Here is a 72,089-nt window from a genome sequence, read left to right on the forward strand (position 1 = left end):
TAATTTGGTAAGTAATGTATTTCAATTACAAAAAAGCTATGTTTATATAGCGTTGTTTTTTTTTTAATCTTCGAGTATGCCGAACGCATCCATAGGGTCCCATGCTATATACGTTTCTTTAACATAGGAGCATATGGTTGACTTATGCAACTGTATGCGCTGAACATAAACTAAAAATGAATTGTGAACAGAGCCTTATCTGCACAATCTCCTTCAGCTTCAAAAACATTACAGGCATATCGATTTTTTTAAAATTACTGACATGTAAAAATGTCCCCTATTTTTACGGGCAGTCTAGGAACTTACAGATGGTTGGTAACCCTGGTAAGGCCCCATCTAGATCGCATTTTTGCCCTATGTTTATCGCATATGTTGGGAAAGCCCTGGACGTGCACAATAAACGTATCCATAAGGCTCTATAAGTCCGATGGAGGCCAAAAGAGTGTCAGTGTACCTTACTTTTTGAAGGATGAAATAGCATAGTAGACTACGATATTTCATCCTGAGGGATCCTGCAAAACATATACCGCGCAGTCTACAGAGCATGTGGGTGAACGATGACACTATGGTTTGCGTCACATGTGTACATTAAAAGTATATGTCGGGAAGCTCCAGTGACGGAACTGTCCATATACGGACAGTTATGTCAATAGTGCTTCCTGCACATGGCCCAAGAAGTACCGCTGTCCTTAGGAAGCGCTCTATCCCGGAAATCCAGCCCTGGGAAAGCTCCGGACGTCACTGTCCATATATGGACAGAAATATCAGGAACTTCCCTGAGAAGGAAGCAGCAGGTGGTGCTCTGCCAGGGGACTCTGACCCTGAGTAAGCTCTGTCCATAAATGAATAATGACGTCAGGTGCTTTTCACGTGCCAGAGTCCAGGTACCAGTCCAGGTAGCTTGCTGCCCGGGGACTACGGCCCTAGGCGCTCTGCGAGGGGGGGTGTCGGGGCTGTTCGAGCGATGTATCCAGGGCCGCCATCAGGAATTTCAGGGCCCACTACAGCTACATTTTCTGGGCCCCCCTACCGTGGCACCGCCTGTTAACGGTACTCCGTCCAGCACTATATCATGGTACCCAGGGCCCCCTACAGCTAAATTTTCTGGGCCCCCCTACGGTGGCACCGCCTGTTAACGGTACTCCGTCCAGCACTATATCATGGTACCCAGGGCCGCCATCAGGGGGGGTATTATGGGTACTGATGTGAGAGGCCCGGCCAAACCTAATTCAAAGGGGGGCCCGGCAACTGCCGCGACTTGCATTTGGTAGAAAAAAAACAGGCCCCTGCAATGGGGCCCGTTTTTTTCACCAAAAGAATGTCGTGAGCTGTGGGCCCCCCTTTCAATTAGCTTTCGCCGGGCCTCTCACATCAGTACCCATAATACCCCCCCTGATGGCGGCCCTGGGTAGCATGGGGGTCGTCATGGGGGCCGTCAAACACTGCCGCCCGTGCGACCGATCGCGCGCACCCGCAAACTCCCGCGCATGCGCACCCGCAACCGCCTGGAACCGCGCACCGAATTTTGAGGCAGATTTTGACCTGCCCACACTATCTTGAGGCGTTTTTTGCCCGCGGCGATTGAGGACAGCAGACAAAAAAACGCAGGGAAAAATGCATTTTCTGCATCCCATTGATTTCGATGGCAGGTCAGAGGCAGAACCGCGGCAAGAAAGGACGTGCTGCTTTTTCTTTTTTCCGCGACTGGCTCCCATTGATTTCAGATTAAATCAATGGGAGGCGGTTTTGGAATTTTTTTGGTGCTGATTCTGACGCAGTGTCCGAGTCAATATCAAGGGCCAAAAACTCTGTGAACTGGGCCTTATTGTTAGGGCTTATTCAGACGAACGTGTAATACATCCGTGCAACGCGCGTGATTTTCACGCGCCTCGCACGGACCTATGTTACTCTATGGGGCCGTTCAGACTGTCAGTGATTTTCATGCAGCGTGAGTCCGTGTGTCCGCTGCGTAAAACTCACGACATGTCCGATATTTGTGCATTGTTCGCGCATCACGCACCCATTGAAGTCAATGGGTGCGTGAAAATCACGCCCAGCACTTCCGCAGCCATATAAACTATGAATGAAAACAGAAAAGCACCACGTGCTACAAACATACAAACAGAGTGTCATAATGATGGCGGCTGCGCGAAAATCACGCAGCCGCGCATCATACGCTGCTGACACACTGAGCTGTTATGGACCTATTGCATGCGCAAAACGCCACGTTTTTGCGCACACAAAAAGCACACGCTTGTGTGAATCCGGCCTTAGGGTAGGAACACACTAGGCATGAACACTGCGGATTTTATGCAACACATTTTATTGTGGAAAATCTGCAGCGTATTAGTCGCAGCAGAGTGGGTGAGATGTGAACAAATCTCATCCACACGCTGCAAAAAAAATGGACCTGCAGTGTGGCTTTTTAAGCCGCAGCATGTCAATGTATTCTGTGGAATCGCTGCTCCTCTGTTGCGGAAATGCTGCGGTTCTGCCGCAAAAAGCACACATGAGAAAAAAAAAAAAGGCACTTTTTTAAATTTATAAAAAAGTTTAGACTTGCCCCGGCCGTAGTCCTGGTGACGCGATCCTCTATTCTTAGCGCAGCCCGGCCTCCTGTCATGACGTTTCATCCCATGTGACTGCTGCAGCGGTCACATGGTCTACAGCGTCATCCCAGGAGGCGGGGCTACGTTCAGAAGAGAGAGATGCGTCACCTAAACTACGGCCGGGGCAAGTCGAAACTTTTTTTTCCCTGCAGGATTCCCGCAGCGGACATGCCTTACGAAACCTGCGCCACTATTTGGTGCGGTTTTGCTGGCGGAATTCCCTGCGGCTACCGGGGGCGGATAAGCTGTGTAGTTTTACTCAGCATATCCGCCTAGTGTGTCCCTTATGATGTCGCTCCTGGAGCTGCTGCCGGTCTCTAAATAGGCAGTTGGTCCAGTAGAATTTGGAATTATTTTTTTTTGTGAACCAGCTTAAAAAAATACAAAACTTTTGTGTTAGGGCCTGTTCACATCACCGTTCTCCTCCACCGCGTCCGACTCCTCGTCCGCCTCCTCCTACCTTCGGGCCAGCAGGTAAGTAGACTGCGCCGCTGTCCAGTGTGGCTGTCCTTCCCCCTAGATCTTTTGTTGCGGGCGCACCGCCTCCCTCTTGGCGGCGCACCTGGTCGTTCGCGCGTGGGCGCGCGCGCTTGCGGTCGTCCGTGCGCGGTCACGCGCTCGCTCGTACGCACGCAAGCGGGTGGTGTTTCGCGGCGGTGATAAGAGGGGGGCCCGCAGCTCACGGCGGTGTTTCACGAGAGGGGGGCCCGCAGCTCACGACATTGTTTTGGTGAAAAAAACAGGCCCCATTGCAGGGGCCTGTATTTTTCTACCAAAGGCAAGTCGCGGCAGTTGCCGGGCCCCCCTTTCAATTAAGTTTGGCCGGGCCCCCTACACTACTACCCCTAATACCCCCCTGATGGCGGCCCTGGATGTATCCCACTTCCGACGGCAGATAAAAAACATAATGTGAAGGGAGCCTAAGTAGGCTTGAAAAGCAATAACTTTGATGACTTATTGCAACGTATACATGGTGTCTGAAAAACAAAGAAGAAACAAGCTTGGTGCTCTTGTTTCTTCTGATGTACAAGGAAGATATGATTTAACTGGCAATGTGGAAGTCGGAGGTGCTCATCAGACTTTTTTGGCAACTGGAAAAAGGGCAATATCTTTAAAACATTCAGATGCTACAGAAACAATGTTTTCGGTGTACTGTAATTACCTGAGTAGCCGAATGGCACATGAGAACAAACGTTGGGCAATATAGAACACACAAAGACCTTTATACAATGGCATATTTACAATAGTCTCCAGTCTGGCAAAAAGGCTTCATCTAATGAAAACTGGAATTTGAAGGTCATTTCTGTCAGGTGAATTTTCTAGTTTCACCATAGGAGATAGCGAGACTAGGAGAGTCATCTCTCTGATGGTCTTATCCCATATTCTCTTCAACAACCACTAATAGAAGTATTTCCAAATACTTTCAATCATTCTTCCTGGTGGAGCGATCATTCTTGATACACCAGATCATTTGGACAAAAACCACATGTTTTGGATGAAAATAAAGTTTTTGTGTGGTCACAGCTTTTAGTTTCTAAAATAAATCCAAGTGGCTGATAATTCATATCATGATGGAATCTCGAAAAAAAAGACGCCTCTGACGGCTCATGACTTGCTCTCTGCCATAGATTCCAGTATCCGTGCCCCATTTGTAATTGCTGTGGTTAGAAAGACAAATCTGTAACCTAAAAATAAAATCAAAATACACATATGATACAGTGTTAGCACATCTTCTTAGAAATTTTAACATGTAAAAACTAAACACGTGCAGTTTTCTAAATTGCATATTTTCCCTTTGGAGCCAATAGGGAAAACGTGCACAAAATGCAATTGTTTCCTTTAGGAGCGGGGCCGCAAGAAAATAAAAATCCTCTACTTCCCAATTTGCACTGTCAGCAGACTACAGGCACCATCAATGGCAGCCTGTAATCTGTAAACACAGCCCACATATAGGCAGGCTCAATGTGCTAACAGACATTACAATAGCCATCGTAAGCAGTGTCTCCAGGTGGTGCCAGCCTGAAAGTGGCAGGAAATCGGATTTCCCGGCAGCTATAATACTGGAATTACTCTGGCTATAGTATAAATATTGGTTGATTGATCGTAACCTAATTCTCTAATTTACTATTAAACAGATATTTTGGTTTTAGCAAAGAAATGTTATTCTTTGTGTAATGAAAAGTCATACAATATACTTCATGTATGAAATCTCGACATGGTATAATTCCATAGGAACCTTCATTATTTACTTCCAATGGATAAATATATGTCCTGGTCATGTGATGACCTGTGAAAATCCGCTGCAAAGCCGCGATATAATCGGTTTTCTGTGGGTTTTCTAAAACAATATATAACAGCATTTTACTTCAAATTTGTTGTGGATTTTGCGTACCTAAGGGTATGTTCACACGCTCAGGATTTGCAATAGGCAAATCCACTGTTGATTTTGAAGATAATCCATGGCAGAAATCTGCAGCTGAAACATTGAAGTTCAATAGATCTAATCCGCGGCTTTTCAGGGGTCGAATCTGCTCCAATAATGAGCATTTTTGAAATCCGTTGCACATTCATTATTCCGTGCTGATTTTTGATCGGAGCATGTGAACATTGCGGACAGACTGAGTAATCTGTCAGGATTTAGGCCCGCAATCCGTGCCTAAATCCTGAAAGAATCTATAACGTGTGAACATGGCCTTACAGTGAAGTTATTAGATGGCTCTCTTGTAACAAGCCATGCACCTGTTTGTCCATCACATGAACAGAACACATTTTCATCCTCTAAAAATAAACAAACAATGAAGGATCAGATTGAATGTCAGCAAGCAGAGCTCTTGAGAGATTATCATACAATGAAAATGCTCTATTTGCTGAAGATGTAATACCCTGTTAATGTAGAGATATTACCTATTATACTAAAATCCAAATCTCTTATACTCTAGAACAATCTGTAGCTTGGTAACTACTATATAAGACCCCGACAGGAATTCATATTTCTTTGATATAATAGGAAATCCAAGAAAGTATTTTTATTCAGTGAGAATTAAAAAAATGTATAAATAGAAAAAAATGCATATATATATATATATATATATATATATATATATATATATATATATATATATATATATATATATATAATAAAAATATGTTCAGAGCACAATTTATTTTAGACGATAAAGGTTTTCTTTTAAATAAATTGTACCTATTTCTTTTCCTAGAAATCTCAAAGCGGAGATCTCTGAAAATGTGCATCCGCCAAGGAAAACCACAACAATGGTCCTATGAGAATCCGAGAAGGAATTCCTCTCCAAGAGTTGTTCTGCAGGAAGCAAACAGTATGGTTATATAAGCAGCTTTAGACATGTCAAAGCAAAATATAACATTTATTAACCCCTTAGTGACCAACCTATTTTAGGCCCTAATGACCAGGCTATTTTCTTCGTTTTTCTATCGTCGCGTTCAAAGAGCTCTAACTTTTTTATTCTTCCATCGACATAGCTGTATGAGGACTTGTTTTTTTGCGGGATTAGTTGTACTTTTTAATGGCACCATTTTTGGGTATATATCATTTTTGATTAGCTTTTATTAACTTTTTTTTTTGGGGTGGGGGGGAATAGAAAAAAAACCCTGAAATTTCGCCATTGTTCTATGCGTGTTAAATTCACGCCGTTCGGTGTGCGGCGTAAATAACACGTTACCTTTATTCGAAGGGTCGGTACGATTACGACGATATCACATATGTTGAGGTTTTTTATGTTTTACGACTTTTGCACAATAAAACTTTTGTGAACTAAAATTATTTGTTTTTGCATCGTCGCTTTCCAAGAGCCGTAATTTTTTTATTTTTCCGTCAATGTAATGATATGGGGCTTGTTTTTTGTGGGACAAGACATCGTTTTGATTGGTACTGTTTTGGGATACATGGGACTTATTGATGAACTTTTATTATGACTTATTTGGGGGGCAATGGAAAAAAATAGCAATTTCGGCATTGTTTTTTGCGTTTTTTTTACAGTGTACACCTTGCGGTTAAAATCACATATTCAATTTATTGTTTGCGTCATTACGGTCGCAGCGATACCATATATGTGTACTTATATTTATTTTTTACACTTTTACAAATTAAAACCACTTTTTATGGAAAAAAAAATTGATTTATTTTTTTACTATAATTTTTATTTCACATTTATTACTTATTTCATTAGTCCCACTAGGGGACTTTACTATGCGATCTTTAGATCGCTGCTATAATGCTTTGGTATACTTAGTATTTCAGAGCATTATTGCCTGTCAGTGTAAAACTGACAGGCAATCTATTAGGACGTGCCTCTGGTGCGTCCTAATAGGCATATGCTCAGGTGGCTTTTATCAGGCCCCCGGCTGCCATGACACCCCATCAGCGGCCCGCAATTGCATTTGCGGGCTGCCGATGGGTGATAGAGGGAGCTCCCTCCCTCTGTAAACAAGTTAAATGCCGCGGTCGCTATTGACTGTGGCATTTAACGGGTTAAACGGACGCGACCTAAGCAAACTTCGATCTCTACCGTTGGAGCAGGATCCCGGCTGTCATCAGACAACCGAGCCCCGGCTCCAGCCTGCACGGGACAACCGTGCAGGGCATAGACTGGGACGCCGTGAAAAGGCGACAGCCTAGCCTAAGGCCCCTTAGTGACCGCTGTGAAAAGGCATATTGGTGGTCACTAAGGGGTTAAAGGGGTTTCCCAACAATTAACATTTATCACCTATCCACAAGATAGGTGATAAATGCATAATGGCTGGGGGACCCACCACTAAGACCCTGTAGATAGGTGATAAATGTGTTTAGGTGGAAAACCAGTCTAAATATAGTAAATAGATTCACATACTACCGTCAGGCTGTTTTTTCTTTAACATCAAAATTTGATGGGAAAATTAAATACCTGCAAATTCATTGCTATTGAGTAGACGTGTCACTTCTTCAAGACCTGTCCAACCTTTGCGCACCAAAACCTTAAAATCAATAGACTTGTAAACACATGGCATACTGATATACTGAAAGAGCAGAGAGCAAGTACTTCATATTTAGTGGCACAATCATCAAGTGACTTTTCATACTCATGGGATAGAATTCAACTAAACAAACTTTGGAATAAGTTATATTACCATTTTTTTGTTCTTTGTTATGTAAACTCATGATTCTTTTTAAATGTCCCCTGAATGGAAACGTTTCAAACCCGCTTGTTGTCATGGAGTCTACGTATTTTAGGCGCTTCTACATGCTGAATACAGTATCTGAGAAAAACTGACTACAGAGGAGCAGAGTCCCCTTCTATGCGTGCTCTTGATCACAGCCGCAGGCCCCATGCACACGACCGTAAACACTCTCCATAAGGCCCCATGCACACGTCCATAAAAGCGCCCGTAAATTACGGACCGCAATTACGGACCGTAATTACGGGCCGATTCAGTCCTATTGGATGCGGACACCTTTCCGTATAGCTACGGAAGGGTGTCCGGGCCATAGTACTGTGCCAGGAATTATGGAACATGTCCAATTTTTCGTGTTTCGAGGTCCATGCTTCCATACTTTGTATGGGCGCACGGCCTGAAAAATGCGGGCGGCCGTCAGCAGCTGGCCGTGCCCACAATCGCGGGCCGAGATTGCGGGTACGGCTGTGTGCATGGGGCCTGATTCACTGTCTAAGCTTTGGCCGTTATCGACGAACTCCGTTGCTCTCTTATTTGTTTGGCTTTTCACTTAACGGTCTGTGTTGGGGTGAGCAGCAAGAGTAAAAAACAGGTCTTTCTACGAAGTAAGGTAATGCTGGGCTGTGCGTAATGCACTGGCAAACAAGGGGAAATGGTAATGCCTAGTTGTCAATTTATTCATACATTTCCAGGAGGAAAAACAGAGGAACAGCACAACACAGAGTTCTAAGAAAAGATGCTCCGGGATTATTATTTCATGGTGAATGCTAGTATTTACTAAAACAGACATGCCAGGAGAGCTTATAGGTCAATATATATTTTTGTAATTAACACTTTATTTGATATACCTGTCCTTGTGACAATACAGTTTACTCCAAACCCCCCACCTGAAAGTTGAGAGCTGTGCCACAAGAAGTTAGGAAGCCTGACAGTACATGTTATTTGGAATGTGGTATGATTGTCAGTGTTTGCTCTCTGGGCCCATCCTGAAGGGTGTCAACATATCAAGCTAGAGACGATTGTGTCATTTTTTTTATCTAGGACTTGCTGGATTCTTGCGGAAGGACCCTCCACATGTTACAAATGTAAAAATAGATGTACTTTGTTTCATTGAATTAATAAACACACTATCACACAAAACAGCGGAAAACTCACGTGTTCTATTATTTTGCAACTTAGTGGCGTATAAGCACCACTAAAAACATATGCCATGTCCTTTGGGGTCTTCAGGTCATAGTCTCCATCTACACGAGGAATCTGCCAAAAAATGTTTTAAATTCATGCTCAGTAGGAGTAAACTGCTAGCATACAGGTCACCAGACTTTAATAAAATGTCCCGTAAAATAATCAGAGAAATACGCCTACCCTAAAGTTAATTGTCAGATATATGGTTTTGACCCAAGTGCCAAGTTTTAATACTATAATATCACTGGCACCACTAGGGCACAATAGTATGTAGAGCTTCCAACAGCTGGAGAGCCACCTGCTGGGGGCCAGAGAGCTATACTAGAACATTGCTCTTGGGCGGTGGTGCACAATCTGCGGTTGCGGACCTCGTCCTTCTGAGCAAAGTCACAGCTGATCCCACAGGAAGACGTTCAACTATGTCTGACGATCTCCGGGGCCAATCCCTGGAGGACTACAATCATCGGATTCCGGGGCCAATCCCTGGAGGACTACAATCATCGGATTCCGGGGCCAATCCCTGGAGGACTACAATCAGCGGATTCCGGGGCCAATCCCTGGAGGATTACAATCAGTGGATTCCGGGGCCAATCCCTGGAGGACTACAATCAGTGGATTCCAGGGCCAATCCCTAGAGGACTACAATCAGCGGATTCCGGGGCCAATCCCTGGAGGACTACAATCAGCGGATTCCGGGGCCAATCCCTGGAGGACTACAATCAGCGGATTCCGGGGCCAATCCCTGGAGGACTACAATCAGCGGATTCCGGGGCCAATCCCTGGAGGACTACAATCATCGGATTCCGGGGCCAATCCCTGGAGGACTACAATCATCGGATTCCGGGGCCAATCCCTGGAGGACTACAATCAGCGGATTCAGGGACCAATCCCTGGAGGACAACAATCAGTGGATTCCGGGGCCAATCCCTGGAGGACTACAATCAGTGGATTCCAGGGCCAATCCCTGGAGGACTACAATCAGCGGATTCCGGGGCCAATCCCTGGAGGATTACAATCAGTGGATTCCGGGGCCAATCCCTGGAGGACTACAATCAGTGGATTCCAGGGCCAATCCCTAGAGGACTACAATCAGCGGATTCCGGGGCCAATCCCTGGAGGACTACAATCAGCGGATTCCGGGGCCAATCCCTGGAGGACTACAATCAGCGGATTCCGGGGCCAATCCCTGTCGGACTACAATCAGCGGATTCCGGGGCCAATCCCTGGAGGACTACAATCAGCGGATTCCGGGGCCAATCCCTGGAGGACTACAATCAGCGGATTCCGGGGCCAATCCCTGGAGGACAACAATCAGTGGATTCCGGGGCCAATCCCTGGAGGACTACAATCAGTGGATTCCAGGGCCAATCCCTGGAGGACTACAATCAGCGGATTCCGGGGCCAATCCCTGGAGGATTACAATCAGTGGATTCCGGGGCCAATCCCTGGAGGACTACAATCAGTGGATTCCAGGGCCAATCCCTAGAGGACTACAATCAGCGGATTCCGGGGCCAATCCCTGGAGGACTACAATCAGTGGATTCCGGGGCCAATCCCTGGAGGACTACAATCAGCGGATTCCGGGGCCAATCCCTGGAGGACTACAATCAGCGGATTCCGGGGCCAATCCCTGGAGGACTACAATCAGTGGATTCCGGGGCCAATCCCTGGAGGACTACAATCAGCGGATTCCGGGGCCAATCCCTGGAGGACTACAATCAGCGGATTCCGGGGCCAATCCCTGGAGGACTACAATTAATTCCAAATAACGGAAAGCGCTCATTGGTTAATGTAGGCTCCTGTCAAACAGACATAGCCTGAAACTGTCTGACAGGTGCCGCTGAGTAACCAATGAGCACTTTCCCTTACTGCAGAGAAAAGTTAATACCGATGCCGGTCACACAGTTCCAGGTCATGTCTGTGTGCCAGGAGCCTGCATTAACCAGTAGCACTTTCCTCTGTAATAAGGGAAAGCTCTCATTGTCACACATACATAACTTGTAACAGCAGAATGTCCACCCTATGTCGCATATATCACAGGAAAAGCGAGGTGTGAACAGAGCCTCCTAGAAGCAAGAAAGAATAATACTATAAAATAACATCACTTACTAGTCCAAGTTTTTTGCTGATCCCTCTGAAATGGCTCTTCTTTGCCAAAGATGAAAAAGCATCAGTAAGTTTTCCTGTAAACCATATGCAAAGATACAAACGTTTATAAACTTTAATTTTTACCAAAACCTATTTTTCTCTGAAACTATTGATAAAGTTATAATTTACATGATATCTTTGTGACAAAAGTGGCAATGCTAACAGATCGTCTTGGATGTAGAATATTGTATAGCATAATCATATAGTGTAACGGGTTATTGTCATTTGTATCAGACAAGACAACCTCACCTACAGCTTTGTCGGTGACCAGTTTGCTCACTCTGCTTTCCACCGCAGTCAGCGTCTCTCCTGGAGCCTGTTCAGTGAGCAGGCCGGCACGTTTTAGGTTGGAGAACGTCAGCAGATGCTCAGGGCCATAGCTCTATAGAAAGAATAAGACTCAGAATTTCATTCACGACGAGAATAATGTTATTTAAAAGAATATCAACATTGGATCATTAATTATAACTTATGAAAATTGACTTCACTAATGTAATTAGAGATAATTATGTCTCAGTAACAATATGGAACATTAATCAGCCTATAATTGTGTTCTGTATTTCCTAATATCAATTAACGGTTTCTTCCGTGGGTGCTAAAAATGAATCACTGGATTAGTATTATATTTAAAGAGGACCTGTCACCTCTCCTGACATGTCTGTTTTAGTAAATAATTGTATTAGCTATAAAGTAACAATTCTGGAGCATTTTCTTCCTGTGCTATTCCTCCTAGAAATGTATGAATAAATTGACAACTGGGTGTTACCAGTTGGGGGTGTGTCTCTACTTATACTGACACTGTCCAATCAGTGCTGACAGAGTGAGACTGTGTAGGGACACACCCCTTTGACAAGAGGAATGGTAACATCCAGTTGTCAATTGAATACATTTCTAGGGAGAATAATAGAGGAACGGCACAACACAGAGTTCTAAGAAAATATGTTCCAGAATTGTTATTTCATGTGGAATACAAGTATTTACTAAAATAGATGTGTCAGGAGATGTGACAGGTCCTCTTTAAAGGCTCTTTCTATTTAGGAAAAAGTTTAATAAAAGAGTCCAGTCAAGACATAGCTAGTCAAGTACAGGACATCATCTGCTTAACAAATGAAAGGGTCAGTGCTACCTCTGACAGCACTGAAACTACACAACGCTCTTACTGTGCAGGGCCCTGTATGTGGATGCAATCTGTAATAAACTATTCACCGAGCATTTCATACAGCTTTGTCTACAATGGGCAGTGAATTCGAATTGCATCATTGCATAGTAAGCGAAAGCACCATCAGACGTACTTCTATGTCGCCATTTTCTTTTATTATATACAAATGATCACACAGACCTGTAGGTACTGAGTCTTCAGAGATCTGTAGTCTTTTGTTATTAAACCTAAAGAAGGAAATAATAAAATGAAAACAATTCTATGTATACAGGTGAGTGTTTATGGTTAGGGACACACGGGACAAGCCCTACCATTTTCTGTGAGTGACAGCAAACATAGCAAACGTAAACTTTCAATGGGGGAAACCTGCGAATGAAACAATAGCCAATTACATGCATGTGAAACATCAGCATTGCCTACCACTTCTTGCTATTCAAAATATAAGTGGCATGAACTCACCTGTCTGTTTATGTGTTCTTCTATTAAATTGATGCTCTCTCGAATATCAAAACCCTCTAGTAATGCTGAGTGTACAATAGCAAAAAAACATTGGATTAAATGCTAGAACAGTTGGAGCCTTAATCATCAAGTCATCTTCATTCCTGCCGTTTTATTAAATATCCATTAATCCCTATCCCGTCCCTAAAAAATGATGGCCTATCAAGGCCATCAATATCTGATTGGTTGGGGTTGACACCCGGGACCCTAGCCAATCAGCTGTGGCCCTTCAAAACAGCAGATCAGCGGGGGACCCAGGAGTCGGACCCTGACCGATCAGATATTGGTGGCCTATCCTGAGGATAGGCCATCAATTTTTAGGGACTGGACAACCCCTTTAACAAAGCTGTTTTCTACCATGAGTGTTACCTTGATAATGATCAAATAAGGGAAAACATTTTAGCACTTTAGTTTTGAGATAGGCCTTATATGCATGGCAGAGCCATGTGCAGGAGGCATTACAGCGGCAGACTTTCTGTGCCGTCGTATAATGCCCTGTCATGTGCAGTATGCTGCAGTATTATTCTAGAGCAGAATAGCTTTGTAATAAGGCATGCGATGATGCCACCATTTTTTCTCCTGTTGGATTCGTATAGAATTCGTATCAAATTGAATGAAATCGGAGGCATACGGAGCTACAGTAAGACCCCATGCAGTTCTGCGAGTGCCCTATAACAGCTCAAAGTACATACATATGAAATGAAACCTAACACTGTATTTTCTGTCTACTTTCTATTCTCCAGTAAGGTCCAGTTTACACAAGCAATAATCGTTATGAATTGTAAAGATTGTTGCTTAGTCTAAATCTATGGAAAAAAAAATCGATGATAACCAATAACATCATTAATAGTGGTATCGGTAAATATAGCTTGCCCGACATTTACATTATATACCACCATGATCGAACATGGTGGAATATGTATGAAGATACATAGAAATGCCCTTCCTGCAAGAAGTTGTAAATGATATAGTCATTTTTAAATGATATCAGTACCTGGGAAAGCTGATTGATAACCTATAGGGCGGCTATTACAGCCTCACAGGAGTTTATCGCAAATTCCAAGTAATGAAGACAAAGCTGCCTAATTATGCCGCAAACGAGGCCATTACCTCATAACAACAATGATTTCCCATGTAGGAGTCTAGGAAATTCAGGTGACATCTCCTGTGGGAGCTGCAGTGACAATGTAATGGCTTTCTACCAGTTTACTCAGAAACGGATATAACTTGATGAACATCAAATTTATATATTAAAGCTCAAGTGAATCTCAGTTAATGACTGCCACAACATGTGTTCATTCGGTCCATTATTTTTATTAAGTGATTTATAATGGCTATTAAATTGACTGTCATTTTTTTTAGTTTAAGGCAATATTCACACGACTGTTTTAAGAATACTGAGGTTCTATGGGTGTATTCAGAAGGCCATTTCTGGCCCTCACAAGGGGAGTCCCCAGGCATAGTGCTACTGTAAGCGCTGAGCCCGCGGATGTCCTTGAACGCCAGGGGCTCCTCCATGAGCGGAAACCTCGGCAAAAGCGTCGGCAACGCTCTGGCTGGGGATTCCGCTCCTAGAGGGAGCCACAATGGTGCTATTTAAAGTGGGGGGCTGTGGCGCTATCTACAGGGTGGGGTGTGCGTGGTGCTATCTAAAGGGGGATCGCCCTAACTACAAGGGGGTGGCACGATCTAATAGGGGAAGTATGGTGCTATCTTCATGGGAATGTGGCATCAACTTTGGCACTGTGGCACTTTATGGGCACTATCTACAGGGGACACTGTGGCGCTATCTTCATGGGCACTGTCTGTGGCACTATCTACATGGGCACTGTGACACTATGTGGGCACTGGCATGCACTATATGTGGTCCTTATATGTGGGCACTGTGGCACTATGTGGGCACTGGCACTATCTATGTGGGCACTATTTTCAGTGGGCACTGTGACACTATCTACATGGGAACAGTGGTGTTTTCAGGGGGTTGGGACAAAAAAACCTTGACAACTAAAATCTATGCTTTTCTTAACGGCCGTTAAAAACGGTCAGACGGACTTAAAGAGGTTTTCCCATGAGAGATATTTATGACATATCCATAGGAGACATAAGTGTCTCTCATGGGAAAACCCCTTTAAATTGGATGTAAATTTGGAGACACTGATGCAAAACAGCCATGAAAAACTGACAGTTGATCAGTTTTAATGGCCATTTTTTTTTTTACTGTCGTGTGAATATAATCTGATATAATGCGGATTGGTTGCAGGGGGTATTAGATATGTAACTGCTCATATTCCCACCCCTGTTGTAAAGGGGGAAAAATGTAACAATCAGGGAGCACATATCCTCTCTCATTGGTAATAGGGGTTCCTGTACCCCCCCCTGGGGTCACTGGAGGCTGTACAGGGGGAGAGATGACAGTATCAGGCTACGATATTTCTTTCCCATCATCTCCAGCGTAGTATATTACACTAGTGTAGCAAGAGGCAATGGGGCATGATGTGAGACCCACCAATTTGTAACGGGACCACAAAGCAACAGTAAACACATGAGGCGCAACCTAGGACTACTTACAATGTTCTGTCTTCAGTAGCTCCTGGAAGTCCTGTTTGGTTTTCTTCTTCATAATAGACTCACAGGCTCCAATATCTTTAAAAAAAAAGGAAAATTGGCTTTAATATAACAAACCCTATTTACTAACTGTACGGGATGATCAGCTGCACTACCCTGGCAGAACCTCGCCCACTGGCATATTTCTAATAAACTGTCTTATTTAAGTCATGAGAAAGAATCAGTAATGTTCATCTCTAAAATCAATGACATTATTTCTATGGAGAACTTGACGCCCTCCTTGCAAGACACATAGAACAGGTTCTACAAATCTTGGCACCACTGACTAGAATCCCAGCAATTTACGGAATACAGAGATTTCCTTGGATAGTCATCCTGAACGGATCCTTTCTAAAACCATCAGCAGTTCCTCTGGGATGTCCATGTCCCTTTCCTTCCTCCCCTCCGCTTTTTTTTTCTCCCTCTCTCCTCCTATTTTCCTCCCATTTCTTACTCTTTCAGCATCAGGTTCATTTTGTATATACTGGAAAACCCAGGGCTGGATCCGTAGATGGAGCTTTGGGACCCTGTATCTTCTGTTGCTTTTTTATTTTCAGACAAAATGCAAATTGTATTAACGAGCGTTCGTCCCGAAACGGTTTGCAGCGGACCGTGTAAAAGGGCTTTTAAAATATCGCCAATCGACTTGCTATAATCGACAATCAACGCTAGTCATGGGCAGAAGTCTGCCCGTGTAAGCCAGTCTTTATTTCTCTATTTATTCCTGTGCTAGACACTTGTGTTGTACATCTCAATTGGATATTGTTGCTTGCTAAGCCTTTTAAAAAGCCAAGCATAAGTAGTGTAGGGTGTACTGCGCCAAATTGGGTTGTTTATATGTAAAGAGAACAATTACAGCTACAGGAGCTATAGTATTAATGTTAAAGGGTATGTACGCATCTTAGCTAAGCTACTATAATGTGATAGACGTTACTTTTTCCTACATCAGATTACTATAAAATGTAAAGACTACTTCCCAGATTGCAAAACACTAAAAAAAAAAGCACAGTGATGACAAAAAAAACATACATTTCAGCCCTGAAACTTGCAGAACTATGAATCCTGCTCTGGGTTAAATACAGGCTGTAACACAAGATAAGTAAAGCACCTTATTTACAGTTACAAGGCTCCAGCCTGAAAAATATATAACAATATATGGGTGCCTTTAACCGGCTGCAAAATTGACACTAGACTATACTCATGGACCACATAGTTTTTACAAACACAGTCCACTGATCGATGGCGGCGCTTACACTAAACTGTGGACTAGCTGACTGACTGCATCATTATCATTAGACTGTGGACTGATTGAACACCGCATATACAAAGGACTGTGGACTTACCTACACTACACTATGGACTGACCGCAGTGTTTATACTGGACTGTGGGCTGGCTGGCGTGTCAATGTTCACACTAGACTGTCAACTGACAAAATGCATACTGTACACCAGACTGTGGGCTGACCGGCAGCAGCATTTATAGACCGTGGGCTTTGTTTAAAATCTATGTCTATGCAGTAGGGTTCCAGGCTAAAAAATAATGCGGGTAACTTTGGTTTCCAAGTATAAAAACTTAGGCGACATATTATATTTTTTGTCACATTTGGGACCAGTTTAGCCTCCACTTGGAGCCCTGAATGACTAAACTTTTTATGTAGAATAATTCCATGTATAGAAGGTGAACATACTCTATATAACATTAACAGTTAATACATAGCTAGACTTGCAGGAACTACATAACTATTATGTCTAGCCTATTACATTGCTAAAAGAAGACCTTATAGTAAAAGCATGTTGGAAGTATATACAGCACGTATCAGTTAGGCCATGAGCAGGGATGAACTTATCTAGATGCTCAAAAGACTAACAAGTTTCCAGGCTTTAGTGGATAAAACGTTATATATTCTATACAGAGATTGGATAAAGATATGAATAGAAACTAAAGTAATGAGTGACTCCGTACGTAAACTCAGCATGCGATGCTCTTGCTTTAATCCCTTCAGTTCTTGGGCAACAAAAGTTTTCATTTGTTTGATATCCATTCCTCTACGTTTCTGGAATATATGAGATAGTAACAGTGATAAGCAATGTGATTAGCAAAAAGCAAATAATCTATCGATGTCTTTGTATATTGTAAACACATACGATTTTAATGCGGAATTGCTTACTGTTGTAATCACATACCTAGACTATTTTTCAACATATTTGCCTACTCTGTTGAGGCCAATGAATCAAACACCTACTGGCAAAAAAGATTTATCCTGCTCACATGGCTCGCTTCACTTGGACATGGTCGATTAACATGGATGGACGCTCAAATTGTTCAACAGGTACACTTAACCAGCCATACGCTAAATTTTCTGCATAATGTGCAAACATGCTGCACCATCATAACTATATGACTACAAGCTCACATTCTATTTACATGGTGCATATCACCCACAGAAAAAAGAAAAATTGACGATAGAATCTCAATTTTCATCCAATTGCATACAGGATTACCATTGCTAAACTGGCTGTATCAACAACACATGGCTTAAGTATTTTGATGTTTCTGCCATCTAGGGAAAAAAAAATGCATATTTTTATTACTTACCGTAAAATCCATTTCTCATCTTGTTCATTGAGGAACACAGCACCCACCCAACATTATTTGTTCTTAGATTTCACGCCTATGTTTTTTCTAGGTTTGTTTTTTTCTCTGGTTCTTATATGGTTTACGGTTGTTTATCATTTATGATGTTTTTCTACTTCTCCTACCGCTCATGTACAAAACTGATTAGCGGAGTTCCTGTAAGAGGGGTATAGTCTGGTAGGAAGAGTTAACACTTTTTTTTCTTAGCGTCCACCTCCTGGTGGCAGCAGGCTACACCCATGGTTATCTGTATCCCCCATTGAACAAGACGAGAAATAGATTTTCTAAAAACGAATCAAATTCTTCTCGTCTGTGTTATTTGGAGACACAGATAACCATGAGACAATCAAGAGCAGACCCTAAAGTTTAGAAAAAGCAAGTACTATCTATTGCACCGCATCTGGAGCATCCTACAACCCGAGAGAGGCGTCAGAGGATACAAAAGTATGCACCCTCTAGAACTTTAAAAAGGTGTGAAGACAAGGTGGCGGCCTTATACAACTGCAGAGCCGAGGCTGCTTGTTTAAGCGCCCACGAGGCACCCATCACTCTGGTGCAGTGAGCGGTCACACGGAAAGTAGGCTTTGGATGTAGACATCTGGATGTATTGCTCACTCCCCCGGATCGACCAGCTGTCAGCTGAAATAAAATCTGCTATCTAATTGTCGAATCCTGGAATGTGGACAGCCGAGGGAGCTGGGACATGAGCTTCTGCCCACCTGAGGATGTTGGACATTTCTGCCATGGCTACGGCACTGTGAGTCCCCCCTTTGCTGATTGAGGTAGGTGACTGCTGTGGAATTTTCTATTTGGACTCTGACAGGGTGGTCGGATGAAAGAGGAGTCCAATGCTGGAGGGAGAGAAAGATCGCACGCAGTTCCAAAATGTTGCTCAGGAGAGTTGCCTCCTGCGGAGACCATTTGCTCTGAACGATCAGGTTGTTGAAGACTCCTCCCTAGCCGAGAAGCATCTGTTGTGATTACCAAACGATGGAGCAGCAGGAAGAAGCAGCCCAGGGATATCATTGGAGAGTGGACTCTCAAAGACCGGATCCCCTATTGCAAGGAGAGAAGTTTTTCCTGCGGAAGAAAGATCCTGGCCTGAGACGTGTCAAAGCACATGCCGAGAAAGGTAAGACAGAGAGGAGATAGAACAGATTTCTACTGGTTGATGAGCCAACCAAAACGGGTTTAGGTGTCTACTGTGATCCAAAGGTTCTCTAGGTTGACTGACCGAGAGGAAGCTTTCATCTTACGGATATGAGATGGCCCCAACTCCCCGACAATGAAGGCAAGCTATAATGGAGAAAAGAACACCTTGGCTAGGCTGAAAGGAAGAGCCACAAACTGTGTAATGGCAAATTATAATGTGTAGATATGCATCCTTGATCTCAACAGATGACAGAGTGTACTGACACCATCCAGAAGCACCTGACCTTGACATATCGATTAAGTCGTTTGAGGTCCAGGATAGGATGTACAGAGCCATTCTTTTTGGGAATGACAAAGATGTTAAAGTAAAAGCCCTGGAAACATTGCTGTGAAAGTACCAGAACTACTAGTATTTGGGAAAGCAGAGAGTGAACCGCAAGGAAAAAAGTGGATATCTAGTAGCGAGTACCTAGAGGCACTGATCTGAAGAAGCGATTTGGAGGCAATGAAAGAAGCTCTATCTTGTAGCCAGAGGTGTCCAACTCACATATTCAGGCATCGGAAATATGGGAGAACCAGACGTCTTGAAAAAGAAGGAGCCGGCCCCAACCTGAGGAGATTCAAGTGGGGGCGGACCTTCATGCGGGTTTGGCGCTAAAGAAGGTGTGCTAAAGAAGGTTGGCTTAGAGGGTTGAGTGCAAGTGTGCCAGTAGAGGTGCAGTTTATAAGGCTTGCTTTTCTGGATCTAAGAGGCTTCTTGCTTGCTGGAGGATGGGCGTAGACTAGAGAAGCGACAAAAGGAGTGTACGGAGTAGAGATTTCCTGGGTAAGTCGGTGCAGTATGGCTTATTCTGTTGCAGGTGGGTAATCTTACCACCAGTGGTGTTGGATATGATCTTGTCCAGGCATGTGCTAAAAAGATGACAGCCAGAAAAAGGAAATCCGTAAGGGATTTTATGGAAGTCGCATCCGTAGACCAGCTCGAGCCACAGGGTTCATCTAGTGGCCACCGAGAGAGCCGAGGTGCGGGCAAGCAACCTAACTGCATCAAGGAAAGCCTCACAGAGGTATCTCTTTGTGTTAGAAAGATGTTGAGCCAATTCGGCTAGATCCTCAGGAAAAGCTCAACAGAGGATGTCTTGACGGAATTGCCTGGCTCATTCAGTAGACGCCCTGCTCACCTAGTTAGAGCCAAAAATCGGTTTAAAGAGGACCTGTGACTAGTTTATTAATTCCCTATCTCCTAGATAATCTAATGGGCGCTATAATGCTGATAACTACAGTGTGAGTTTTTTTCAAAAACTTTATTTGCAAAGTTATTTTCTAAATATGCTAATATCGCACTAATAGTCAAATAGGAGGTGACTCTTTCTTTTCACTTTGGGCAGTATAATGTTTTCTGTATGACCCTGTCCAATGTCATACAGCTTCACCCCCTTTCCTGCCCAGCAACACAGTCTGATCATATAGTATACGGCTCCCATTCCTGAATTTGTTTTCTCCTGTTGTTTCACAGCTAGAACTGCGAGGAGCATCGCTGGTGCTGACACCCATATAACAAGTATGGGCACATTTACATATTTAGAAAAAAGCTTATAACATTTAATAAACGTTTTGAGACACAATTTTCACTAGCATTATCAGTGTGGCAGCGCCTATTAGATTAGCTAGGAGATTGGGCATTACTAAACTAGTGACAGATCCTCTTTAACTGCTGATCCGACTGCTTAAAAGGAGGATTTAGCAAAAGATTCTAGCTTTCTTTCAAGGTGATCTTAAAAGGTAGTTGCATTTTCAATAGGCAAGGCAGTACTCTTGACCAAGCTGGAGATTACCATTTGTTGAAGAGGTCTTCAGGTTCCAGGTACATCACATTTAAACGCTTAGGTTTGGAGAAATGCCTTTTGTGGAATTTCCACTCCTTGGATACAACATTGTCAAACTCAGAATGGGCTGGAAAAACCTTCAGGTGGTGCCAAGGGTGTAGGAAGGAAAACCTAGGTAGTAGAAGGTTAATTATCCTTGACTTCTAGGGTGTCCAGAACTGCCTAAAATGAGGCTGTCAACCATGGATGAAAGTTTAGATGTCTGCTCTGGGTCTAGATCAGAATCCGATTCAGAAACCTCAGCCTCCAAAGGGTCTGCTTCCCAGGATGATATGTCTGAATAAGTTTCTGGAGGGGGAAGCTGAAGAGGTGGGTTAAGTGGCCACATTGTTTATTTGCTGTAGGAAAGACTGCACAGTCAGAGGGATCAGGAGGAGACTGGATTGGCCAGCAGTCCAACATGGCCTGCATAGCTTAAGAGACCTAGGTGAGGTCTCCTGTGGAAATTGAGAAGTCGGTGGTAGCTGTGTGGGTTTATTACCAGGCGCAACAAACGCTTGCCGCACAGCCACCAGCCGCTGGAATCGAAGTCACGGCTGCAGAGCAGAGTGGTATCAGCCTACACCCATGCTCATCTGTGTCCCCAATGACATGCCATGAAAATAACAAATTACGTGACATCACAGTTAAATCTGACTACAATCAACGCATCTATGGAAATAAACTAGAGAACTTTTATTATGACTTTCCCTCATATATGATGAATGCTGAGCAGAAAAGAGCATTTTGCTGTATCAATTACATTTGTTAGGAAATAGAAGAGAAAAAAAAAATTAAATTGTCAAAAAAGGGAAATTTGCGGTAACAGTTTTTTTTAAAGATGTTAAACCACACACAACATAAAATCCACACAAATAACTTACATCATATTGGGTTTGCAGGTTTCTGGCTTTCTGACTCAGGAAGCTAAACACATTGGAAAAATGCTCATTCCGAATTTGTCCAAATACCTAGGAATACAGGAAAAACAGTATATAACGTTACAACTGTGCAATAGCACACAGATACATATAGGAGGTCGCATTATACAGTATGCACAAGAGAAATGTGTACAGAGCACAGCAAAGATGAAAGTGTAGAAGAAGTAGATGTGGGCTGTTGTATGTAAACTAGGAGGCAAAATTTGGTGATATTATAATTAGACAATGTCCCTTGTGGACCATAGAGAACATAGATAGTAGGATTTGGCTAACTGAACAGATATAAATGGCAAGCTTTTTCAAAGAACATATTTTGCCCGAAGTCTTTTGTTGATTCTCAAGACCCACATTCATGTTCACACTATTTACAGTTAAGATAGAAATATTAATGTGGATGATTAGAATTCATATTTAAAAAACTCCTATTCTGCATCTCTGCCGTTGTTCGTAAAATCATTCTACAAACTCGGTTGCACCCAGACATCCCCTCTCTATGTTTATTTTTAGAAAAACTAAGGTGGACTGGGAATATGCCGCTTTGCAAAAAAAAAAAACTGGAGTCAGAGCATTTTTTTGAAACATGGTGACTCGTCATTCAACTTTTACCAATGTTAAATCAAGAATACATGAATGCTTCAGCTCTACAACTTGGTACCTAGAACAGACTACAGCAGGTGGAAATCTTGTATAATCGACCGAGAACTACATCATACTTGGGTGTTCCTATAAAAAGTGTAGGTATGGGTAAAGAGGGAAAAGTAGAGCACGGTGGGTTTAATGTCGCCTTCAATGGTTTTATTGATACCGACTAATGTAGTAGGGAAAAGATTTGTCCTGTGCAATGTCCCCTTTTATTGCCACAATTTATAATATTTTTATTATTAATAAAGTCTTTCAACCTTATTTTATTATATTATGTATTTCTTGGTTTTCAAATTCCACTGATAAGGAAGCTATTGGAAGCTTTTCTCCTTCAGTGGAAATAGAAGAGGTGGTGCTGCAAGGGTCTGTATTGGATTTATTATAAACCCTGCGTATGCACACCGCAAAGAATCGTGCTCTGTCTCAGTGAACAGCTGACTGGTCACTGAGTATATTGTTATATATATTCTCTCCCAGCGTGGCCACTCGGGTCTTTAAATGATTAGCAGCCCAGGATTACCAGCTGCATCTGTAATTTAGTAGAAGCGCAGGGTTAACAGCTATCGCTGCGTTTAGACAGGCAGACAGTCTGAGTGAGCAGCTGATTGATCACCAATGCGTTTTAATTGTGTGATTTTCTCCCAGCGTTGCCACTCCAATCTATTGTTGAGCAGCAGCGCTGGGATGACGACTATCACTGTGTTTAAACAGACGTAAAGTCTCAGTGAGCAGCTGACTGCTCCCCGAGTACGTTTTCTCCCAGTGTTACTGCTCCAATCTGTGTTAAGCAGAGGTGCTGGGATAACAGCTTTCGCTGCATTCGGATAGACCGACAAGAATGTCCGTTAGCAGTCAACACTCTTAGTGAGACTGGAAAATTGCTAGCTGGATTATGTCTGCAATATTCAGAGTCTCAGCCGTGACAACGGCTAAGTGGTGTGCAGTGTAATCGCCACTACACTCATTCGTTCCCGCTCTGTCATGAGCGATTCTCTAGATGCGGTAGGATTAGTTTATGTTATATTTTCATTATGCTAATCTCTCCCTCTATGTAATCTTTCCCTACTATCAGAGTCGGTATAGTCCCGACGTACGTTTCACTGAACTAAGTCAGCTTCTTCCGGGGGCTGAGACTGAATATTGCAGACATAATCCAGCTAGCAATTTTCCAGTCTCACTACCTAAGAGTGTTGACTGCTAACGGACATTCTTGTCGGTCTATCCGAATGCAGCGAAAGCTGTTATCCCAGCACCTCTGCTTAACACAGATTGGAGCAGTAACGCTGGGAGAAAACATACTCGGTGAGCAGTCAGCTGCTCACTGAGACTTTACGTCTGTATAAACACAGTGATAGCCGTCATCCCAGCGCTGCTGCTCAACAATAAATCAGAGTGGCAACGCTGGGAGAAAATTACAATAACAACGCATTGGTGATCAGTCAGCTGCTCACTAGGCTGTCTGCCTGTTTAAACGCAGCGATAGTTGTCATCCCAGCACCTCTGCTCAACACAGATTGGAGCAGTAACACTGGGAGAAAACGTACTCGGGGAGCAGTCAGCTGCTCACTGAGACTTTACGTCTGTTTAAACACAGTGATAGTCGTCATCCCAGCGCTGCTGCTCAACAATAGATTGGAGTGGCAACGCTGGGAGAAAATCACACAATTAAAACGCATTGGTGATCAATCAGCTGCTCACTCAGACTGTCTGCCTGTCTAAACGCAACGATAGCTGTTAACCCTGCGCTTCTACTAAATTACAGATGCAGCTGGTAATCCTGGGCTGCTAATCATTTAAAGACCCGAGTGGCCACGCTGGGAGAGAATATATATAACAATATACTCAGTGACCAGTCAGCTGTTCACTGAGACAGAGCACGATTCTTTGCGGTGTGCATACGCAGGGTTTATAATAAATCCAATACAGACCCTTGCAGCACCACCTCTTCTATTTCCACTGAAGGAGAAAAGCTTCCAATAGCTTCCTTATCAGTGGAATTTGAAAACCAAGAAATACATAATATAATAAAATAAGGTTGAAAGACTTTATTAATAATAAAAATATTATAAATTGTGGCAATAAAAGGGGACATTGCACAGGACAAATCTTTTCCCTACTACATTAGTCGGTATCAATAAAACCATTGAAGGCGACATTAAACCCACCGTGCTCTACTTTTCCCTCTTTACCCATACCTACACTTTTTATTATTCAATAGGTGGTGTACACCAGAGCACGGAGGGACAATAAAAAATAAAAAATAAAAATATCAACAAAATTGGAGGCTCTGCTTCAACAATTCCTTGGGTGTTCCTATGCCCACCCATTTTTTTTGCCATATCACCTTCATCCTACCAGATTTCAGTCTACAGGTACTCATCCCCTCTACTTTCTCCTCCCCACTTTCTTTCCCTCTTTTGCTGACACAATTAAAATTGTCGCCGAGTGGCTGCAATGTCCCGATTAGCCGGTATTGGATCCTTTCCTTATGTTCTGTGAAGTACTGCCCCTCACTAGCAGCTATCACCATGAAGCTAAACGTGCACTGGATACTTACACCTAGGACTACTCTTTGTGGAGTACAACTGCTACTATACTTTTTTATGGACACAACTTACCCATGGATGTCATCTCTAGAATCCACGCACAGAAACTAACTGAACTTTAAAGGGAACTTGTCACCAGCATTTCACCTATTAAACCAGCAATCCCTTGGGGAAGTGGGTGGAAAAATTATTTTTATGTAACCTGTAATTATATTCTAAGTCGGCTCTGTACCTTTAGTATTCAGTTTTTTAGTGTTCCTGTGCCGTATGCTAATGAGCATAAAAGAATCATATCTTTGTTTGAAAAAAAGTCATATCTTCATTCCTCAAGCCTTTGTGAGTTAACCCCGCCTCCTTACTTTTGATTGACAGCTCATCGCCACACACAAAATCTCACGCTTGCGTATCAATGTCCTGCTCTGGTGCGTGCGCACAACGGGACACCACAGCGGCGCATGCACAGTAACTAGATTTGAGGCCCGAACGAAGCAGGGGAGAGAATTTTGATTTTGGGGGGTGGGACAGTTTTCGGGGTGGGCGGGCATAAGAAGAGGAACGAATGAGACTGCTGGATTATTACCATAAAAGGCGCAAAATGTTTGCAGACCGTTATTTACGGTAGGAGGAGGAGTTTAGGAGAGGGGATAACGGCAATAAACTTTTGAGAGCAGCGGCCAGTGAGGGGTGATTGGCGTTTAATAGATGAAATGCTGGTGGCAGGTTCCCTTTAACTTTGCAGCCACTGCCAGGATAGAGTCCTTACCTATAGCTTCCTCCCACCTTCTCTTTCTCTCCTACCCTGTTTGTTGTGGTTGAACACAATTTGTTACTTTATAATCCAATAAAAACAATAATAATAATAAAAAAAAAAAAAAAGAATTCATATAAAACTCCATAACAACACTGAAACTGGAAGAATTCAGAAGGGGACATATTGTCCTCAAAATCTCAGTTATGAGAGTAGTAACTTCAAGTGATCATATATCAGTATGGATTATCCAATAAGAGCATATGGATATCATAGAAGGAAGGTGCGAGCTGCTGGAGCTGACGTGACCAGCTGATCGCCAGCAGGTCCTCATTAGATAACCAGTTGTCCAGATGGGTCAACCCCTTTTAAACAAAAAGGCATTTCACTTTATAGGTCTCTTTTACAGGGTTACCAAAATAAAAGTAAGCCTTATTACACTGTGTCGAATTACATATAGGAAAACACTAAATTGCACAAGAGTGATTTTCATGTATCTGAGATGCAGCTTTTTCTAGGCGGTGCTACAGAGGATTTCCTGTAATATGAATGGTCGCTCTTTTTTCCTATAGAGTGACGGTCATCCAACAAAATAGAAATGGGTGGAAAAGATCTACCAAATAATATTGTTACATGAATGAACAGTAAAATCACACAACTATTATCATCATGTATGTAAGAGTTTCTGGAGATCCTCAGAACTAGAAGTATGCAAGCTAAAGAGAGTAATGACTGTGGGAGGGGGATATTAGAAAGGAACAACATATACTATTCAACCTATCAAAGAAATGCATTGCCACTACAGGTCCTTCTCAATGACTTAGAATAGCATCAAAAAGTTAATTTATTTCAGTAATTCAATTCTAAAAGTGAAACTCATATATTATATAGATTCATTACACACAGACTGATCTATTTCCAGCATTTTTTTATTTTAATGTTGATGATTATGGCTAACGGTTAATGAAAACCCAAAATTCAGTCTCTCAGAAAATTAGAATATTGGGTAAAAGTTGAAGATTGTAGACTCATGGTGTCACACTCTAATCAGCGAATCAACACAAAACACCTGCAAAGGTTTCCTAAGCCTTTAAATGGTTCAGCAGTCTGGTTCACTAGGCTATAAAATCATGGGGAAGACTGCTGACTTGACAGATGTCCAGAAGACCTTCATTGACACCCTCCACAAGGAGGATAAGCCACAAAAGGACATTGCTAAAGAAGCTGGCTATTCACGAGTACTGTATCCAAGAGTATTAATGGAAAGTTGAGAAGATGGAAAAAGTATGGTAGAAAAAGGTCCACAAGCAACAGGGATAACCGCAGCCGTGAAAGGATTGTCAAGAAAAGGCCATTCAAGAATCTGGGGGAAATTCATAAGGAGTGGACTGCGGCTGGAGCCAGTGCTTCAAGAGCCACCACACAGACATGGGCTACAACTGTCGCATTCCTTGAGACAACGCCAGAAGCGTCTTACCTGGACTAAGGAGAAAAAGGACTGGTCTGTTGCTCAGTGGTCCAAAGTCCTGTTTTAAGATGGAAGTAAATTTTGCATTTCATTTGGAAATCAAGGTCCCAGAGTCTGGAGGAAGAGTGGAGAGGCATCAATCCAAGTGTCTTGCGGTCCAGTGTGAAGTTTCCACAGTCAGTGATGGTTTGGGGAGACATGTCATCTGCTGGTGTTGGTCCACTGTGTTATATCAAGTCCAGAGTCAGCGTAGCCGTCTACCAGTAAATTTAGAGCACTTCATGCTTCCCTCTGCTGACAAGCTTTATGGAGATGCTGATTTCATTTTCCAGCAGGACTTGGCACCTTCCCACACTGCCAAAACTACCAATACCTGGTTTAATAACCGCAGTATCACTGTGCTTGATTGGCCAGCAAACTCGCCTGACCTAAACCCCATAGAGAATCTATGGGGTATTGTCAAGAGGAAGATGAGAGACACCAGACCCAACAATGTAGACGAGCCCTAATGCCGCTATCAAAGCAACCTGGGGTTCCATAACACCTCAGGGGTGCCACAGGCTGATCGTCTCCATGCCACGCCGCATTGATGCAGTAATTCATGCAAAAGGAGCCCTGACCAAGTATTGAGTGCATATACTGGACATACTTTTCAGTAGGTCTAGATTTCGGTATTAAAAATCATTTTTGAAATTGGGCTTATCTAATATTCTAATTTTCTGAGAGACCAAATTTTGGGTTTTCATTAGCTGTTAGCCATAATCATCAACATTAAAATAAAAAAAATGCTGGAAATAGATCACTCTGTGTGTAATGAATCTATATAATATGAGTTTCACTTTTTGAACTTAATTACTGAAATAAATTAACTTTATGAAGATATTCTATTTCATTGAGAAGGACCTGTATATTTCTTTTACGGTCTTGTTGTATATGTGTTTAGAACTTGTTGATTGTTCTTTATAACAATTGATTTTGTATTTTATACTATTAGTTGTGACCACCTCTGTCTGTTTTATGTGATTTTAATAGATTTTATTGAGAAGCTGTTGGTATATATTTTTTTGTCACTATGTATTGCTCTAATAAAGGTATTTTCTATTAAATATGTATTGGATTACTATAAGATATTGTGGTATACATCTATAGGTATTAACAGATACTGTTCAACTGCAGTGCAAATAGATACTAGTTTTAGTGGCCCTTGGATTATTGGAAAGTGAGTGTTGTCAGTGAGAGAGATACAGTGGCAGCACGGCTGGCTATAGGGTTTCTACTGTATCTGCTATATACAGATGAGTGTTGAGGGAGTGAGGCAATCTTGAGAATGTGGAGGAGATCACATTATTGCAGTGTTCTGAATTGCATAAGGAGACTCCCAATCAAACTGCGGTCAGCAAGGTATGACATTTCCTAGAGAGGAGAATCCTAATGAGAATAAACGTCAGCTTTGGGAAGAAGTACTATTGAAGGTTTGCTTTCCCATCAACAATGCAATAATACATCTCATACAAGAGCAGATCTACATAAAAAAAGGAACGTCATTGGATAATTTGTTACCTTATCCTGAGAGTTCAGAAGAATTTTCACACTTTTATCAGATGAGGTCACCTCCGGCCCAAACTCCACACTCCCTACACACAAAATAACAGGATACATTGAGGGGAACTAGAGACTCATTTCTTGTTTGCTATGAAGAGGCCTTTTGTTTTTCACAGACTATGCTAGGATCTCAAAACATTTTCAACATTTTCAGAAGGATTAAAAATATTTTTTGAATGACTGTTTTGTATGGGAGAACTTCAATTTGCCTTATTTTAAAAGAATGCCACATACTAGTGTAACTTTTCTAAAACTTCTCAGCTGTGCCCTACTGGGCTTCAATGGTAAATCACCAGTATTTATCCACACGGACAGCAGTACAGCGGTCCCGTGACCAATTCACATAGACGCATCATCCAATATCTCTAGTGCTGTGTGCGCTAGTGACTGCGGTGACGTGAACGTTGTTCATAATGTCAGTATGGATTACATAATGGATAACACAAGTATAGTCCAGCAGATACCAAATAATCACATAAGAAATTTATTTTTTAATCTCAACATCGTAATCAGAATTTAACTCACCACATTTAATTTGAAAAATATCATCGACAAGTCCTTCATATACGACCTGAGAGCACAGGGGAGTGATATAGTCCACATCTGCAAGACCAAGATAACAGCACATTGGCACTCATTCACACTCATAATCTTAACCCTTTCCTGCAAAATGACATGCCAGGTATGTCATAGTGCGGGAGTGCTGTATAGAGCGCGCTCACACGCTGAGCGTGCTCTATACATAGTAGGTGTCACCTGTGTCTTACAGCTGACAGCCGGGACCAATGGCCAGGAACAGTAATCGCGTTGTTCCTGGCTGTTTAACCCCTCAAATGCTGCGGTCGCGATTGACCGCAGCATGAGGGGTTAAACAGCCAGGAACAACGTGATTGCTGCGTTAAAAAGAGGGGGGCGGCCTCTCCGGCAACTCATCGCCTCCCCGCAACCAGATTGGGGTGACGATGGCAGCCCAGGGGACTAATTAAGGCCCCTAGGACTGCCTTCACTCTGCCTCTTCCTGTGGCAGGTCTTAACAGAAGCAGGTAAAAATGACAATATACTACAATACATTAGTATAGCAGTGTAGTGTACCAGAGATCTAACGATCGCTGGTTCAAGTCCCCTAGAGGGACTATTAAAATTTGTAAAAAAAAAGTAAAATAAAGTTTTCAGTAGTAAAAAAAAATAATAAAATATTAAAAGTTTAAAAAAAAACATTTCCCACAAAATTAAACAAAATTGGTACTCCTGCGTCCGTAAAACTCGGAACTATTACAATATAGCGTTATTTAATGTGCATGGTGAACACCGTAAAAACGAAAACATTTAAAACGCCAAAATCACCGGTTTTTTTGGTCAATTTAGGTCTAAAAATATGTAATAAAAAGGGATCAAAAAATTGTATGTACCAATAAATAGTACCGATTAAAACTACAGCTCGTCCCGCAAAAAAATGAGCTCTCACACAGCTCAATCCCATGAAAAAATATGGAAGTTATGACTCTCAGAATGTGGTAAAACAGAAGTTTTTTGTTTTTTTAAAGTAGTAAAATATTTTAAAAAAACTATATAAATTTGGTATCACCGTAATTGTATTGAGCCGCAGAATAAAGCTAAGTTGTCATTTTTACCACACGGTAAAAGCCGTAAAAACGAAACCCAAAAAACAATGGAGGAATCACAGTTTTTTCCAATTTCAGCCTGCAAATCTTTTTTTTTCCCAGTACATGATATTGTACTTTAAATGCTACCAATAGAAACTGCAACTCCTCCAGCAAAAGATAAGCTCTAACACCGCTCTATTGACAGAAAAATAAAAGAGTTATGGCTCTTGGAAGGCGGGGAGTGAAAAACGAAAATAAAAAAAATGGCTTTGTCCCGAAGGGGTTAATCTTGAACCCTACGCATTGATGAAAGTTCAAAAATGGAACACTACAGGAAAATCTGGTGCAATGTGTTATGTCTAGTGCGGAGCCTGAAGGGGGACAGCATGACTCCTATCTTTGGTGGTCTTTTAACCCCTTAATGACCAGCCTATTTTAGACCTTAATGACCAAGCTATTTTTTACGTTTTTCCATCATCTCATGCAAAGAGTTATAACTTTTTTATTTTTGCGTCGACATAGCTGTATAAGGTCTTGTTTTTTGCAGGACTATTTGCATTTTGGGATACGTAGAATTTATTGATTAACTTTTTGGGGGGAGAAATAGAAAAAAACCAGCAATTTTGTCACTTTTTTGCGTTCTAAATTTACGCCGTGCCCCGTTTGGTATAAATAACACAATAACTTTATTCAGCGGGTTGCTGCGATTGCAACGATACCAAATTTATATAGATTTTGTATGTTTTACTACTTTTACACAGTAAAAACGCTTTTTTTTTCAAAATTATTTGTTTTTGTGTCTCCATATTTGAAGAGCCGTAACGTTTTTATTTTTTTGCCGATGCAGTTGTATGAGGGGATTGTTTTTGCGGGACGACTTGTAGTTTTTATTGGTACCATTTTGGAGTAGAGGTGACTTTTTGATCACTTTTTATCAAATTTTTTTTAAGGCAGGATTCACAGAAAACAGCAATATTTGCATTGTTTTTTTATTTTATTTTTTACGACTATCACCGTGCGGATTAAATGATGTAATAACTTTATAGTCGGGGTCGTTACGGATGCGGCGATACCAAATCTGTGTACATTTTTATCTTTTTTTTTTTTTTTTAATAATAATAATAATAATAATAATAATAAAGCAGTTTGTAAGGGGAAAAAGTGGGTTTTTCTTTTACTTTTTATTAAACTTTTTTACTAGTCCCACTAGGGGACTTCACTATGCGACCCTCCAATCGCATTTATAATACACTGCAATACTTCTGTATTGCAGAGTTTTAGTGCATGTCCGAGTAAAACGGACAGGCATCTGCTAGGCCATGCCTCTGGCATAACCTAGCAGGCATACACTACAGGCAGACCTGGGGGCCTTTGTTAGGCCCCCCGGCTGCCATAGAAGACGCCGGCACCCGGCAATCTTATCGCCGGGTGCCGGTGGGATGAGAGGAAGCTCCCTCCCTCTCTCCAAAACCACTCAGACGCGGTGCTCGCTATTGAGCGCCGCATCTGAGGGGTTAAACTGGTGAGATCGATACTGATATCGATCTCACCCGCGAGAGCAGGGACGCCCCCAGCCCTCAGCTACCTCTGGTAGCTGAGAGCAGGGAGATTTAACGGCTCCCTACTCTGTTTACTTATTCCGATGCCGCGACGTAAAAAGGCTATTGCATCGGAATAAAGCCCATTAGTGGCCGCCATAAAAACACTATGGGGCGGTCACGAACGGGTTAATCTGTGTGTAATCAACCGCCCTTCAGGCTCTGCTTTAGGTATAAACACAATGTATATGTTTTTCCTGGAGTGTCGCTTTAAGAAGATTCATCTCAAACATTAAAGAATCAAACTCATTGTTTGTTATAATTCCTCAACAGTTCTCTACAGCCCATATTTACAATAGTATAATTATTTATATATAATAATATATATTCATGAATAAAATCCTGACCTCGGTCAATCATGAAGACAAGACCCAGATCTGGTTTTCTCTCCTTTAGAACAATCTCTTCATCCTCAAGGAGTTCTTTCCACATTTGATATGCCATCTGTAATACATATATACATCACAATGGAGGTAAATGCATGGACTCATACTTGAGAAGGATGTTCACTATTAGGGTATGTTCACACGCAGTGTTTTCAGGCGTATTTCGGGGCGTTTACGCCTTGAAAAATGCCTGAAAACATGGAAGCTGAATGCCTACAAACATCTGCCCATTGAAATCAATGGGAAAACAGCATTTAGTTCATATGGTGCTTCTTTTTACGCCGCTGTTTTAAAAAACGTAGAGTAAAAAGACGCTCCGTAAAAATAAGTGCATGTCACTTCTTGAAGCATTTTTTGGAGCCGATTTTCCTTTGAACACTATGAAAAACGCCTAAAAAACACCTCAAACTCCTCAAAAGAAGCTCCAAATTAAGGCTATGTTCACATGGAGTTTTTTGCAGGCGGAAATTCTGCCTCAAAGTTCCGTTTGGAAGTTTGAGGCAGATTTTCCTCTCCCTGCACGCAAATTTTCGTGCCGTTTTTCACCCGCGGCCATTGAGCGCCACGGGCATAAAACGCTGCGAAATACGCTTTCTCTGCCTCCCATTGAAGTCAATGGGAGGTCAGAGGCGTAAAAGCCCGAAGATAGGGCATGTCGCTTCAATGGGAGGCATTTTCACGAGTTTTTTGGCGCGGTTTCCGCGTCAAAAAACTCTGTGTGAACATAGCCAAGAAGCTTCATTTTCAGCTTCAAAAACGTCTGAAAATCAGAGGCTGTTTTCTCTGAAAACAGCTCTGTTTTTTCAGACGTTTTTGAGTTTGTGTGTGCACATGCCCTTAGGGGGAAATATCCCAACTGCAGGTGAAAAAACTGAAAGATTCATAGTCTAGTCACCCTTTAACTTGATGCTCAGGAGACCTGCTCTCCCCACTTCTTTACGGAGGATTGAAGCTTGACACAAGACAGTAGAGAAAAGTTCCATGATAAAAAATAGGAGAGCTGCTCTTCCAAACGTGATGTGAACATGGCCTTATCCGTGACATACAGGGCCCCTGTCATATCTTGTCTTCCACGCAAACCTAAGAATATTCCAACCAGGCCTGTAGATGTGCTGAATGCTTAACTGGTTCCCGACCGCTGGCTGTGTTTTTACGGCCAGCGGTCAGGGACGGGTCCTTAAAACCCGAGCCATAGACTTTTTACGGCTCGGGTTTTAACTTGCTGCCTGCGCGATCGGGCAGCTGAATGTCGGGTCTCCGGCTGTCAGTGACTGCCGGGGACCCTGAGGAGAAGATAGAAGCAGCTTTAGCTGCTTCTGTCTTCTCCGATGTCTTTTTACACAGCGCTCAATGAACGCTGTGTATAGGAATAGAGACAGCAGCCGCGCCGCTGTCTCTATTCCTACCGGTGATCATGTGACTGGTCACATGATCGCCGGGTGCCGTTACTGACAGACTGCTGCTGGGTCTTACTAGACCCAGCACAGCCCTATTAGTGACAATCATCACTATAAGAGGGCTGATTTCCCCTGTAACTGGGGCTGCTGTGCAGCTCCAGTTACAGTGGAAAAGATGGTGTGAAAGAAAGAAAAAAAATATATAAAGTTCCCCAAAGCTCTTTTTTGACCTTTGAGGGACAGACCATAGTAATAAAAAAATAATAAAGTAAAGTGCAAAAAAAATGTAAATAATAAATACACATAAAATACCCACCCCAAAAATAAACGTTCCCCCCGTCAATCATTGTTGTAACGCTAGCGCTGACCCAATTACCCTAATATAGACATGTAATATATTAAAATTTACGGTAGACAATGACGATCACAAATAAAAGGTCTATTTTAGGGTAAAACTATGTTATTACCAAAAAAAAATAGCTGAAACGTAAAAAAGCTTATTTTTTTACTATTATTTTCAAACTTTATGAATAAAAATTCAAAAATAGCAAAAAAGGTGTGTATAAAAACGATAAAAATGAAACCTGCATTGTCTACGGAAAAAACGTCGCAAAAATCACGTCGTTAGCCCAACAAATAAAAACGTTATAGCCATTTAACTAACACGTGCTAAAAATGGCTAAACGATGTCTGGTCCTGAAGGCGCAAAATAGCCCGGTCCTGAACTGGTTAAAGTGTATTTCCACCCCGTAGTTACAAAAATTTGCCAATACTAGTTAGGTGCAGTTCATACTGGAACAACTCCATATTGGTCTCCAACACTGTGCGCCGCAGTCAGAATTTTCTTAAAAGCAAAGGCCAGAACTTCAGCCATCTAGGTTGCCACCTTCCCAATAATGCTAGGTTTTACGTATAAGCTTGTGGCAACAAGGTCATCTACACCCTGCCATCTGTAGCTGTACAAGGGACCCAGCTTGCTAATACAGTAAATAGAAATAAGCTGAAAGACCAACTGTTTGGTAATGCCTCAGCCAATCACAACACAGAGGCGTTACTAAAAATGCAGGTCCTGTAAAGAATATATGAATAATAATGAGCCGTGTCCTCCGTACTGCCACAAATGAGATTATAGCTGCAAATTTGTACAGAAAACCTAAGCACTATTGTAAGCGTGAAGTTCCGGCCTTTGCTTTAAGAAAACGGCAGCAGTGCTGGACACCATTGGAGACCATTTCTGAGTAAGGTTCGCTCCAAAAGTAACCAGACGTGATCTAAGGTGCACAACACTATAATGGCATCATTACCTTAGCACACCTCCCTATCCCATGAACCTTTGACAACGGTCCAAAGATAGAATTCAGTAAATGCAGAGCTCGGGCCACAGTTCCAATCCACCGTTGGTCTCCTTCCTTAGAAAATATAAGAAAGCAGTATTTTATGTTGTATCGAAGATGCTGTACAGTAAGTCACTAAAGAAACATATAAAATGTATAGGCCATATTGGAAAATGTGGAACCTATTCCATCTTTAAAACGATGCCTTCCCTGCTTAAAAGATTCTTAGCGCTCATTCACACTGGGCATTAATAGTTCAGTTAAGAAGCACACATACTACTGTACCAAAAATGATACATCTATAAAGAGGCAGTAATAGTCGCATATCTGGAAGTTCTCTACCCTCACAAGTAGCGTTTATGTGCAGTTTTATGATTTACTAATAATCCATGACATTTCGTTAGTTATTCCTTTCTGGATGCTCACAGTGCTACATTCTTTGTACATTGTTGTCATAGCTGTGTCACGGCATACTTACCTCTCCTCCGCATCTCCTATGTCCGGGCCGAAGCTGCACCCCCAGGCCACCCGGATCGCACCCCACCCCCTGCCACTCTCCTCTAGGTCCTCAGTCTTCTACTAGTAAACGCACTCTGACTCTTTATACCTTAAAGAGCCAGCGTGCCAATCCACCCAGCTTTCCCAGGGTACACGAGGTACAATCCCCCTTTGCTCTGGGCCTGAGCAATTAGGTTATTTTGCTAGTAGCTAGTTTCCCTGCTGGATTACCTCATTGGATTTACCATTACAGACTCAGCCTGAACTGTGACTACGTCTTGCCTGCCGCTTGCCCTGACCTTCTGCTTGTCTCTCGTTACGACCAAACTCCCTGACCTCTGCTAGTATTGACTGTGTAACTTGCCTACTGTTGCTTTGTCTGTTCCCGTCAGCCATTGCCAATGGAAACTACTCTGGGGTGGCGACATGGGGATTCCTAGCAGCCAAGTTTACATTCCTTAGACTCCGCTCCCTGGATTAGCTTCACGCCAAATCCTTTGGCAACACAGTGGTCTTACACCATCCTCTGCATGCCTCATGACAATTGTATTATGCAACGGAGTTCCTAATATGAGGTCATGTTCTGGTCTGTGGGAAATGCTAATTCCATTGCTGGTTATTGGGAACTTTAATAAACAAATACAGTCCTAACAAACTACTTCTAAAGCTATATGATTTATCTATACTAATAATGCCTCTGCTTGTGTTCCACAGAATACTTGGGCTCGTCATATTTAAGGGGATTAGAAAAACACAAAGAAGGAAACTATTTCAAATACGCAAGATAATAGATACATGGGAATAATAGAATGTATACATATAATTAAACATTATTCAAAATATATATGTGACATCGGATGTCATTATGTCCCTATGTAAAGACTTCCAGCTGAGATACAAATTCATAAAATTAAAAATCTGTTTATACAAAATCCAGTAAGACATCTCTGTATACAAAGTCTTAATAATTTGAGCAATTCAATTTCTAAGCCCTACTTCTATTAATCCTAAGCCCATTTTTAGCACAGTCCAGCACCTTTTTGGACCAAAAGACTTTCAGACAGTTGAGATGGCAGATATTTGCACAAACTTTTTTCTCCAAATTCCTCCACACTACATGGGACATGGTCACCAAGGAGAGGGTGCTGTGATCTAAAAATAGGTGAATTTGGAGTAGAGACCTACTCAACTGAAAGCAGGCTTCATGTGAAGATATATTTTTCTGCTGATCTATAATAAGTATTGACATAGTAATGATTTTACATATGTTACTCACAAGAAAATAGTCCCGATAAAATTCTGGCAGCTCCATACTGATGATATCGTCATCCAATGGGAGGAGATAAAAAGACCATTCATCACTGGTTACATCTATGTACAAATAAGAAAAGAAAGCTAGGCTTTTTTATGTCAGGACATTCCAGTCTAGTCTTTTCATTTTAAAATTAGTAAATATCCGTGTATAAATGTTTATTATTGTAGGCTACAGGCATAACCCAGCAGCGCAACAAAGTGCGCATTACAGCCCCATTCACGTCTACAGAAGTTCCACCAACATTAAAGTGCAGCTAAACGTTTGACAAACTTCTGACATGTCAGAAGTTTGTATTGGTGGGGGTCCGAGCATCGAGACCCCCACCAATCGCTAGAACGAAGCAGCTGAAGCGTTTGTGTGACCGCTCAGCCGCTTCGTGTCTGTTCGGCTTTTTCCAGAAATAAATGTATCGGTGTACAGACTCAATAGAAAGTCTATGAGCCCGTGCTCCGATACATTGGCTTTCTGGAAAAAGCCGAACAGACACGAAGCAGCTGAGCGGTCACACAAACGCTTCAGCTGCTTCATTCTAGCGATTGGTGGGTGTCTCAGTGCTCGGACCCCCACCAATACAAATTTCTGACATGTCAGAAGTTTGTCAAACGTTTAGCTACACTCTAAAGCAGGGGTCTCAAACTCGGCCGGGTAAGTGGGCCGCATATAGAAAAAATGGGAAGTTGACGGGCCGCATTACTTTCAAATTTGATACAATACAAAATTATTGTTAATCAATTAGTTATTTGAACTACTATAACACTATATTACTAGAATAATAACACTACATTACTATAATAATAGCGCTAGGTTTAAAATTTGAGATATTTCTCCACGTGCTTATTTCAACAATCCAGCTTTCCAGTTTAAGTGTCGCTAAATGCAGTCCGGCGGCTCAGTTAGCACACATGTCAAGATTGGGCAGCCCCTTTTTAGATAGTGCCGCAGTGCCCTCTGTGGATGCTGCCGCAGTGCCCTCTGTGGATGCTGCCGCAGTGCCCTCTGTGGATGCTGCCGCAGTGCCCTCTGTGGATGCTGCCGCAGTGCCCTCTGTGGATGCTGCCGCAGTGCCCTCTGTGGATGCTGCCGCAGTGCCCTCTCTGGATAATGCAACACACCCCTAGATAAGGCCACAGTGCCCTCTGTAGATAAGGCCACAGTGCCCTCTGTAGATAAGGCCACAGTGCCCTCTGTGGATGCTGCCGCAGTGCCCTCTCTGGATAATGCAACACACCCCTAGATAAGGCCACAGTGCCCTCTGTAGATAAGGCCACAGTGCCCTCTGTAGATAAGGCCACAGTGCCCTCTGTAGATAAGGCCACAGTGCCCTCTGTAGATAAGGCCACAGTGCCCTCTGTAGATAAGGCCACAGTGCCCTCTGTAGATAAGGCCACAGTGCCCTCTGTAGATAAGGCCACAGTGCCCTCTGTAGATAAGGCCACAGTGCCCTCTGTAGATAAGGCTACAGTGCCCTCTGTAGATAATGCAACACACCCCTAGATAATGCCAGTGTCTTCTTCAGATACTGTCACACACCCACTTGTAGATAACGCCACAGTGCCCTCTGTAGAGGCTGCCACAGTGCCCTCTGTAGAGGCTGCCACAGTGCCCTCTGTAGAGGCTGCCACAGTGCCCTCTGTAGAGGCTGCCACAGTGCCCTCTGTAGAGGCTGCCACAGTGCCCTCTGTAGAGGCTGCCACAGTGCCCTCTGTAGAGGCTGCCACAGTGCCCTCTGTAGAGGCTGCCACAGTGCCCTCTGTAGAGGCTGCCACAGTGCCCTCTGTAGAGGCTGCCCCAGTGCCCTCTGTAGAGGCTGCCCCAGTGCCCTCTGTAGAGGCTGCCCCAGTGCCCTCTGTAGAGGCTGCCCCAGTGCCCTCTGTAGAGGCTGCAGCAGTGCCCTCTGTAGAGGCTGCCCCAGTGATGTCAGGGGCTTGCCCAGAGCTGGAGTCCCAGGCAGAGCGCTAGTAGGCTCTTCCTGGGACTCCAGCTGTGCTCCTGACATCACTGGGACTCCTGCTCTGGGGAAGCCCCTGACATCATTGTCGATGTATGGACAGCGATGTCAGAGGCTTCCCCAGAGTCCCGGAGCAGAGCCGATAATAGCGCTCTGCCCGGGACTCCGGCTTCGGGGAAGCCCCAGACATCGCTGTTCATATGTGGGCAGCGATGTCAGGGAATTCCACAGAGTCTCGGAGCAGAGCCGACACCAGCGCTCTGCTCGGGACTCCGGCTTCGGGGAAGCCCCAGACATCGCTGTTCATATGTGGACAGCGATGTCAGGGAATTCCACAGAGTCCAGGAGCAGAGCCGACACCAGCGCTCTGCTCCGCTCTGGGCAAGATCCTGACACACTGTCCATATATGGGCAGCGATGTCAGAGAATTCCACAGAGTCCCGGAGCAGAGCCGACACCAGCGCTCTGCTCGGGACTCCGGCTCTGGGGAAGCCCCAGACATCGCTGTTCATATGTGGACAGCGATGTCAGGGAATTCCACAGAGTCCAGGAGCAGAGCCGACACCAGCGCTCTGCTCGGGACTCCGGCTCAGGGGAAGCCCCAGACATCGCTGTTCATATGTGGACAGCGATGTCAGGGAATTCCAGTCTCGAGCCGATGCTAGCGGCTCTGTGTCCCGCGGGCCGCAGATGACAGCCCCAGGGGCCGCATGCGGCCCGCGGGCCGCGTGCTTGAGTCCCCTGCTCTAAAGGGATTTTATGAGATTAGAAAACAGGATCTGCTTCTTTTCCTTGGCAATGGACTGTGTCTGTTATTACAGTCCAGCTCCGTTCAAGTGAATATGTTATATTTTATGTTACTACTTTTTTATGTCAAGACTTAAAAGAGGTTTTCCAGACAGTAGAAATTGACGGCCTATCCTCGGGATAGGCCATCAATAGCTGATCGGTCAGGGTCGAAATCCCGGGACCCCGCCGATCAGCTATTTTGAAGGGGGTCCAGCGCTCGTACGAGCGCTGCTTCCCCTTCATTTCTACTTTCTCACTGTGAATCTTCGACACGCATGTAGCGGCGATTCACAGGTATTGCAGCCTTTTCTCCCATTCGCTTCAATGGGAGAAAAGGCTGCAATACCTGTGAATCGCCGCTAAATGCGTGTCGAAGATTCAAAGTGAGCAAGTAGAAATGAAGGGGAAATGTTTACAGACGGAGTTTGGTCTTCCTCATACCCAATTTTATAAATATCTTCAGGTTCGTCATGCATACGGTATGGAGAATAGGAGTAACGCGGTCACAATAATGGATAATGTCCTGATAGGAGTTATTAGCAAGACTAGTCATACTTGTGGCCTTATATCTCTTCTGTACAAAAGTCTTCTGATAAGATCCCTAGATGATTCACCTTCCATATTGAGGAGTAAATAGGAAAGAGGTCTTGGGCCCATAGAAGAAAGTCAGTGGGGAGATATATTGTCACGGATACCTAAACTTTCTATGAATGAGGCACATCGTATCTCTCATAGGGATGTCACGATACCAGAATTTGGACTTCGATACCGATACTTCGTTTAGTATTGCGATTTCGATACCAATTTCGATACTTTTGCCAACAGTAATAAAAAAAAAATTCTTCCGTTTTCTGATGTGAGGCGCGACGTGTGATTAATTTTGAACGCGCCTCACATTAATAGTAATCCCATCATGTTTCTCAGTCATAATGGGTTAATGTGCGAGGTACATGATGGGGTTAATTACTATTACTGTGAGGAACATGGAGGTTAAATTCATCGCACCTCGCGCCTCACATTAATAAGTGAATGAAAGCCGTGTTTATTTCATTTTTTTACAGCGTACACATCATAAATGATGCAAAAAAATTGTTGTGCGCGCCATTACTGAATATGTGTATATTTTATGTATTGAGACTTATTTTAATGTTTATTGTAAAAAAGGTGAATGTATATTTTTTTTTTAAATTTAACAATACTTTGTTTTTACTTTATTTTTAAACTCTAATGTACTGACATATATCAGATATGTGCCAGTACATTAGCCTGTGGACGAATAGCACACAGGCAGTTGTTAGGACATACTTGGGTATGTCCTAACGACATGAAATATGGTAAGACAGCCCTGGGGTCCGTCAATAGACCCTGAGCTGTCTGCCCATATATGGTATGGCCCTCGATCGCGTCACAGGAATTCCCTGTGACGCGATCCAGGGGCATCCCCCTGCTCAATTTCTCCTGAATGCTGCAGTCAGCTGTGATCGCAGCATTCAGGGGAATAACGGCGGAGATGAGAGGTTTCTCTGATCTCCGCCGTTATAGAGCAGGGCTGCGGCTGTGTAATACAGCCATTGCCCCGCTCCTGACAGGAAGTGCGCGCGCGGTCATCATGAGGAGGTGCGGCCGGCGCTGCACTAATGAGCGGCAGTTCAGGCACTGAGGACAGAACATGGGGGTGTTTTGTAGTGCGCCCGCCATGTTCTGTCTCCAGTGCCGCCGCTCATTAGTGCAGCGGCGGCCGCATCACATCATCCTGACCCTGCGCACTTATCATGACTCAGGAGCGGGGCTGTGGCTGAATTACACAGCCGCAGCCGCGCTCCCATACATTCATGTATTACTATACTGAGCTGTGCGGCTGCGCAGCTCAGTATCGAAATACAGGAAATAGCGGTATCGAACCGTTTAGGGATGCACAGTATCGAAACAGTATCGAAGTTTCGATGCACCGTGCATCCCTAATCTCTCATCTGTTTTTGGTACGTCGGGTGTATAGAACGGAGGAATTTCTGACTAAAATTGGGGTCAGGGACTCCCCCGACTGTCCTAGGTGTGGTGGGAACCTGGCACATTGATACATATGATGTGGGAATGTGTGCAGCTGCGACAGTTCTGGTCTGAGGTAGCGGACACTATCTCTTCTATCTATGCAGTGTTGGTAGATTTCACTCCGTTTGTATGTGTCCTAGGGTATGTGGAGAATATTTCTATTTCTGAACAGGTTAATCTGGCTGTTGCTCGTATGTTGTATGTGGCTAGGAAGCTTATTGCACAACATTGGCTGGATGATCGACCACCTACGTTATCGGAATTCTGTAACAAAGTCACGTGGTTAACACGCATGGAAAAATATATTTACACAGCTAGGCATGTTAAGCATACATTCGATAAAATATGGTCTCCATGGGTGGAAAGCAGGGGCATGAGTTCATCGTCAGATGTTGCGGCTGGGCTGCAGTCTAGACCTCGCTAGCCAGATATATAATATATGAGGTGTAGAGCACTCTGATTGGCCTGGGGGGATTTTGTTTATTCTTTTTCAAATGTGCAATGGATTGTAGATGATATATTATGTATTTGAAAACTCCTATAACTTTCCTATAACACATTCGCTTATATATAATACAATATTCAGTCAGGTTATGAAATTAAAATGAGAATTGTCTTGTCATCTTTATGCAAGGAGAGCATGCACTGTTCATTTCTTCTCCCTGAACCTCAACAGAATTTTTTTATGATAGACAGCCATGTGGTTTAACCCCTTAATACCAACGGTATTTTAAACCTTAATGACCGAGCAATTTTTTTTAAGTTTTCAATCGTCGCATTCAAGGAGCTATAACTTTTTTTATTTTTGCATCGACATAGCTGTATAAGGACTTTTTTTTGTGCGACAAGTTGTATTTTTTTAATAGTACCATTTTGGGGGACATAGAATTTATTGATTAACTTTTTATTGACTTTTTTGTTGGGGTAGTGTAAAAAAAAAAATGAAAATTTTACCATTCTTTTTTGCGTCTTAAATTTACGCCGTTTACCGTGTGGTATAAATAACATAACTTTATTCAGCGGTTCATTACAATTTCGGCGATACTATATTTATATAGGTTTTTTATGATTTACTACTTTTACACAGTAAAAACACTTTTTTATTTCAAAATTATTTGTTTTTGTGTCGCCATATTTTAGGAGTCATAACTTTTTTATTTTTACACCGATGCAGCTGTATGAGGGTTTTTTTTTCGCGGGACGACTTGTAGTTTTCATTGGTACCATTTTGGAGTAGATGCGACTTTTTGATCGCTCAAATTTTTTTTAAGGCAGGATGAACAGAAAATAGCAATTCTGGCATTGTTTTTTATTTTATTTTTTTACCGGGTTCACCGTGCGGGTTAAATAATGTAATTGTTTTAAAATTGGGGTCGTTACGGATGCGGCGATACCAAATATGTGTACCTTTTACTTTCTTTCATAATAATGTATTTTGTAAGCGGAAGAAGTGAGTTCTTCATGTTTTTTTTACTTGGGACTTTTATTTATTTCAAACTTTTTAAACTTTTTTTTTAGTCCCATTAGGGGACTTTACTGTGCGATCTTTTGATCGCTTTTATAATACAATGCAATACTCCTGTATTGCATTGTATTATTGCCTGTCAGTGTAAAACTGACAGGCATCTGTTAGGCCATGTCTCTCATGGCCTAACAGGCAATCACTAGAGGCAGACCTGGGTGCCTTTGTTAGGCACCCGGCTGCCATAGAAACCATTGACACCCCGCGATAGCATTACTTGATGTCAGTGGGTTGAGAGAGTGAGCCCCCCTCTAAAACCACACAGATGCGGCGCTCGTTATTGAGCGGCGCATCTGAGGGGTTAAATATGATCGGAGACCACCGCTAGTGGTCACCGATCGTTGCCCTGAAGACCAAGGCTGTTCGCAACAGCCCGGGTTTCAGGAGCTCCGCCCGAAGCGGGAAAAGTTCTTCTGAAGTGACGTTGTGAAAAGGCGGCGTTTCAGAAGAACTACCCCGAATGGCCGCCGTAAAGAGGCTATATGGAGGTCGTTAATCAGCCGATATCTGTTTATATCATGTAAAAATTTAAACCTCCTAAAAAATATATATAAATATTCAGCATATAACGATCCGCAGGTCACACTTACCGCCATATACTCCTTCCTGCTCCAGAATCATGTCACATGTGTAAAACTAAAGAATAAAAATGGAGGAAATACATTTGGTGCTTCAACTGCAATGACAAAGAGGTATCAATTTAGAAAAAGAATATGTATTACACTTACCTTCTGAGGACTGAAAATGATCTTGTACTTTCTGCTCACACCTGCTTTCTTATCTGCATTGACAAGATCTATAAAGAATAAGTACATAAATAATACATATTAGGTGTGATACACAGTGCACTGTTAATGGCCATACACAGGCGGGTTATATAGGAAAAGCACGGATTGGGTGAAAACTTTACTAAGATGTTTGTAAATCTCCTTGTGCATTCTATATATCAGAATCATTTAATATCTACATACATAACCGGTATCCTGGATCGACCTTGTATGGACAGCTACAGACCGAATACACAATGAGACTTGTTATATACCGTACTTATACGTACAAAGAGTAGGCAATTCTGAGACAACCTAATGCCACGTGCTTATCTTCTGAACGTTCCTGTGTTTTTAAGGTCACAAGTGACAAATGTACCAAACCTTGTGCGTTACACTGCCATATTTCCTAACACCAAGCAAAAAGAAAAATGCAGGATCAACCGGGCGCCACCAAAATGAGAAAGCTGGAGTAAAAGCTCAAAAGGATGATTTAATGAACGTACAACGCGTTTCAAGTTCGGTTGGACCTCTTCCTCCGGTACAGGAACGTACCGCGCGGTGGATCCTGCATTTTTCTTTTGGCTTGGTGTTATATCGTTTAAAATCTCGGGATTGAGGTCTGCAGGTGGAGCAGCAACCATGCTGATCGGAGGACCGAGAACATTCCTATACACGCATCCCATGGTTGTGCTCGCTGTTTTGCACAACTATGTCTGGTGAGTGCCGCACGGTCCGTCCAGTTGATTTTCTTACCCTTTTTTTTTTTTTCCTGCACTATGGAGCGCTTTTTGTGCTAATATTTCATAACACAGCCTTCTCTTGTAAGCTTCTTAGTAACCTCATTGCTTGACAGGAAGGGTTTGGTAAGCAGGTAATATAAAATATTAGATAGATCATATTGTCAGTTATCGCATTTACTATCTGCTGGAGGAAGGGAATTTACTTACTGGCAATATACTTCACATGCTTGACACGTGGTCTGATCAGAAAGCACAATCTAGAGACAGATATGCCCACAAAACAAGTTATTACAGTGTAGGAAACAAAGCTGTGCTGCAATTCCGTAGTAGGTCCGAGATGAAATAACAATCCCGTCTATCATTATTCCACATTATATAGATATAACAATGTTTCATTTTATGCCAATTTACAGCTGTGTGAGATGTTGGCCGAAAAAGGACATCGGGTGTAAGAAAAAAAGATAATGGTCCCACATGGACTGGACAGCAGTTTGGCGAAATACTTGGACTAATATTATTGTCCAATTGTAACTATAAACACATTTCTATCAAACTGATTACAATTACTTAACCCCTTAGCGACCGAACGCTGTCTTGATGGCCGGTCCCCTCTTAACTTACAGCTCCTGAACTTAGACTAGCCTGCTGAAACTCAGACCCCAGATGTTTAACCCTTTGATAGCCACCGTCTCTGTCCGCGGCATGGTCAAAGGAGACTCAACTATTCGATCGTGTCACCGGTTATGAGATTTGAGACTGGCGAAACCTCCTGCAGTCAACCCTGGACACCTAGAAAGGACACCAAGGGTGTCTGCTGAGTAAGCCTGCTGTTAGGGGACACTATGTTTTGCCATAACAGCGGCCTGTGTCATAGTGACACAGTATAATGTAAGAGCATACAGAATTATGCCCGTCCATATGCTGTGGATGTCAGCCAGCTGACTTCAGGGACTAATGGCCATGAACAGCGATCGCACTGTTCCTGGCCGCTTAACCACTTAGATGCCGTAGTGAATCGTGATCGTCTAAGACGTTAGACAGAGGAGACGGCCCCTCCGACAACCCATTGCCGCCCCCATAATGTGGTCGTGTGGTACTGATGGTTGTCATGTAAGCCCAGGGGCCTAATGAAGGCCCCCAGGTCTGCCTTCACTCTATTAAGCCTGTGGCAGAGCTTAATAGAAGCCAGTAAAAATGACAATATACGAAAAAATAAAAAAGTTCTGGCTCTCGGAATGTAGTGAAACAAAATTATTTTTTTTAACAAATAGATTTTTCTTTGTAAAAGTGGTAAAATATATAAATAAATATATATAAATTTGATTCACCGTAATCGTATTGAGCTGCAGAATAAAGTTAAGCTGTCGTTTTTACCACACGTTGAAAGCCGTAAAAACAAAACCCAAAAAACAATGGAGGAATCACAGTTTTTCACAATTCCACCACACAAAGATTTTTTTATCAGTTTCTCAGTACATTATATGGTACTTTAAATGGTGCCAATAGAAACTACAACTCCTCAGGCAATAAATTAGACCTGACACCGCTCCATTGATGTAAAAATAAAAGAATGATGGCTCTTGGAAAGCGGGGAGTGAAAAACAAAGGGGTTAAACAGTGGCAATAGAAACTACAACTCCTCCTGACAAAAATAAGCTTCCACACCACTTCATTGACGGAAAAATAAAAAAACTATGGCTGAAAAACGAAACAAATGGCCTGAACTTTAAAGGGTTAAGGTTTGTCAAATTGAACAAAATTCTGGTCATTTGTATACAGAAAGAATAAAGGTTGGAAAGTCAGCCTCCAGACCCAGCTTTGCCCATGACAGAAGAGCGAGTTACCAAGTAACAGTGGGCTTACTTCATTTATAAATGAAGGGTCTTCCCCTTTTAGGCTTCGTTCACATCTGCGTCGGGTCTCCTTTCATGGGTTCCGTCAGAGGAACCCATAAACGGAATCCAAACTGAAACAAATGGAAACCATAGGTTTCCGTTTGCATCACCATTTATTTCAATGGTGATGGATCCGGTGCAAATGGTTTCCGTTTTTGTCCGTTGTTTAAGGGTTCTGTTGTTTTGACGTAGTCGACTCCGCTATTGATTCCGTCGTTAAAACGGAAACCTGCCGGAATGGTGACGAACGGAAACCATTAGCGATGTTTCCGTCACCATTGATATCAATGGTGACTGAAAAGGAAGCTGTGGTTTCAGTTTCACTTTCCGTTGCGGGGTTCACCCGACGGAAACATCCGACGGAACCCCGGAACGGAAAGCCAACGCTGATGTGAACAGGCCCTTAGTAGTATTTTCTAAATTACAAGAGCAAAAAAATTACAATAGATTTTAAAAAAAAGGAAGCGGCTGATGCAATACTTAGGTCACATATAAAAAGATAAAAAGAAGATAAAGACTGGTCAGTTACTTACTGGTCAGAGTTGGTGTAAATGGGTTTGTTCTCCAATTTATACAACTTGTCAACATCATGTTGCTAAAAGATCATCCAAACAAATAAACATTTCACTAATCAGATTTATTAGTATCTTTTTTCCCCACCATGATTTTATAGAAAACTTTATCCCAAATATATTTTGAGCTACCTTTAATATCGAGACATTTGCAATTCGATCCAATGGGCTCATCAGCTCAGGTTCAATGAACAAATCTTTTTTTCCAGGGAGCTGTAATTAAAACATATTAGTTAAAACTAACGCACATGTTATATGAATGGTTACATAAAAAGACACAACATATTTAAAGGACCATTTTTCGTTTAATTTCTGCCAAAAGTTACATTTTTGCCATGGATTCTGCAACAAAAATACAGTATTATAGAGTTAATACATGCAGATTAATCTGCCGATTTTCTGGGGTGCACTGGGGATTTTTTCAAAAGCTGTGAATCTGGCCTTAAAGGGGTTTTCCCATGAGGGACATTTATGACATAAATGTCAGATAGATGCGTGTCTCACCTCTGGGACCTGCACCTATCTCTAGAATGGGGCTCCCTAAACCCTGTTCTGCCGCTCTGCATTGCGGCAGAAGCAGGTGAATTCCAACCATGAGTTCTCGCTGAGCTATGCGGTTTCCGTAAACCCCATAGAACTGAATTAGTTAGAAACAGCGTAGCTCGCATGCTACGCTGTTTCCGAAACTGCCATTCACTACTATGGGACTTACGGAAACAGCACAGCTCAGCGAGAACTCAAGGTCGGAATTCACCTGCTTCTGCCGCAACACAGAGAGCGGCAGAATGTCATCATACTAAACCGCTGCTCCCCATTTCTTCCTTCCGTTCTTACCAATGACTGAGGGCCACCATATATCTGCATGTATACAAGGCAGCCACCAATCACTGCCGATAGGGGTGGGGGATGCAGGGGTAGTGTTATAACTAGGAGTCCACTGTATTCCATGTTAGCTGCTATTAGACAAATGGCCCAATAGTTTTTGTGAGAATACCAGTGCCCATAGTATGGTAACAGATTCGCTTTAAAAAGCCCTTCTGATACGAAGGTACCTTGGCTACTGGGGAAGTCTATTATGTTCAGTTCTTTAATATGTTATAAGTCTTATTTTTCCTCAGAGATTAGGCCACTTAATAGAGCAGCTGTATGGAATTCCATCTCCTTAGAGCCCATTGGCAGGCAGTAGATTGCTATTTACATTAGTCTATAGTGTGTTCATGGGGTCCAGGCTATAGACTGTTGTAAAACCATAGCCAGCATGTCTTTTTAAAGGGCAACTAAACTTTCAGAATACTTCTGACATGTGATAGTGATGTCAGAAGTTTTGATCGGTGGAGGTCCAAGCACTGAGACCTCCACCGATCGCTAAAACGAAGCGACAGAAGCGCTCGGGTGAGAGTTGAGCCGCTTGGTTTCTGATCAGTTTTTCTCTGAAAGCCGATCTAGCGGTGTACGGACTCAATAGAAAGTCTGTGGGCCCGTACACCAACTACTCAGTTTTCTGAGAAAAGCCAATCAGAAACCAAGCGGCACATGGCTCACATGAGCGGTTCTGCCACTTCGTTTTAGCAATCGGTGGGGCTCTCGCTGCTCAGACCCCCACCGATCAAGACTTCTGACACGTCTTTATGACAGGTCAGAAGTTTTCTGAAAGTTTAGTTACCCTTTAACATGTAAATGATGGTATGACATATGAATCCTACTCATTGTATTGTATCTGCGCAGACACTGACCTGCTCTAGAAGATAAATCAGCTGGTCTCGTGCCAGCCTCTTGAGTATGGTGAAATCAGGAAGCTGTGGGGCATCTAACCTTTCTGATGCCATCACTATGCTCTCTTAGTAACCCACCTACAAGGGAAAGACAAATAATAAGTTATCATTTCCTATTATCAAATTCATAGGGCACTTTGCATTAAATATATCAAATAACATTTCCTGTTTTGTCTTTTGATAAATTAGCTCTGGGAAATCTAGATGACACCATTACAGCCCCCACAAGTATGCCAGAATCTCTTTTTTTTATCACCACCCCTCCCAAAATATGGAATAAAAACTGATCAAAAAGTCGCATGTCCCCTAAAACGGTACCAATAAAAATACAACCCGTCCCGCAAAAAGCAAGCCCTTACACAGCTTTTTTGACTGAAAAATAAAAAAATGATGGCTCTCAGAATATGGTGACAGAAAAAATTAATAAAATGTAAAAAAACAAAAAGTGTGATTTTACTGCGCAAACGCGGCAAAAAGTAAAAAAACTATATACATTTGGTGTCGCCGTAATCGTATCGACCCGCAGAATAAAGTAAAATTGGCATTTATAGGCCACAATGAATGCCATAAATAAATAAATAAAAAACATTGTAAGAATTGCTTGTTTTTGATCACCTTGCTTGCCAAAAAATGGAATAAAAAGTGATCAAAAAATCGCATGTACCCCAAAATGGTAGCAATGAAAACTACAGATTGTCCCGCAACAAATAAGCCCTCACACAGCTCCGGTGGAGAAAAAGATAAAGTTCTGGCTCTCAGAATATGGCGATGCAAAACGTGCAGAAAGCGGATACGATTGGGCACCACTTATCAGTGTGACACCGGCCACATATCTATGAATTTATTTACCCCATTATTATACCCTCTTATTATACCCTGATGTACCCCCTCACGGTTTACATATGCCCCCACATTATAAACTGAAATATCAGCAATACCCCAAACAGAACTACTACCAAGCAAAATCTGCAAACCGAAAGCCAAATGGCGCTCCCTCCCTTCTGAACCCTACAGCGTGCCTAAACACCAGTTTACATCTAGATATATGACATCGCCATACCCGGGAAAGCCCACTTAAAATTTTATGATGTATTTGTCTTCGGTGGCACAAAGTGGGCACAACATATTGTGCGCTAAAATGGCATATCAGCGGAAAATTGCAACTTTCACTTTGCACCATCTGCTGCGCATTAATTTCTTATGAAAAAACACCTGTGGGGTCAAAATGCTGACTACAGAAATGCCTTAAGGGCAGGGCCGGATTATCATTGGAGCTCCAGCTCCAGGCCCCACGTTCCCCCTCGCTCAACCGGCCCGGCGACTTCCATGCTCAATTGTATTTGCGTCCTCAGGACGCAGATGCGATTGAATACAATGGCGGAGCTGCAGGGAGCTAGCTCCCTTGTCCACTATTCGCTAAACTAGGCGGCCTGCAGCTGCAACCTATATCAGGGATTGGATCCCTGCGCAGACGCGATGATGTCATTGCGCCTACATGGGGACTAGATCCATCGTGCCAGCGGATAGAAGTCGTCTCTCCAGCGTACACTCCACGCCTAATGTGATTGAGTAGGCTGTAGCTCCGTTCATCGCGGGAACAGCCCGGACTAGGTGAGTACAGGTGTTTTTTTTTCTTATTTCTTGGAGAGCTATGTGCAGGGAGGGATGTGTGGCAATCTACAATATGGGGGTGTCACTATCTTTAAGGGGGTGTGTGATAAAATTTACTTTGGGGGTGCATGGTACTATCTACAAGAAGGGCATTGTGTGGCACCATATACAGATGACTGTGGCACTATTGACAGGGGACAGTGGCTCTATTGACTGTGTGTGGCACTACAAGGAGGGCACTGAGTGGCACCATCTACAGGGGGTGTGCATGTGTGTGGCACTTTCTACAAGGGGGGTGTATGACACTATCTACAAGGGGGGGCATATGACACTATCTACAAGGGGGTAACTGTTTCACTATGTACAAGAGGTGTGTGGCACCATCTACAGAGGCCACTATTGACAAGGGAGTGTTGTGGCAATAGCTACAGAGGGCTGTGTGTGGCACTAGCTACAGAGGGCTGTGTGTGGCACTAGCTACAGAGGGCTGTGTGTGGCACTAGCTACAGAGGGCTGTGTGTGGCACTAGCTACAGAGGGCTGTGTGTGGCACTAGCTACAGAGGGCTGTGTGTGGCACTAGCTACAGAGGGCTGTGTGTGGCACTAGCTACAGAGGGCTGTGTGTGGCACTAGCTACAGAGGGCTGTGTGTGGCACTAGCTACAGAGGGCTGTGTGTGGCACTAGCTACAGAGGGCTGTGTGTGGCACTAGCTACAGAGGGCTGTGTGTGGCACTAGCTACAGAGGGCTGTGTGTGGCACTAGCTACAGAGGGCTGTGTGTGGCACTAGCTACAGAGGGCAATGTAAGCCTATCATGTGTGAACCGGTCTGTGTCTGTGTGCCAAGAACCTCACTGTTTGCTGATAAGGAATATTGCAGTAATTAAATGGGTTTTTTGAATCCCATCTCATAAATTCATGGTATATCCCCATGATATGCTATAAATGTCTGATAGATGGAGGAACCACTTATGGGACCCACAACTATCTCGAACGCAGGTCTACTCACACCTGTCAAGTCTTCTAAAGTGGACAGGAGGTACAGAACTAGTCAAGCGACCTGTTTTCAGCGGTTTGCATAACTCCAATAGAAATCAATTGGGTTAAACAAATGTGTTAGTGACAGCACATTATGATCTAGCAAGATCACTATGTGCTGAGTACATGAATGGAGAGAAGTGTATGACGCTGATTGGTCACTGATTGGTCAGCGTCATACACGTCTCTCCACAACGCCCTCTTGGTCAAAAGGTAAAAACACGCTTAGTTGTCTATTAAGAAACTCATTAACATAAATCTAAAATAGGTCATAACTCCGTCAAAAATCATAGTTTTTCTAAATAAAAAACACTGCTGTAATCTACATTACAGCACCGATCACGTTATGTAGAAGATAGGCCACTTATAATGTGGTGACAGAGCCTCTTTAAGCATGGTTAAGTAGTTATGACTGAATTTCTCATATGACGGCTTGTTATACCAGCACAATATTATGACAGGACCAAAGCTTGGTATGTCTACACCCGGTCACAGCACAGCCATACCTGCCATACGTCCCAGATATAGCGGGACTGTCCCGGGTTCCGGGCGGTGTCCCGCTGTCCTGGCAGGCCAGTGGTATTTCCCGGACTCCCAGTGTCAACTGTATCTGCATCCTCAGGACGCAGATACAGTTGAACCCAATGCTGAAGCAGGGAACTGTAAACTCCCTGCTTTAGCATTAGTACAGAGTGCTCCCTGGCCACAGCGCTACTTTAAGCGCTGAGCCCGGGGAAGACCTTGACGTCACTGTCCATATATGGACAGCGGCATGAGTGGCTCCTCCTGGAGCGGAATCCCCTGCCAGAGCGTTGCCAACGCTCTGGCCGGGGATACCCCTCATAGAGGGAATCCCTGACGCCACTGTCCATATATGGACAGTGAAGTCAAGGGCTGCTCCTGGAGCGGAATCCCGGGCCAGAGTGGAATCCAGCTCCAGGAGGAGCCACTGACGTCACTATCCGTATATACTGTCCAATGCTCTGGCCGGGTAATCCGCCCCTAGAGGGAGTCCTAATGGCTACAGGGGGGGGTGACACTATTTCTCAGGGGGTGACACTATCTAAATGGGCACTGTGGCACTATCTACGTGGTCACTGGCACCAGGGGCAGCTAAGGGACATTATACTGTATGGGCAGCTATGGGGGCATTATACTGTGTGGGAGGCACTACGAGAGAATGATACTGTGTGGGCTGAAGCGGGTGTGTATGGGCAGGATTAAAGGAGTGGCTTAAAAGGAAATAAACTTGCCGCGGCGTCCCTCTTTGCGTTGCTTGAAAGTTGGGAGGTATGGCATAGACATAACTAAACATGAAGGCAAATTTTTTAATTTTTTTTTTAAATGCAGTTGTCCATAGCAACCAACCAGATTCCGGCTTTCATTTTTTCAGAGCAGGTTGGAAAATTAGATAAGTGATTTGATTGGTTACTATAGTCAACTGCTCCAATTCTTGCCTGCACTAGTATACACAGTGCGTATGATACGCTTCTCTGTGTATATTCACAAAGCGTGTTACGATATTTACCCGTATACCCTGGATAAAGGTAAGTATACTATAGTGCTGAATAGGTGACAGCTCAGACAGCGCTGTGTGACTGTGAAGCGGACTTCCGGCCATGCCTCAAGTACCCAAACCATATGAGCCCTTCCATCTACAGAACCCTGTCCACAGCCCCCACACTGACCTCCTCGGTAGTTTCCGTGACTCCACACCGTATGTACAGTAGATAGATGGGTCTATGCTAGGAACTAAAGTTAGAGGCGCCAACGAGGGAAGAAAAGGGGAACGGACATCTTCCGGTTTCCTCAATCGTTCGAGGGAAGTGTTAGTCACCATAGGAACGGTTACAAGCGGAAGTTCATCTGTCAGTCTGCAGCCGTTCATTCCTTTCCTTCGTCATTGTCAGGACACCATAAGCTGCCAAGACCGCTACTGATGGTGCAGACGTTCGGGAGTCATTGTGGGTTCTCCGGTGTTTTACATAATGAATTATGCACAATAGATTTGCAGACACTTCTGCCTTATCATATTTTTTTCTAATTAAAGATTGGATTTATGGAGCTGTATTGCTGAACTTACTGTATCTGTCAATATAATCATCTTGTACAATGCAAATATTCTAACGGACCATATACATAAGCAGATATTCATATTAGCAATCATTGTATTTTGGCGGATATTGCTGGCAAAACTGTGCAGCTATTCGCCACCGCACGTGACCGTGGGTTCGACATGCAAACGCTGGACGTCTTTCCAACCAATAATTTATGTTTACATACTGCAAAGTCATAACAACTAATTATTTTTATATAAACGATTTTCCATACGATGAACAAGCGTTTTATTGCAATTCACTCAGTGCCTTCACCTATTTACATTAAATAATTATGATGCACGCTTGATCATTGGAGTTCGAATCTGATTGATTATCTGCTTTTGTGGATGAGCCTTAAAGGAGCATTCCTTTTAGTTCTAAGCAATTTTCAGTAGCCCCGGGTGACTGCCACATTCAATTGTATCTGCGTCCTCAGATTGCAGATACATTGGAATACTATGGCGCAGCAGGGAGCTGTCAGCTCCCTACTCCACCATTCACTAGGTTTCAGGCCACGTTAGACATTCAGCCTATGAGACGCTGGTACTGGATCCTGCGCAAGCCGGCACAATGACGTCACTAAGACGTGCGGACCTATGCAAGGGTCCCGTCTCGGCGTCTTATAGGCTGCAGGCCTAACGTTGCTCAGGAGACCTGCTGTGTAGCTTTGTTCATCGTGGGAACAGGGTTAGGTGAGTATAAGTTTTATTTGTTTAAGGGCACTGTTTACAGGGAGTGATGCGTGTGGCACTTTCTACAGGAAGCACTGTGATACTATCTGCAGGGGGCACTGTGTGTGGCATTCCCTACAGGAGACACTGTATGACACTACATACAGGGGGCACTGTGCGTGGCACTTTTTACAGATGTCTTTGATTAGGGCTCTAGATATAAATTTGTTTGGGGCTCCAGAAATGGCAACTCCGCTCCTGAGGGCAAGTACAAGGATACTTACTGCTGGGTCCCTGTATCTAAGCTTATCATGTGTGATACGGTCTGCTGGAGACATGTATCTAAGCCTATCATGTATGCTACTGACTGCTGGGGCCCTGTATCTAAGCCTATCAGGTGTGATAATGTCTGTTGAGCTGCTGTATCTAATTCTATCATGTGTGATACTGTCTGCTAAGCTGCTGTATCTAATTCTATCATGTGTGATACTGTCTGCTGAGTTGCTGTATCTAATTCTATCATGTGTGATACTGTCTGCTGAGCTGCTGTTTCTAATTCCATCCAGTGGTGTAGCTATAGGGGTCATAGTCCTATAGATATGTTGTCTCCGATATAAATATATATATACCAGCGGTCTCAAAATCGGCCGGGTAAGTGGGCCACATATAGAAAAAATGGGAAGTTGACGGGCCGCATTACTTTCAAATTTGATACAATACTAAATTATTGTTAATCAATTAGTTATTTGATCTACTATAACAATATATTACTATAATAATACTACATTACTATAATAATACCGCTAGGTTTAAAATTTGAGAGAATTCTCCACGTGCTTATTTCAACAATCCAGTTTTCCAGTTTAAGTGTCGCTAAATGCGGTCCGGCGGTTCAGTTGGCAGCGTTTGGCAGACACATGTCAAGATTGGGCAGCCCCTTTTTAGATAGTGACAAAGTCCCCTCTGTGGATTCTGCCACAGTGCCCTCTGTGGATGCTGCCACAGTGCCCTCTGTGGATGCTGCCACAGTGCCCTCTGCAGATGCTGCCACAGTGCCCTCTGTAGATAATACCACAATGCCCTCTGTAGATAATGCCACAGTGCCCTCTGTAGATAATGCAATACACCCCTAGATAACGCCACAGTGCCCTGCGTAGATGCTGCCACAGTGCCCTCCGCAGATGCTGCCACAGTGCCCTCCGCAGATGCTGCCACAGTGCCCTCTGCAGATAATGCCACACACACCCCAAGTAGATAGCTCCATTTGGGCTCCCTCTAGGAGTGGAATCCCCAGCCAGAGCGTTTCATCTACTGTTGGAGCCCCTGACGTCACTGTCCATACACAGTGACTTCAGGGGATCCTCCTGGAACGGAATGTGATATCAGGGGCAACCCCAGAGCCGGTGTCCCGGAGCAGAGCACTAGTATAGGCTCTGCGCCGGAACTCTGGGGAAGCCATTAACATCAGTGTCCACATATGGACAGTGATGTCAGGGGCTTGCCCAGAGCTGGAGTCCCGGAGCAGAGCCGCTTCTAGCACTCTGCCTGGGATTCCAGCTCTGCTCCTGACATCACTGTCCATATATGGACATAGATGTCAGGGGCAACCCCAGAGCTGGAGTCCCGGGAAGAGCGCTAGTAGGCCCAGTGGCAGATTATCATTACGGCGGTTCGGGTGGCCGCCCGGGGCCCAAGGCTGCCTGGGGGCTCATGGCCGGTCGAAACGCACATGATTGCACGGGCCCCCTCATGCCCGGTGGCGTCGCTAGCACCGGAGGGGGACCCGGTGCTACCGGCAGCCACACTCAGTGTTGTAACCCCCCACTCCGCAACAATGAAAAGTTACTATAGTAACTGGGGCCTATGTAATAAACTACACGGACCCCTGTTACAATAGTAACTGACAGAACCTACCCCTCCTCTTCCTGGAGCGCATCGGAGGTTCTGACGTCACATCGCTGTGTGCAGCGCATAACATCCCGACACCTGATGGAGTGAGGACCTGCGGCCGAAGAGGAGGTAAGTTTAATTTTAGTGTCTTGCTGAAGCTGATGGGTCGGGGTCCGACACCCGGGACCCCCGCCCATCAGCTGTTTTGAAGGGGTTGCAGCCGCTCGTACGAGTGCTACTTCCCCTTCATTACGGTCACTTTCTCACAATGAATCGCCGACACGGACGTGTCAGCGATTCACAGTGTGAGCAAGTGAAGGAAATGAAGGGGAAGCAGCACTCGTACGAGCTCTGTACCCCCTTCAAGACAGCTGATTGGCGGGGGTCCCGGGAGTCTTACCCCGACCCATCAGCTTCAGCAATTGGGGGGAGGGGGGCCCATGAGCCTTTAGCTACGACCCTGGCCACATCCATTTGTATTTAAATCCTCAGGACAGATACAAATGAATACTATAGGCTGCAGGTCACGTTCGGCTTGCAGCCTATAAGGCGCTGGGAAGACTCCCTGCGCAGGCCGGCGTGATGAGGTACTGCATCACGCCGGTCTGCGCATGTGTCTAGTCCGGAGAATTCACATGCGTCCAGCTGGAGCGGCCGCCACGGGGTAAGGTAAGTAAACTGTATATATTTTTTTTCAGGTGGGGACTATCGCTGTGTATATATTCAAGGAGGGGGGGATTGCTCCGTTACACTATATACAAGGGGGGAGTGCAGTTTGGCACTATATACAAAGGGGGAGCGCTGTGTGCACTATATACAAGGGAGGAGCGCTATGTGGCCCTATATGCTGTGTAGCGCTATCCACAGCGGTATGTGTGTGGCAGGCTTTTTGGCACTATTTACAAGAGGGGGAGGTCTGTGTGGCACTCTCTACAGGGGGGCTGTATGGCACTTTCTATAGGGGGCTGTGTGTAACGCTCTCTACGGGGGGATGTGTGATATCTACAGGGGGCTGTGTGGCGCTATCTATGTAAGTGTGTAATATCTACAGGGGCTGGGTGTGGCACTATGTACAGGGGGCTGTGTGTATGTGGTGTTTTACAGTCTGTGGTATTATTATATTCAGTCGCGCAGTGTTTGGTGCTATTATATTTAGGGGCACAGTATGTGGCACCATGGTAACTTTATTTTCGTTTATAGATGTGGAAATGTTGGAAAAGTGAGGAGCCGAAGACATCTGAGTGGCAAATTCTGCAGAAATGAGTCATGGCCGGGAGAAGTCGTCATGAGCTCTGGACTGGATGGAGAAGAAAAGAGGAAAAAACTACTAGAATCTGAGACGTTGTCACCTGTGAGTCACCAGATTTATAGAGAATCTGTCACCTCTCCTGACATGTTTATTATAGGAAATCCTTGTATTTCACAAAAAGTCTTTCTGCAGTCCAGGACTGATAGACAATTACCCTTGTCAGGAGGATGTGTCCCAGCACAGTGTGATACTGTCAGTTTGTAGGGACGCAGCCCTGTGACAAGGGGAATCGTAACACCCATGTGTTAATGCTTGCCCAAAAAGGTAGTGTTAAAAATAGTTACGGCGCGGCGGTGCGGAAGGGGGGCCCAAGTTTGGGTAGCAGCCCAGGGCCCATGGTTTACTTAATCTGCCACTGAGTAGGCTCTTCCTGGGACTCCGGCTGTACTCCTGACATCACTGGGACTCCTACTCTGGGGAAGCCCCTGACATCACTGTCGATGCATGGACAGCGATGTCAGAGGCTTCCCCAGAGTCCCAGAGCAGAGCCTATACTAGCGTTCTGCCCGGGACTCCGCTCTGGGGAAGACCCTGACAACACTGTCCATATATGGACAGCGATGTCAGGGAGTTCCACAGAGTCCCGGAGCAGAGACGATACTAGCGCTCTGCCCAAGACTCCGCTCTGGGGAAGACCCTGACACACTGTCCATATATGGACAGCGATGTCAGGGAGTTCCACAGAGTCCCGGAGCAGACTAGGTGGTAAACAGGATAGGTGGTAAATATCTGATCGGTGGGGTCCGACTGCTGGGACCCCCACTGATCACGAGAAAAGGCTTACCTTGCCGATCCTGGAAGCCCCATATGAATGGCAAGGTAAGCCCGTTCTCGGGATCGGTGGGGGACTCAATGGTCGGAAACCCCATTGTTCAGATATTTATAAAAAATAATGCTTATGGGAAAACCCCTTTAACATCACAAGGCCATACTGTATCCTGCTAAAATAATAAACATGAGGTATTAAAGTATTAGTTGATAATTTGGCCAAAATATGCAAGCTGGCAACTTGCGTCAAGGATCCTCATTAAAGATGAGCGAACCGGGACAACCGAACCCGGTTTCGGTCCGAACTTCGGGAAAAGTTTGGTTCGCAGCGAATCCGAACTTCACCGGGTTCGGCCGAACCCGTTTTGACCGAACCCGGCTACATTTTGGCGCCTGCCACATGTTACATCTAAAATGGAGGATTTCACAAGATCACCTGACATCAGGCTACCCCATAATGCCTTGCAAACGGCTCTCCCAGCCAATCGGGAGGCAGCATAGGGGCGGGCTCAAGCCTGCAATAAAAGTCTATGCACGGAGCTCAGCGGTCATTTTACAGACAGGAGCTGTAGGGATAGCATCTCTGTGCAGTAAGGGAAAGCTTTAGGAATCTAAAAGGCAGGAATCCAGCAATCGAAGGGGCTCATCCACTACTCACTACTCAGCCAGTGTGTGAATACGCTTTTATAAGGGGCTCATCCCCGTTGCATCCAACTTGCAATACAGGCAGGCTTTGTAGTACTACAACGCCCAGCATTCCCTGAGTCAGTGCACAGTGGCTGATAGAAATTCTCATTCATTGCCATTTGCCAAGCCAGTGTCAGTGTGAATACGCTTTTAGAAGGGGCTCATCCCCGGCCGTTAACATAACGAAATAACAATCCAACTTGCAATACAGGCAGCCTAGTAGTACTACAAGGCCCAGCATTCCCTGAGTGCACCGCGGCGTGGCTGATAGAAATTCTCATTAATTGCCATTTGCCAAGCCAGTGTGTGAATATGCTTTTAGAAGGGGCTCATCCCCCGGGTTTTGATTCAACTTGCTGCACTCCAGCAGTGAAATGTCTGGTAAAAAAAAGGTTGTGAAAGGACGGGGTAGAGGAAAAAACACCCATGCCGTCTCCTCTTCCAGTCCAAATGTTGGATCTGTTGGTGCCAGACCCAGTAGTACCAGCATTTGTGGCACAAGACATGTGCCCAGTTCCACTAGTAGCAGCAGCCATGTGCCTGCTGGTAGTAGTAGCAGTATCAGCAAGCCAGACTTGTCCATCTCCTCCGGTGGGCAGGTTACTTTAGACAATACGGCCATTGTGGACTGGTTGGCTGACTCGCGGTCATCTCAGCAGGAAGACTCTGACGATCTGTCTTCAAGCCAGGTTTCGTTGGATTCCAGATCCTCTACAGTTCCTTGGCACAGTGACAGTAGTAATATAGGTATTTCTAGCGTTTCCATTCCATCATCTATGTCTTCGCTCCCCCTTCCTAGCGGGAAGCCATCTTTCCTGAGAGTCCTAAGAGACATCTCCTCGGGTGCGAAGGAAGATACTGAACAACATAGTGATGATGATGATTTGTTTTCCGCGAGACAGCCAACGGAGTGTGTTGCGGCGGTGGTGGAGGTGGAAGCGGTGTCCGAGACGCATAGCTGCGGTAGTGGGGGTGTTGGTGGTGGTAGCCGTGGTGGCAGACGCAGTAATGAGGGGGGGCATGGAGCCCGCCATGATGTCACATCACATTCACAACACAGTGACAGAAGTGGCGGGGATGATGAGGAAGGCTATGATGATAATGTTGTTTTAGACAGGACGTGGGAACCAGGTGACGAGGTGATGACGGCGTCAGAGGAGGAGGGTAGTAGTGGCGGCACTGGCCGTGATAAACAGCCAAGCCGAGGTAGGGGCAGAAGTCAATCTGCAAAACGTTGCAGCGGTAGGGTCAGCTCAGGAGCCGGTGACGGCGACACTGATGCTGGTGTAGGCTCTCGCAAAAAGCCTGCCAGACAAGGGGCAAGCTCGGGTGGTGGTGGTGGTGGTGGTGGACATGGTACTACCTCTTTACGGTACTCTGCCGTGTGGCAATTTTTCTGTACCTTCCCGGAGGACGAAAACATGGCACAGTGCCGTATCTGCAAGCAGAAAGTAAGGCGTGGGCAGGGCAGCAATGTAGGAACTACCGCTCTACGTAAACACATGGAGCGGCATCACAAAGCCATGTGGGACAATCGACATGCCCCACCATCATCATGTACATCTAATGAAGACCCCTCTGCCGCTGCTGCTGCTCCGAGTCCCTGTCATCTAAGTAGTAGCCAGGCGTTATCCACCATGTCGTTGTCATCATCATCATCACTGTCATCTAGTGCTCCTCCTACGTCCCGTCAGTTATCCATTACGGAATCGTTGTCCAATAAGCAACAATATATACCCAGTCATCCACTTGTCGTGCGGCTTAATTCACACCTGGCTAAGTTGTTGGTGGTGCAGTCGCTGCCGTACCACCTGGTCGACTCCGCCGGCTTCAAGCAATTGATGGCGTGCGCTCAGCCTAGGTGGCGAATACCTAGCCCACATTACTTCTCCAAAACAGCTGTCCCTGCCTTGCACAAGCATGTGGAGGAAAAGGTGTGCCAGTCCTTGCAATTATCCGTGTGCAGCAGGGTACATGCCACCGTCGACACGTGGAGCAGCAACTATGGGCAGGGACAGTACATGTCTTTCACGGCCCACTGGGTCAATATTTTGCAGTCCGATGCACCACCGCAGCAATGCCAGGCATTACCACCTCCACGCTTGTATCTTTCTGGTTCAACTCCGGACACCAGGCGCCTACCATCCTCCTCCTCCTCCTTGCCTTCCTCCTTGGAGGTCTTCCCGTCCCCGACAGGACACAGCGTATCTTCCACTTCTCCTCCCTCCTCTTTTCATAGGTGCAAGGTGAAGCGCCACAACGCTGTCTTACACCTGCTGAGCCTGGGCGAGAAAAGCCACACAGGGCAGGAGCTGCTGCTGTGCAACAAGGAGGAAATCGCACGCTGGCTGTCTCCTCTGAAACTCACACTGGGCAATGTTGTCTCTGATAACGGCAAGAACGTTGTGGCTGCACTGCGTCTAGGTCACCCTACACACGCTCCTTATATGGCACATGTGATCAATCTGGTCATAACACGCTTCTTAAAGTCATATGTTGGTTTGAAGGGTATGCTGGCCATGTCCAGGAGAGTTTGCGTTCGCTTTAGACGTTCGTATGCATTTAATCACGCCCTCCTGGACTTGCAGCGTCAAAACAATCTCCCAGAACACAGCCTGATTTGCGACGTTCCAACACGCTGGAATTCCACCCTGCACATGTTGGACCGTCTGTACGAACAGCGGAAAGTCGTGAATGATTTCCTGATGCAGCAGACGGGCAGCGTTTGGAGCCAGTGTAATTTCGAGCTCAGGCACTGGCAGCTGGTTAGAGACGCATGTCGCGTTTTGAGGCCCTTTGAAGAGGCCACACGATTTGTGAGCCGTGACGCTAGCGGAATGAACGATGTTATGCCGCTGATATTCATTATGGAGCAAACGCTCACAGCGATGATTCAGCAAAGGATGGAGGAAGGATCACATCTGGCTATGGATGTTGAGGAGGAGGATGAGGAAACAGGACCTGAAGAGGAGCTGGATTTGGAGATGGAATCACAGGAAGGGATAGGGGACGAGGCAGCCGCACAACATGACAGTGATGGTGGTGATGACGGGTCTGACGACGACCTTGATGATGGACAACCATGGCAGTATGGGACGGAGATGGAACCAATCGGGCCCTCTGAAACGCTGGCCAGGATGGCGAGCTGTATGCTTCGTTACTTGCGCGCTCACTGTCGTATTGTTAGAATGAAGCAAAGAGATGAGTACTGGATAGCCACACTTTTAGACCCTCGGTATAAAGCCAGAATGGGGGAGTTTTTTGCGCCTTCCGAGAGGGAGGCAAAATTGGCTTATTATCGAGAGAAGCTATGCAGCCAGCTTGTCACGGCTTTCAAACGGCAAACACCTGCTGCAAGCATGTCTGACCGGGGGGCCACTCTCCGCTCCCCACTGTCTCATCGTTCCACCGCCTCTGGCAGAGCTACCTCTGCAATAGGCGGCAGCAGCAGCAGCCAATTCAGTTTGGAAAATATGATGACAACATTTTTACATCCAATACCCCGACCTGACACACATCGTAGTCACCAAAGGGATGTTCACCATCACCAGGTGCAGCACCTAAACAACCAGGTTCACTCGTACCTGGACTGTGCCCTTTCTCCTTCAGAAATGCTGATCCCAGACCCCATGGACTTCTGGGTCAGCAGATTGGATCATTGGCAAGAACTGGCCCAGTTTGCCATGGGTGTACTGTCTTGTCCACCCTCCAGTGTAGCGTCAGAGAGGGTATTCAGCGCGGCAGGGGGCTTCGTCACCCCTAAGCGAACAAGATTGTCCGCCAACAGCTTGGAAAATCTCACGTTTCTGAAAATGAATCAAGCGTGGATCGATGAGGATTTTAAAACCCCTGTGCCTGATGCCACTGATTAGATCTGACATTGCTGCTGCTGCTGCCGCTGCCGCCTGCTACTGCCGCCTGCTACTATGGGATTCTGTCCTGTCCACTCTTTTTTTAATGTGCCGCTGTTGGTGCTGCTACTACTTCTACCACCAATCCACCCCCAGTGCCGTCTGCTACAAGCAGGCCTGCCCCACCACAGGGCTTTGTCCTGTGACTGTCGTCCAGTCTCTTTTTTTAATGTGCTGCTACTACTACTACTACTACTACCACCCTTGCTGTCTGTTTTGGCTACCTCTACTACCACCAATACACCTCCACTGCCGTCTGCTACAAGCAGGCCTGAGGCCTGCCCCACCACAGGGCTTTGTCCTGTGACTGTCGTCCAGTCTCTTTTTTTAATGTGCTGCTACTACTACTACCACCCTTGCTGTCTGTGTTGGCTACCTCTACTACCACCAATACACCTCCACTGCCGTCTGCTACAAGCAGGCCTGAGGCCTGCCCCACCACAGGGCTTTGTCCTGTGACTGTCGTCCAGTCTCTTTTTTTAATGTGCTGCTACTACTACTACTACTACTACCGTCTACCACCCTTGCTGTCTGTGTTGGCTACCTCTACTACCACCAATACACCTCCACTGCCGTCTGCTACAAGCAGGCCTGAGGCCTGCCCCACCACAGGGCTTTGTCCTGTGACTGTCGTCCAGTCTCTTTTTTTAATGTGCTGCTACTACTACTACTACCGTCTACCACCCTTGCTGTCTGTGTTGGCTACCTCTACTACCACCAATACACCTCCTCTGCCGTCTGCTACAAGCAGGCCTGAGGCCTGCCCCACCACAGGGCTTTGTCCTGTGACTGTCGTCCAGTATCTTTTTTTAATGTGCTGCTACTACTACTACTACCGTCTACCACCCATGCTGTCTGTGTTGGCTACCTCTACTACCACCAATACACCTCCACTGCCGACTGCTACAAGCAGGCCTGAGGCCTGCCCCACCACAGGGCTTTGTCCTGTGACTGTCGTCCAGTCTCTTTTTTTAATGTGCTGCTACTACTACTACCAGTCTACCACCCTTGCTGTCTGTGTTGGCTACCTCTACTACCACCAATACACCTCCACTGCCGTCTGCTACAAGCAGGCCTGAGGCCTGCCCTACCACAGGGCTTTGTCCTGTGACTGTCGTCCAGTCTCTTTTTTTAATGTGCTGCTACTACTACTACCAGTCTACCACCCTTGCTGTCTGTGTTGGCTACCTCTACTACCACCAATACACCTCTACTGCCGTCTGCTACAAGCAGGCCTGGAGGGCTTGTGAAAAGCCATTGCTTGTTGCTTTTACATCCATGTATGGATGAACCCCGGCAGGCATCTGCCAATAAAAAGGATACATTTTTGGAGGTCTTGTGAAAAGCCATTGCTTGTTGCTTTTACATCCATGTAAGGATGAACCCCGGCAGGCATCTGCCAATAAAAAGGGTAAATTTTTTGAGGGCTTGTCAAAAGCCATTGCTTGTTGCTTTTACATTACATCCATGTATGGATGAACCCCGGCAGGCATCTGCCAATAAAAAGGGTAAATTTTTGGAGGGCTTGTGAAAAGCCATTGCTTGTTGCTTTTACATTACATCCATGTATGGATGAACCCCGGCAGGCATCTGCCAATAAAAAGGGTAAATTTTTGGAGGGCTTGTGAAAAGCCATTGCTTGCTGCTTTTACATCCATGTATGGATGAACCCCGGCAGGCATCTGCCAATAAAAAGGGTACATTTTTGGAGGGCTTGTCAAAAGCCATTGCTTGTTGCTTTTACATCCATGTATGGATTAACCCCGGCAGGCATCTGCCAATAAAAAGGGTACATTTTTGGAGGGCTTGTGAAAAGCCATTGCTTGTTGCTTTTACATCCATGTATGGATGAACCCCGGCAGGCATCTGCCAATAAAAAGGGTAAATTTTTGGAGCGCTTATCAAAAGCCATTGCTTGTTGCTTTTACATTACATCCATGTATGGATGAACCCCGGCAGGCATCTGCCAATAAAAAGGGTAAATTTTTGGAGGGCTTGTGAAAAGCCATTGCTTGCTGCTTTTACATCCATGTATGGATGAACCCCGGCAGGCATCTGCCAATAAAAAGGGTACATTTTTGGAGGGCTTGTCAAAAGCCATTGCTTGTTGCTTTTACATCCATGTATGGATTAACCCCGGCAGGCATCTGCCAATAAAAAGGGTACATTTTTGGAGGGCTTGTGAAAAGCCATTGCTTGTTGCTTTTACATCCATGTATGGATGAACCCCGGCAGGCATCTGCCAATAAAAAGGGTAAATTTTTGGAGCGCTTATCAAAAGCCATTGCTTGTTGCTTTTACATTACATCCATGTATGGATGAACCCCGGCAGGCATCTGCCAATAAAAAGGGTAAATTTTTGGAGGGCTTATCAAAAGCCATTGCTTGTTGCTTTTACATTACATCCATGTATGGATGAACCCCGGCAGGCATCTGCCAATAAAATGGGTAAATTTTTGGAGGGCTTGTGAAAAGCCATTGCTTGTTGCTTTTACATCTATGTATGGATGAACCCCCGCAGGCATCTGCCAATAAAAAGGGTACATTTTTGGAGGGCTTGTGAAAAGTCATTGCTTGTTGCTTTTACATCCATGTATGGATGAACCCCGGCAGGCATCTGCCAATAAAAAGGGTAAATTTTTGGAGGGCTTGTCAAAAGCCATTACTTGTTGCTTTTACATTACATCCATGTATGGATGAACCCCGGCAGGCATCTGCCAATAAAAAGGGTAAATTTTTGGAGGGCTTGTGAAAAGCCATTGCTTGTTGCTTTTACATTACATCCATGTATGGATGAACCCCGGCAGGCATCTGCCAATAAAAAGGGTAAATTTTTGGAGGGCTTGTGAAAAGCCATTGCTTGTTGCTTTTACATCCATGTATGGATGAACCCCGGCAGGCATCTGCCAATAAAAAGGGTAAATTTTTGGAGGGCTTGTCAAAAGCCATTGCTTGTTGCTTTTACATCCATGTATGGATTAACCCCGGCAGGCATCTGCCAATAAAAAGTGTAAATTTTTGGAGGGCTTATCAAAAGCCATTGCTTGTTGCTTTTACATTACATCCATGTATGGATGAACCCCGGCAGGTATCTGCCAATAAAAAGGGTACATTTTTGGAGGGCTTATCAAAAGCCATTGCTTGTTGCTTTTACATTACATCCATGTATGGATGAACCCCGGCAGGCATCTGCCAATAAAATGGGTAAATTTTTGGAGGGCTTGTGAAAAGCCATTGCTTGTTGCTTTTACATCCATGTATGGATGAACCCCGGCAGGCATCTGCCAATAAAAAGGGTACATTTTTGGAGGGCTTGTGAAAAGCCATTGCTTGTTGCTTTTACATCCATGTATGGATGAACCCCGGCAGGCATCTGACAATAAAAAGGGTACATTTTTGGAGGGCTTGTGAAAAGCCATTGCTTGTTGCTTTAACATCCATGTATGGATGAACCCCGGCAGGCATCTGCAAATAAAAAGGGTACATTTTTGGAGGGCTTATCAAAAGCCATTGCTTGTTGTTTTTACATTTCATCCATGTATGGATGAACCCCGGCAGGCATCTGCCAATAAAAAGGGTACATTTTTGGAGGGCTTGTCAAAAGCCATTGCTTGTTGCTTTTACATTACATCCATGTATGGATGAACCCTGGCAGGCATCTGCCAATAAAAAGGGTAAATTTTTAGAGGGCTTGTGAAAAGCCATTGCTTGTTGCTTTTACATCCATGTATGGATGAACCCCGGCAGGCATCTGCCAATAAAAAGGGTACATTTTTGGAGGGCTTGTCAAAAGCCATTGCTTGTTGCTTTTACATCCATGTATGGATGAACCTGGCAGGCATCTGCCAATAAAAAGGGTAAATTTTTGGAGGGATTGTGAAAAGCCATTGCTTGTTGCTTTTACATCCATGTATGGATGAACCCTGGCAGGCATCTGCCAATAAAAAGGGTAAATTTTTGGAGGGCTTGTCAAAAGCCATTGCTTGTTGCTTTTACATCCATGTATGGATGAACCCCGGCAGGCATCTGCCAATAAAAAGGGTACATTTTTGGAGGGCTTGTCAAAAGCCATTGCTTGTTGCTTTTACATCCATGTATGGATTAACCCCGGCAGGCATCTGCCAATAAAAAGAGTACATTTTTGGAGGGCTTGTGAAAAGCCATTGCTTGTTGCTTTTACATCCATGTATGGATGAACCCCAGCAGGCATCTGCCAATAAAAAGGGTAAATTTTTGGAGGGCTTATCAAAAGCCATTGCTTGTTGCTTTTACATTACAGCCATGTATGGATGAACCCCGGCAGGCATCTGCCAATAAAAAGGGTACATTTTTGGAGGGCTTGTGAAAAGCCATTGCTTGTTGCTTTTACATCCATGTATGGATGAACCCCGGCAGGCATCTGCCAATAAAAAGGGTAAATTTTTGGAGGGCTTGTCAAAAGCCATTGCTTGTTGCTTTTACATTACATCCATGTATGGATGAACCCCGGCAGGCATCTGCCAATAAAAAGAGTACATTTTTGGAGGGCTTGTCAAAAGCCATTGCTTGTTGCTTTTACATTACATCCATGTATGGATGAACCCCGGGAGGCATCTGCCAATAAAAAGGGTACATTTTTAGAGGGATTGTGAAAAGCCATTGCTTGTTGCTTTTACATCCATGTATGGATGAACCCCGGCAGGCATCTGCCAATAAAAAGGGTACATTTTTGGAGGGCTTGTGAAAAGCCATTGCTTGTTGCTTTTACATCCATGTATGGATGAACCTCGGCAGGCATCTGCCAATAAAAAGGGTCAATTTTTGGAGGGCTTGTCAAAAGCCATTGCTTGTTGCTTTTACATCCATGTATGGATGAACCCCGGCAGGCATCTGCCAATAAAATGGGTAAATTTTTGGAGGGCTTGTGAAAAGCCATTGCTTGTTGCTTTAACATCCATGTATGGATGAACCCCGGCAGGCATCTGCCACCATAAAGGGTACATTTTTTGAGGGCTTGTCAAAAGCCATTGCTTCTTCTTTTACCACCTTATATGTATGAACCCTGGCTAATTTTTGTACCTTTTTTAACAATGCATTAAGCATAAAACATGCACAAGTGCAGTGGTTTCTGTTAGTTATCACCGTGTCCCATCCGTTTTCCTATAGCCATACATGTTGGCGTAACTTTGACACTAACTTTGCCTTAAAGACAGCTCAAAAGTACTTGAATACACTCATGGGTGACCTAAGAGTGTTATACAGGGCTTCTAGGGCTTTTAAACAGTGTTATACACGATTTATAGGGGCTTTCTTGTATTACAGGTTCGGTCAGAACTAGTTCGGTCCGAATCAAACTTTTTCATGAAATTCGGCGAACCTGCCAAACCGAACTTTTCAAAAGTTTGCTCATCTCTAATTCTCATCATATTGCGAGTACCTACATTAACAATAAAAAGAAATGACAAAGAATGGAATCAAATCTACTCGAAGAAAAAAACTATACATTCATACATAATGATTGAAGTATTGTTAAAAAAAAACTAAAAAAAATAAATAAATCGCATCTGCATAACCCCATGCATTTATGCACCAAAGTGCGTTTTTGATGCAGTTTGTAACTGCACCTCAACCGCAACGACTAAATATATACTTTAAGGGTGCATTTACATGAGATGCCTCTGGCTGTGCGCTAAAGGCAAATAAACAGAAGGCCCACGGATGAAACTCCGCAGCCCGTAATCACAGCTACGGCCGTGTGCAGGAGGCCTTAATGTACAACACACAGTAATGATACCCCATTCTCCCCCAATATCACCAGCCCTGCGGCATCCTGCAAAAATGATAAACATGAGGTCTTGGTTCATATTTTGGTTAAAATACGCAGGCTCGCAACCCGCGTCAAGAGTAAAAATGACGTGTTAACTTTAGTCTGCGGGTCCATATGATTAAAGCGATAACAAATTTTTATCGTTTTTTTCAGGGCCACCATCTGCAATTTCTGAGCCCATTACAGTAAAAAATATTAGGGCCCTCTGTATGCAGGTTTAGATATGGGAGATATTTTTGATAGTGTGTGGAATTGGACGAACACCGTTAGCTAATCACATTATTGGGATGTCGAGTGAATCTATGTGACAAGTGGAGAAAGACGTGGAGAGGAGAACTATAAAACAAATGTGGAACAATGTCTATATGTGTAGATGGTCCTAAGGATCGAGACCTTTTATGGTGGTTATTGGGGTCCATAATACATTTCTCTTCAGATGTAGTGATGTATACGATCAGATCACTGATATACTGAATATATGGTGTATTCATATGGTATTAATCACTATCTTATTAGTATACATAATTTGTAATATTGTTCATACGAAATAATATTAATGTGTACTCACTGGTATATATATTTTATCACAATGGATATTTTGATGTATATCTGTCCCTCGCTTCCCGGACTGGTCTGGAATTTTTCCCGGGCTGTTCCGGTGACTAATGGACAGATTCTTTGTAACAGTTGTATGTTGAGTGCGGCTGATAGTCCACTATTATCATACCTTATTATATACACATTTTTATTTTATTATTTTTTCAATTAATTAACACTTATATTAATATTTTTTGCGTTGTAATTTTATTTTTAGCACATGGATTTATAGATATTATCTGTCCCTTACTTCCCGGACTGGTTTGGAGAAATTCCGGGCTGTTCCGGCGACTAATGGACAGATTTTATGTTATTTTGTATGAGGAGTGTGGCTGTTGTCCACCCTCCCCATACCCTATTATATTTTTCTTATAATATATTCCTTTACTTTTTACACCTTTGGTTCAGGTAATAGCCTAATAAAATATATTATATGTAGATGTTATTTTCTCACATTATCACCCATGAAAAGGGAATGTATTCGTGTAATATTATAATAACACCACATCTGTATTTTTTGATACTCGTGTCTGGGGTGCACTCGGTGGACTGTAGCCGCCCATTTGGATGGTTGCCTTCGCCGAGTGTACCCCAGTTAAATGAGCTATCTATACATTTATAAATGGTCGCATGCGCTAATGACTGTATTTTTTCTATTTAGAGTGTCCTGCGATGCTGTGGGGCGCGGGGTGCGCGTCGCGGGGTCCGGGTGGGGGACACTCACCCCGCGGGGCTGAGCTCTGGGGGTGCTGTTTTCCCTGTCCGTCCTCCCGTTGATGGTGCATGCCGTGTAACCTTACGGTGGATATACCTTTATAGTGTGTTCCACGAATTGGATATGTATATTTATGACCTGTGGGACGCGATGTTGCTGCTGTGGGGGTCCGGGTGGGGGATCTCCACCAACTGTGTTGGGCACTGGTGGTGGTCTCCCTCTCCCGTTCCTCCGCTGTGGATGCCCCGCGGCCGTACATCTCATGATACATTTATATTCATATTTTTATATATCTGACTGTAGGCGTGGGGACCTAAATTCTACTATACATGTATGTGCATGGCGAGTACAATAAACTGTAAAAAGGCATTGATGGTTAGTGACGGACGTTATGGATATTCAAACCCCTCCCCGCAGAAACGTATTGTAAACAGTCTGAATGGCTGATCTATATTATATCGCCAGACGACTTGACAAATAGGGTAACGTGCGCATGCACTTGATTGGCCCTCCACATGTTGTGCCGGAAGCTGTCATAGTGAGGGCGGAAGTGCAGAGATGGGGGATTCCATCTCTGCACGGAACGCTCCTGACGCGGAAGACACACGTGGGAGGACCTAATTAATAGTCATCCGCCATTGGTTACCAATATACAGGTATATTATTTATACCATATTCCTGCACACTAGCATCACCTCCTGACGAAGGGTGCGAAACGCGCGTCCTGGTGCTATTTCTCTGAGACCGTCAACAGCCACCATGCCAGCCTCCGGTAAATGATATGCAACCATGCAACTATGTCTGAATATGATGTATGCTAACTAGTATAACAACAGGGATATACCTATACTATTGGATAGCAAGCCACGCGTAATCTCGCGAGATTACGAGGTAAACGAGATTTCGTTTCCCTTGCTGGAAATCTCACAGAAAAGATTCAGAAGTGTCAGGATTCTGAATACACATGACGTCCAGGCTGGAGGTCATGTGTATTCATTATCAGGACACTTGTGTATGTGGCTGCACATCGTTCTAGTAAGAACGTGATGCTGCTGTGTAAATGAATGGAGAGGAGTGCATGATGCTGACTGGTCACTGATTTGTCAGCATCATACACTTCTCTCCACAACGCCCAGTTAGTAAAACAAGTAAACACGCCCAGTTAACTCCTTCCCGACATTTGACGTAAATGTACGTCATGGAAAGCATTGACTTCCCGCAAAATGCCGTACATTTACGTCAAATGTTTGGCACCGGCTCAGAAGCTGAGTCGGTGCCATCATCGTCGGATCTCAGCTGCATCTTACAGCTGACATCCGACTGTAACGGCGGGGACCGAAATTAGCTTCAATCCTCGCCATTAACCCCTTAAGTGCAGCGCTCAAACGCGATCGCTGCACTTAAGGTGTTTGCAGCTCATCGGAGCCCCAGCAATGAAATTGCCAGGGTTCCCGGTGGCTGCAATGGCAACCGGAGGCCTAATACTGGCCTCCCGGTCTGCCTAGCACCGAAGCCGGTCAAGATCCGCCCGGCGGCGGAGCCTGATCGGCTTCCGTAGCTGCCGGCAAGATGGCGCCGGGTCAGGAGCTGATCCGGCGTCATCAGCGGTGGAAGTCAGCTGTACTGTACAGCTGACATCCACCTGTAACGGCAGGAACCGGAGCTAGCTCCGATCCCTGCCATTAACCCCTTCGATGCAGCAATTGAAAGCGATTGCTGCATCGTAGCGGTTACTAGCAGATCGCCAGCCCTGAGAGGCAATCGGGACTGGCGACTGCTGTTATGGCAACAGGAGACACAATGGTCTCCT

At 44.3% G+C, this 72,089-nt stretch overlaps 1 protein-coding gene across 1 annotated transcript; it reads right to left on the minus strand.

Moving 5' to 3' along the window:
- Positions 1 to 2,683: 2,683 nt before the first annotated feature.
- VPS33B (VPS33B late endosome and lysosome associated) lies at positions 2,684 to 53,681 on the minus strand. The gene is made up of 24 exons (XM_075855262.1): positions 53,515 to 53,681; positions 49,140 to 49,256; positions 47,539 to 47,619; positions 47,368 to 47,429; positions 45,147 to 45,196; positions 44,158 to 44,225; positions 44,020 to 44,065; positions 37,083 to 37,177; positions 35,279 to 35,383; positions 32,539 to 32,635; positions 29,515 to 29,592; positions 28,948 to 29,021; positions 21,927 to 22,013; positions 17,354 to 17,444; positions 15,355 to 15,429; positions 12,748 to 12,812; positions 12,600 to 12,654; positions 12,469 to 12,515; positions 11,379 to 11,511; positions 11,091 to 11,164; positions 8,952 to 9,053; positions 7,529 to 7,598; positions 5,812 to 5,928; positions 2,684 to 4,294 (listed from the first exon to the last, which is right to left on the minus strand). Exons 2-24 carry the CDS (start codon positions 49,230 to 49,232, stop codon positions 4,215 to 4,217), a joined length of 1,845 nt encoding a protein of 614 aa, XP_075711377.1. The 5' UTR covers positions 49,233 to 49,256; positions 53,515 to 53,681; the 3' UTR covers positions 2,684 to 4,214.
- Positions 53,682 to 72,089: the final 18,408 nt, after the last annotated feature.

Source organism: Rhinoderma darwinii, chromosome 3, assembly GCF_050947455.1.
Source record: "Rhinoderma darwinii isolate aRhiDar2 chromosome 3, aRhiDar2.hap1, whole genome shotgun sequence".
Taxonomy (NCBI): Eukaryota; Metazoa; Chordata; class Amphibia; order Anura; family Rhinodermatidae; genus Rhinoderma; species Rhinoderma darwinii.

Excerpts from the sequence above, each read along its gene's own strand:
- VPS33B (XM_075855262.1), bottom strand. The coding sequence starts at position 49,232 with ATGGCATCAGAAAGGTTAGATGCCCCACAGCTTCCTGATTTCACCATA. Across the intron at positions 44,226-45,146 it reads GCATGTGAAGTATATTGCCA|ATCTTGTCAATGCAGATAAG; the intron begins GTAAGTAAATTC and ends TATTCTTTATAG. Across the intron at positions 4,295-5,811 it reads ATTTCTAGGAAAAGAAATAG|GTTACAGATTTGTCTTTCTA; the intron begins GTACAATTTATT and ends TTTTATTTTTAG.